General features: G+C 37.9%; 2 protein-coding genes across 2 annotated transcripts; one reads left to right on the top strand and one right to left on the bottom strand.

Moving 5' to 3' along the window:
- Nucleotides 1-8,989: 8,989 nt before the first annotated feature.
- LOC103968560 (uncharacterized) lies at nucleotides 8,990-17,933 on the top strand. Its single transcript, XM_009381822.3, has 6 exons — nucleotides 8,990-9,415; nucleotides 15,492-15,589; nucleotides 16,175-16,246; nucleotides 16,422-16,546; nucleotides 16,727-16,799; nucleotides 17,622-17,933. Exons 1-6 carry the CDS (start codon nucleotides 9,178-9,180, stop codon nucleotides 17,724-17,726), a joined length of 711 nt encoding a protein of 236 aa, XP_009380097.2. The 5' UTR covers nucleotides 8,990-9,177; the 3' UTR covers nucleotides 17,727-17,933.
- Nucleotides 17,934-46,762: 28,829 nt separating this feature from the next.
- Nucleotides 46,763-48,273, bottom strand: LOC103968640 (uncharacterized protein At4g19900-like). Its single transcript, XM_009381923.3, has one exon. The coding sequence runs from the start codon at nucleotides 48,234-48,236 to the stop codon at nucleotides 46,896-46,898; it is 1,341 nt and encodes a 446-aa protein (XP_009380198.3). The 5' UTR covers nucleotides 48,237-48,273; the 3' UTR covers nucleotides 46,763-46,895.
- Nucleotides 48,274-72,089: the final 23,816 nt, after the last annotated feature.

Raw genomic sequence — 72,089 nt, 5'->3', positions numbered from 1 at the left:
TATGTTAAGGGAGGTAGAGAGCACTATCAAGAAGGAGAATCTAATTCTCTATGTTGGTAAGACCAGAAAGAAAAGGAAGGCAAAAAAGTACCTTAAGAAGTGCAAGGGCAAGGGCAGATCGTGTAAAGCAATGGTTGTTAAGAAAGACTCGACAAAGGACAAATGTCAATGCTTTCACTATAGCAAAGATTGACACTAAAAGAGGAACTATAAAAGTATATTGCAGAGCGGGTGAAACAGAAGCTTGGAGAAGCTTCAGATACATTCATAATTAGTGTCCATTTGTCAAAATCTTATGATAATACATGGGTATTGGATACCGAGAATGCTTATCATATCTGTAATTTGTTGCATGTTTTGGCAAGACCTAGGAGATTAACAAGAGGCAAGATGGATCTCAAGATGGGTAATAAAGCAAAAGTTACAATAGTGGCTATTAGCGAGGTCACCCAACATCTACCTGGTAGAGCTATTATTGCATTGTATGCATATTATTTTGTTCCTTCTATTATCAAAAATATGATTTCCATTTCATATTTGACAGTTAGTGGATATAAATTAGTTTTTAAGAATAATGATTATTCAATATTATTAGATGATAAGATCATCATGAAAGGAACATTGTATAATGGTTTGTTTATGCTTAACATTGCTCCACATATCATAAATGTGAGTCTAAGAGGAAACGAGATGAGGTGAACAACGTATACCAATGGGATTATAGGCTAAGTCATATCCATGAGGGAAGGATTCAAAAGTTGTTAAAGGATGGATACTTAGATCCATTCGACTATGAGTCTTATGGAACTTACGAACCTTACCTTTGTGAAAAACTGACCAACTCTTCATTTAATGGAACTAGAGAGAGAGCCACTGAGTTGTTGGAACTCATACATAGTGATGTATTTGGTCCCATATCAACTCATGTCATAGGTGGTTACTCTCACTTTATTACTTTTACTAATAATTTTTTAAGATATGGACATGTATACTTAATGAAATATAAATACAAGGCCTTTGAGAAATTCAGGAAGTATAAAAATGAAGTGGAGAACTTGACTGGAAAGAGTATCAAGACTCTTCGATCAAATCGAGGAGGTAAGTACTTGAGTACAGAGTTCACCTAGTTCCTCAAGGACCATGGGATTCTATCCCAATGGAAACCTCCTTATATATTTCAGCTCAATGGTATATCTAAGAGGAGAAATTGCACAATATTAGATATGGTGCGATATAAGTTTCGCAAACCTACTAATCTCATTCTAGGGATACGCCCTAGAGAGCACAGCTTACCTTCTGAACAAAATTTTAACTAAGTCGATAGTGTCTACTCCATATAAGATATGGAAAGGGAAGAAGCCTGATCTTAAGGTTGTTAAGATTTTGGGCTGCCATGCCCACATTAAGAGATATAACCTTGACAATTTGGAATCTAGAATGGAGCAGTGCAAGTTCGTGGATACCCCAAGGAAATTTATGGGTATTATTTCTATTATATAGAGGATCAAAAAGTCTTTGTTACTAAGAGAGTAGTGTTCCTTAAGAAGGAAACACATTCTTGGTAGAGATAGTGAGAGTGTGATAGAGTTGAGCGAGGTTGGAGAACCTAACTCAAGCATCACTCCACAGCCCGAGTCTATTCAGGTACATAGCACACAAGTTTTGACTTTACATAGGTCCGACAAAGTATCTCATCCTCCTGAGTGATATATTAGAGGAGATGATGTTGAGGATATTGATTCTCAAACCTACGAGGAGGCTATTATGAGTATGGACTCCAGGAAGTGGCAATAGGCCATAAATTCTGAGATGGATTTCATGTACTCCAATAAGATTTGGAACCTAGTTGATACACCCGAGGGTATTATACCCATTAGTTACAAATGAATCTTCAAGAAGAATATCGGAGTAGATAGAAAGGTAGAGACATATAAAGCAGGGCTAGTGGCTAAGGGGTATCGTCAAAAGCAAGGTGTTAACTATGACCAAACCTTCTCACCCATAGCCAAGCTAAAATCCATCCAAATTCTATTGGCTATTGCAGTGCACTATGATTATGAGATCTGATGGATGGATCTGAAAACTGCGTTCCTCAATGGCAACCTCGATGAGGAGGTATATATGATATAGCTTGAGGGATTTGTGTCCAAGGACAGTCCAGATAAGATGTATAGGTTGCTTAGGTCCATCGATGGACTAAAGCAAACTTTCCAAAGTTAGAACATAAGATTTGATGAGGCGATCAGATCTTATGACTTTGTTAAGAATGAAGATGAGCCTTGTGTCTACAAGAAGGTAAGTGGGAGTGCTATCACTTTCTTGGTGTTATATGTCGATGACATCCTAATCATTAGGAATGATATAGGAATGCTCTCTATAGTAAAGGTTTGGCTATCTAGACACTTCTCCATGAAGGACTTAAGGGAAGCATCATATATATTGGGGATTCAGATTTATAGAGATAGATCTAAGAGGATGTTTGACTTATCCTAATCTAGGTACATAGACACCATTATCAAAAGGTTTGGCATGGAAAATTTCAAAAGAAGTCTCATACCGATGAGACATGGGATATTGCTTTCTAGGAGTATATCCTTAAAGACTCTTGAAGAAAAGGCAGACATGGATAGGATACCCTGTGCCTCAGCGATTGGGTCTCTTATGTATGCTATGCTATGTACCAAGCCTGATATAATGTATGCTCTAAGTGTCATGAGTAGGTATTAGGCGGATCCAGACTTGAAGTACTAGAAAGCAGTAAAGTGTAACCTTGAAAAAGACTAAGGATTTTTTACTGGAATATGGAGGAAGTTGCCTCAAGATTGAGGGCTACATGAACTCGAGCTTCCAGTACGATGTCGAGGATAGCAAGTTTAATTCAGGGTATATGTTCACTATGAATGGAGGAGTAGTATGCTAGAAGAGTTCCAAATAAGATATTACTACCGACTCGACCATAGAGGCATAGTACATTACCACATTAGAGGAAATAAAGGAGGGAGTTTGAATGAAGAAGTTCATCACAGATCTAGGAGTCGTGCAGAGTAGCAAGGAGCTAATTTTCTTATATTATGACAACAATTGAGTGATTACTTAAGCAAAGAAACCCGGGTCTAATCAGAAGTTAAACCACGTTCTGAGGAGGTTCCACTTGATCAGAGAGATAGTCATCCGAGGAGATGTGGCAATGGAAAGAGTTCCGTCCTAAGATAACATCATAGATCCACTAACAAAGTCATTATCTCATATTGTCTTTGAGGGTCATAAGGGTCTGATGAGGATCATACATGTAGGTGATTGACTTTAGGTCAAGTGGGAGATTGCTAGTCATAGGCGCCCTACAAGCCAATCACGTGAGTGATGATACGTGTGACATGACATGCACTCTTTTTGTTTATTATTATTATGATATTTTCTACTTTATATTGCTTGATGCATAAATATATTGTGATGTCCATGGATTTGCGTAATGAGAATCAGATCATGATGAGATCACGATAATGAGACCGATTCACCTTTAAACATAAACCCTAAATAATCTTGGTCATAGGTTACTCGAGAGGGACATCGAGATAACCGGACGGACTAGTATGCTCTATACTTGTCTATATGATGGAAGTGGTTGGTCTCATAGCTACTCATATGGGGACACTAGGGCGATAGTGCAGGTGTTTATTGGAAAATGAGTTCATTGATTGATCCGCTTACGGAATGCTGGATAGCTAATGATACCTCATTATCAAATAATGATTTCATCATCCTAGTGGTGTACTTGGTCCTTAGACTTGAGATACCAAGGATGTCCTATATGAGCACTCTACGCTTTGATACTAGACTTATAGGTTTGAAAATTTTAGATCTAGCATAGTCGATAATTGGGAGTGGCAACCAACCTTATGAGGGCTATTGAGTATCGATAGAGTATCATTCAGTCTCGGTATCATGAGAGGAATATTTTATATGTTCTTGCTCAAACAAATCCTTGGCCAAGGTCATTCGGATTGAGAGAGAAAGAGTTCTCCGAGAGAATCCTATTAGAGCGAGACTCGAGAAGAAACTATATAGACCTGACAACATATGCCCCGTATACGATTTCAAAGATATTAGATGGATGAGGAACTATAGGCACATGATAATTGAGGATAGATAGTTCCAAAGGATTGGATTCCCTTATTTCATTTGGGGATTGTGCTATAGTAGCCTAGTACGTTCGTAGTTGATGAGTCGAGTGAATTATTATAGAGATAATAATTCATAGAGCTAGAAGGAGTTCTGACAGGTGTGACTCATGGCCAACTCAATATTGGGCATAGAGAGTCCCACACATATGGCAGGTGTTGCGACAAGTAGAGGTTTATATATGAGATATCCGCCATAGCCCCTATCTTATTGTATATCCATTAAGCCCCTGAATTATTGGATCCTATAGATGTGATTCAATAAGAGCTAATAAGAGATTATTAGGTAGAGACTCACTAATCTAAGAGGCTTAGGTAATTGGATAGAGATCCAATACTCAATAGGGTAGGATCTATTAGGGTTAAGTTGATAGGGGGCCTCTGTAAATACGAGGGAACCAAAGGGTCTTGGTTAGGTTCTTTTTAGCAGCCACCTCCTATTCTCTTTTCTCCCTCTCCTCCTTAACCTATAGCCCCTATTTGGGGTATGTGGACAGTAAGAAGGGGCACCCCCTTCTTGATTGCATGGTGCGCGTTGCGAGGAGGATTGTGTAGTAATTTGAGGAGCATCTTCGTAGCCCCTACCATGTGGATCACCACTAGAGAGGAGGATAGTTGATCTCCTTCATCCATTCTCAAAGATCTGTAAGAATTCAGGGTTATACGATCTTTCTAGGTAACATAATCTCCTATGTACGTGTAGTTTTTCGGTTTCGTAGGTTTTTACACACCAATTTTTGCACGATGATAAGAAATCTTTTTTTGTAGGAAATCTGTGTTTTTTGTTTCTGTTCTTCTGCTACATATGTGATGTCACTCCATATTTTCTAACATGAGGGAATATAGATACACAGTAATTGATGATAGATATGTCCAAAGGATTGGATTCCCCTATATTATCTAGGGACTATGGCATAGTGACCTAGTATCTCTGTAGTCGATGAGTCGAGTGAAATATTATGAAGTTTATAATTCACGGAGCCAGAAGGAGTTCTGACAGGTATGACTTATGGCCAACTCGATATTGGGCCTAGAGAGTCACACACATATAGTAGGTGTTACGATGAGTAGAGGTTCGGATATGAGATATTCGTTGGAGCTCCTATCTTATTGGATATCCAATAAGCTCCTAAATTATTGGATCCTATGGATGAGATCTAATAAGAGCCAATAAGAGATTATTGGGTAGAGTCCTAGTAATCTAAGAGGCATGGGTAGTTGGATGGAGATCCAATACCCAATAGGGCAAGATCCATTGGGATTAAGTTGATATGGGGCCTCTATAAATAGGAAGGAATCACCATATGCTAGGCCTTTTTGGCTGCCATCTCTTATTCTCCTCTCCCCTTCTCCTCCTCAACCAGCAGTCTCTATTTGGGGTGTGTAGAGATTTGGGCAATGATTTGAGGGGCGTCTTCGCAGCCTTGGATCACCACTAGAGAGGAGGACAAGTGACCTCATTCATCCTCTCTTACAGATATGTAGGATTTCAGGGATATATGATCTTCCTAAGTAAAACACATATCTCTTATATGCATGATTTTTTATTTTATAATTTTTACGCACCAATAATTACACGATGATGAAACCTTTTTATGAAAATCTAAGATATTTCTTTTTGTTCTTCCATTACGCATGTGATATCGCCCCTAGATTTTTCTCCACCTAAGTCACCCGACAAGCATAAATAGTGCTTGTCAGCGCTATTGGTGGTGGTACCGCCTATGTAGGCGATGGTGGTACCGCCTAAAATTAAAAATTTTCGATGGTGGTACCACCCGAAAGTATGAAATTATGGCATTAAAAGTTACGATAGTAGTACTACCAGGTGTCAACGATAGTACCACCCGTACCCTGAAATTTTTGGCTCCATTTTGAAGCCTTTTGGGGCCTATAAATACCCCAATGAAGCTTGTCGATAGATCATCAATTTCTGAGTTTGTGAAGAGTTATAGCTAACTCTTTGAGCATTGTTTAAGTCTTTTCCTCCTTGAGTTTAGAGGTGATTTTAAGTTATAGGAGGTGAGAGATCTTGTAAAAGTGTGAGTGTGGAGGTTCTCTCCTAAGCCTATTAAAAGAAGAAAAAGTGTAACAAGGGTAGTTGATCTTCGCCCATTGAAAAGAAGATCGGTAGTGAAAGCCAGTGACCTTAAGAGAAGAGGAATCGAGAGTGGACATAAGTCGGGAAGACCGAACCACTATAAATCGGTTTGCATTCCTTCTCTTGCTTTTGATTTGCTATTGCTTACTCATTTATTTTACTCGCAACACCCCCACCCCCCCCCCCCCGAAGTGCCATTACAATCCTAACAATATTGAGTTTGGTTGTCACTTAAGGTTGGCACATACGAAAACTAGATGTTAATAATACTTTCTTATAAGGGACCTTAACTGAATACAGCAACCTCCACCCTTTATCCGCTCTTAATATCCAAGTCATGTTTGTAAACTATGAAAAGCTATATGTGGACTTCGCCAAGCTCCAAGAGCTTGGTATACCGAACTTGACTCGTTTTTGGCGTTAATTGGCTTTATCAATTCCAAGTCTAACACTTTAATATTTTTACGATAACAAAAGGGAAGTACTATATATCTATTAGTGTATGTGTATGATATTATCATTATAGATAATAATTCTACAGAGATCAAGTAATTCCTCAAGCAGTTGCCAGATTAATTTTTTCTTAAAGATCTAAGAAACTTAAGCTACTTTTTGGGAGTAGAAGCAATGTTAACATCTTTTATACTTTTTCTATCTCAAAAGAAGTACATTCAAGATCTACTATTAAAGACAAATATATTGAATACTAAAGAAGTTGCTACCATCCCACTCTGCACTATTGAATCACTGAAATTATATAATGATAGCTCTAATATGGATCCCACACAATACCAATAAGTACTTGACTTTTTACAGTACTTATTTCTCATACATCTAAATATCTCATTTATAGTCAACAAATTATCATAATTTATGCATCGACTCTTTACTATACTGTGGTCTACGGTAAAACGTGTCTTATAGTATCTAAAGGGGACTCTCAATCATGGACTTCTTCGTAAACACTCATCACTTCATAAGGCAAATAACATTGATGATAGAATATCTACATCAACTGATATTATCTTTCTTGGAGCAAATCCAATCAGTTAGAGTTTCAAGAAATATAAAATAATCATAAGATCTACTATTGAAGTTGAATATCAAGCCATCGCCACCATTGCTGCAAAACTTAATTGGGTTACCAATCTACAACATAAACTTGACATCACCTCCAAATCCACTTTAATAATAAATTATAATAATATTGATGTTACCTATTTATGTACTAATCTAGTGTTCTACTCATATATGAAACACATTACTATCGACTTTCACTTCATCAGAGATCAAGTTATCAGATATCAACTATGTGTTTATCACGTACATACCTCTGATCAACTAGTAGACTCCCTCATAGAACCTCTTACCCGTAAGATATTTCAATTGTATCAGTCCAAGATTGACATCATTGACAGAAACTTAATCTTACGAAGATATGATAACATAATAGAGACAAACATGAAAATCTAATATTTGAGAATCAATTATAGATTTGAGTAGCCAGTTAGTTTGATTACGTGATTTGAATACATGATTAAGGAAAATATCTTTCTTCAAACTTATATGAATACTGATATCGAATAAAATTAATCTCTTTCCTAACCTATTTTTTATTTCTATAATATATAAACTGCTGAGGTGAGAATCTTTTTATGAGTGATCTGGCAGAGGGCATTACCAGATTTTCATCTACGCGAAAGATCCTATATAAGCTCAAGTTAGGGCAGGAGCCGAGGGTGCTTTAGGGGCTTTAGGAGATGAAGGAAGAGGAGGGTTCGGAGAGGAAGAAGGCAGCGCCGAAACTTCCGCTGACATCCAAATGGAGTCACAGTGGCTGCTGAAATCGTCCACAAGTTCAACACATACGAGAGCTGTTTCACCGTTGGAAGCACGCAAAAATGTTTCATAACGCTTTCAGCTGAGTACGATCGGATGGCAGCAACTACATCTTCCAGTGTAAGCTTAGTGCTACTCCTCGAACCTCGAGTGAATAAGACTATATCTTTAAAGGTATGTTTAATGGGTTTACCACATTATTTTTCAAAGGTGCAGCTTGGGTTTGAATCCTTGTAAGAAATCAAAGATGGGTATGTTCAAACTCAAACTTTCACTAAAATCCATCACAATGAGAAGCATTTGCTCCAAGTGCTTTGTGCATGTAAACCTTCACTGTTTGCATAGGCCATGAGCAGTTCTTGATTCTTTTGATCAAGCTTTAATAAGATTTTAGGCTTGCATGATGAAAAGCCCGAAGCTTTTCAAATGATGAAAAATATATGCTGAGTTAGACATTTTGGTATGAGATATAAAGAGAAATAAATTTTTATGTATAAATAAATATTAATAAATCATAACATATAATGGAATTAAGTGAGATTAAATGTACTTTAGTGATGTGTATAATCAGCCCAACATGATGTCTCAAATGTACTTAATTTATAAATGAATATATAGATTTTTATGACGTAATGGAAGGTAGATCATGATCTTACATCGATTTGGATGATATATGTACACTTGACGAGGACTCTGATTCCGTTGCATGGTCCAGCCAATCCACATAGGCCAAATCCGATAAGGAATGGGATCCAAACATGGTCGGATCGGACTACGATTTCGGATTCGGGTTGCCGGTCGGAAAGATTTTTTTGTCGGGCCCGAAAGGGAGGATCGATTCGAAGCGCTACCACGAGAGGATTCGTCCTCGTCACGCTCGCTTGGTTTCGCTTCCTTCCACGCGCGCCCAGTCCTTACTTGGCTTCGCTTCTTACACGCTCCGATCGTCCGGAGGCGGCGTTAGGCTCATCTCCTTGTCCGCACACTAGCAGCTCTGTTATCTTCGAAGCCTTCCCCGGAACTCCCCACCAAAAGCTTGCACGATAGGCTGTGCCGTCGATGGCGATGATTGGCTCCATTCTTCATCTCCACGCCATTTCCAATGGCCTTTATCACGGAAGTCTTTCTTTTCCCACTTCTTCCGCCGCTAAAATACAGAGGAGGAGAGGGAGTTTGAGAGTGATGGGCGACCAATGCAGGAGGGGACCTAATGGAAGAGGAGAATATAGGCATGGAGAGACGCTGTTGTGCTCCGTCGCACCATTTCCCCTTCTGCTTGCGGCCACGCTCCCTGGAGGTATCTCTTAGTGCACCCCAATTGTTCTACGATCTACTCGATCTTTCCCTTCTTATTTTGTTCTGCTTCACTTAACCCTAACAATTCTACAATGTGACTATTTGAGTTTGGAAAAGTATAGTCCTGCAAGTTACCACCGATCTTTACCCTAGTTCTTTTATGTTCTTGCGGCAAAATCTTATTCGACGCACTTCATGATAATTGTGGAAGAAGTCGATGGGGCATTCAATTCTTCACAGCAACTAAGAATGCCGGTTGTGTGTTGTGGATTAACACCTAACAACTGATATATGACCACTTGCTGAGTGCCTCCCAGATTTCGCATGGACCCATTAGGTTTTGATCATAGGTGGTTTGCCTTCTTTAATATATGTTACTTTGACTTTGTGTGATCCGTTTTCGGTGATTTGCATCCTTTCTCCTGATGGATTTAATGATTTATGGGAGACTCGATAGTGGCACTGAAAGCAGAGAGAACACAAAAGAGAAAACAATATAGATTTCTTCTTGAAAAGATGTACCTAAATATTGAACTATGAAAGTACTTTCTGAGCAACAAATGTCAGACTTATTGAGCAATAGCTTGAACGTCTTAAGCGCAAGCTCTGACTTCTTGAAGCTGCAACTTGCTGCTGCTCCCTTTTTCTGCCCTCTTTACTCTAGGGTCGGCTGCCCTCTCGTTAAGTTGTTGGCTCTGTCTTTGCTACTGTATTGAGGGCTGCCACACCCTCCCCTTTTCTGGATGTGAAGGGTGAAGGGGAAAATTCCTAGTTAAGGTTGGACTCTCAATCCAAGTCCAACTCTCCTTCCAATCAAATTGAACTGAGTTGAGACTTTGAGCTAGCCGAAAATGAGTTTTGAGCTTGGGTTTGGGCTTAGGTTTGAGTTGGCCAGATCTAAATTTTATCGGAGTATAACTCGAACTAAGATTAAGCTAAATTGGAGTATGACTCAGGCTGAGTTTGAGCTGAATTGGAGTATGACTCGAACTGGGTTTGATAGTCCCTGATCACAGCTCCCCTAATGGGGAAACACTACTTCGCTGGCTACCTTTGTGTACCACCTTGCAGAACTCTACTTTTGTACTCTACTACCTACTTGGAAAGTTGTTTTGATGCCTCGTATTATGGTAGCAATCTTCTTTTTGATGATGATGTCTTCGTCCAGAGTCTTTACTTGGTCGGTCATCAAGTCAACTAGCGAAGGCAGCATCTCACTCGGATCGTCATCTAGCATAGATAGCTCGAACGCTTTCAAGTCTCCATGTTCACAGCCAAGTGCATCTTCATGTACGAAGGCAACTCGAGCTGGCAAGTGTTGTCTCCACTTCGCTTCAAGACTTTAAATGGTCAATGTTGGATGAGCTTGAGTTTCTTTCCTCCTTATACTTGTTCGTTCCCTAAGTATAGTTGATGAAATCACCTTCTTAAAACCTATCCTCAACCCGATGTCAGTCATGTCGATCCTTATATTTCTATCGAGCCCATTGAAGCTCTTGTTTAACTTCCTCGTGTACCCATCGGATATGCTTGAGAAATTTCTTGGCTTTCCCAGGGAGATACACATGCTAATGCTTGATGGCTTGGTTTAGCACGAGTAATTTGTTGTCATATGTTGGGTAGTTCTTCTGAGAAACTTGAAACATCTCGGAGAGGTATGTCATCAATTGACCATCTTACATCAAAACAGCTCCCATCGTATATTAGAATATGTCCTCCTCGAACTCAAATGATCATTGCAAGTTCGACAAGGGTAGGATTAGAGCATCGTTGATCTTCTCTTGAGCAAGAGGAGCATATCGTTGTGTTTTGTCATCCACTCTAGTTTTAACTTGCCTCGATGAGGGAGTATAGAAGTGCAGCAAGGACGAAGAAGTTTCGGATGAACTTCCGGAGATATTAGCATGCCCCCATGAAGCTCCGAACCTCCATGGCTGTTGTTAAACTCGGCCACTTGTAGATCACCTTGACTTTGTCCTAGTCAATCTGGATCTTTCTTCCACCTCTGACAAAGCCAAGATAAAGGAGGTTTTCTTTCTCAAACTTGCACTTCTTTAGGTTGAGCCATAGTTGATATTTCTCTGAAAGGTCGACCACCTCCTATATATGCTCAATATGTTCTTCCCTCGATCGACTATAAATAAGGATGTTGTTGAGGTAGATGATGACAAAGTCACTAATGTGTGGACAGAACATGTCGTCCATCAACTGCATGAATGTGGCAGGGGTGTTGCAAAGTCTGAATTGCATGACCAGTCACTCGAACATCCATTGATGCATTTTGAAGCCTATTTTCCATGTTTCTTCTTTTCGAATTCAGACTTGATGATAACCCAACTTGATATCTAGTTTGGTTAAGAACTTAAGATAATGTTGGAGATAGTCCAGTAAGTCCTCTATCTAAGGTAGGGGATACCAATTCTTCACTGGTAGGCAATGCACATGCATCATTATCTATCTTTTTTCATCACCGTCACCATTAATGATCTGCAAGGGGAACAACTCGGTTTGCTGACTCACTCTTGATTAGCTCAACCACTTGTCATCGGATTTCGACAATCTCCAAATTGAAATCTAGTACATGCTAAGATTGGTAGTGGTGCATCGGAAATGAGCTATATTTTATGCTCTACCGCTTGCCATGGAGGTAGTCTACTATTTTTGATGAAGAGATTCAGATACCCATTGATGAGTCCAACGTTCCATCATCCTTTTCCTTGCATGCTGCTGATAAGACTAAGGCTTGCATTCCCATCTCAACTGATCAGATGAGCATTTGCATAAATTTTTGGCATGCATTCAATATCCTTTTTGCTTGACCAACTATCATGTGATCAATGACATGTCCGCTCTTTTCTTGTTTGACGATGAACCTTTTACAATCCTTTCGGAAGTTATATTGCTAGGGCCAATGGTAGTCGATGACATCTCAGTCTCAAAGGTATAAACTTCCAATGATTACATGGTATATGTCAGGCAACACCACTTTACAGTTTACACAATATCTTATTGATGTATTTGCTGGTGATGGCAAAGCGAAACTTGCACTGTTGATCTATTCTCATATCCACATCGTTGTGGATCCAACCCAACAGAGAGGGTTTGAATGAGGTGTGGTTTGTAGGCCACGTTTCTAGACTAAGTTTGCCAACATGAAGTTCTTTTGACTGTCGACATCAATGATAGAGTCGATGATTGGGGTCAAATTCATAAAGAGCTCTTCTCGAACCTCTAGACTAAGGTTAGACTCGAGTCTATAACTTTTGGCCTCGCCATCATTGAGTATAGTCAACTGATGCAAGTTTAGTATCGACGATCATAGTCGTTAGCTAACTTTGATCCTTCTTCTTCCACTTTTTTGGGAAAAAACTAGGCGAACCTTTTGACACTTCTCTTTTATGTATTTAACAATTTTATAATGATAAAAAAAGTGGTTACTTCTCTTTGTGGAAAATGGATTTTTATTGTTCCTGGAACTTTTCTTGGCCTTCGAGTGTTCCTCTTTGGCCTTTATGCAATCCTCTTGCTGTGTGTTCTACACTTTCAATCACCATGGTTGTCCCGCTAGTGCTCCAGATGTCGTGAAACTTGAAGAGGCTCAATTTGGTGTTGATTTGGGTGTGCAAACCAACAGTACACTTCATCACCATCAAGTGGTCGTCGAGGGAGATTATGAGTGTCACAGCTTGTCATTGAAACTCGGTGTAGTCGTACACTGATTGCTCTCGGCCTTGGCATAAGGTGTGTCATCATTTTTACCGATTTTTGAAATAGCCCATTGGCTAGAATTCTTATCGAATGAGTCTTTTAAATTGTCTCCATGTCATCTCTTCGTCGACATAGGCTAGTAGGTAGGTATTCCACCTTGATAGAGCATGGTCGGTCAATTTGAGTACACAAGCATGACTTTGTCTTCGCTAATGTACCCACATAGGGTAAAATAAGTGTCGAGTTGATCAAGCCACACGTGCAACATCTTTGCGTTGATGGAGCCATCATAGGAAGGGATGTCAATTCGAGCCTCGACTTGGAAAGGTTGGTACCTTGTGTTCACCATTGGTTCTATAGCATCGGCATCGCAGTGCATCTTTGTTGAATATTTGACGACAATGACTCCTCCTTCGCTGCGATGTGCTTGCCTCTTTCATCTTTTGCTATCGTGTTAGCTTGGGATCGGTTCCAATACAACACATCCTCCATCTTTTGCGAGAGCACTGTGATTTAGTCAATAAGGTCCAACGATGCTATTGGAGTACTTTCCCCCATCTTGCCCTTGTCTCTTTTCATCAGCGGTCGATGTTAAAACTCCAATACTTGTAGTTCTTCTATGAATCTTTATATCCTTGTTTGATGGTAACCTCCATTACACTTGAGGTGGAGACCTCTGACACCATTAACAATGTTAAAGACTAAGATCCAGGACAAGGAGGACATCCTTTTGACCAGCAAAGGCTTATCTTCATAGGCAAGCAACTCAAGGATGACTGCACATTCACCGACTACAACTTAAGAAGCACGAACATAGACACGAGACAGACATGACATGGACATGACGATACACCATTTTTTAGAAAAACTAGGACAGGGAAATGGCGAGGACACGTGTATTTTTTAATATATATATAATATTTGATTAATATGATTTTTATAGTATTTATACTTAAATTTTATAAACTTAGCAATTTGAACAAATAAATATCATTATACAAGTTAAAACAATTTAAATATCCAAAATAAAGGTTGAGTACATCAAATAATATTTAACAATCTCTAGATAGAATTCAATAATGTTTCCTTGCGATGATCTCCAAATTTCTTTTCTTGCAAAGTATATGACCCTCACGTGAGGGCCATGCGAATGCAGTGTTGCATGCGAGTGTCCGACACGTGTCCGTGTGTCCAACACGTGTCGGACATGAACATGTCTACCAAAAGTAGTGTCCATGCTTCTTAGACTACAACATACAAAAGGAGTCCACCCTCCACCTCGTCCTCCATATCTATAGTGGCATACAGATATTTGTGAAGACTCTCACTGGTAACCTTGAAGGTTGAAAGCTCTGATACGGTCTGATCCGTTTGGGAAAGATTTGGTGATTTTGATCCTTCCTCAGGATGGATTTAACGCTTTGTGGGAGGCTTGATAGAGGCACTGAAAGAAGAGAGAACACACAGAGAAAATGATATAGATTTCTTCTCGAAAAGATCTACCTAAGCACAAAAATATGAAAGGACTTCGTGAGCAAGCTCGAACTTCTTGAGCGCAAACTCTGACTTCTTGAGGCTGCAACTTGCTGCCACCACCCTCTTTCTTCCTTCCTCTCTCTAGGGCCAGCCTCCCTCTCTTTAAGCTGCTGTTGGCTCTCTCTATGCTACTGTGTTTAGGGTTGCCACACCTCCCTTTAATTGATATGGAGAGGAAGACTCTTAATGAAGGTTGCACTATCAATCAGAGTCCAACGTGGGTTGAGCTGAGTTGAGACTTTGAGCTGACCGAACTTAGGCTTTGAGCTTGGGTTTGAGTTGGCTAGATCTAAAATTGTCTTGGAGTACGACTCATACTAAGGTTGAGCTGAATTGAAGGATGGCTCCAATTGAGTTTCAGCTGAATTTGAGTCTGAATCGAATTGGGTTTGATCATCCCTGATCATTGTCTTTGTGCATTACTTATTTGTCGCATCAGTTCTTTTATTTATTGCTTTTTCTCTTGGATTGGTGATTGATGATTATGTAACGCCTTTGCCTAATTCCTTAACAACTGGAGAACTTGTTTGAAATTTTGGTGCATCATTATGAGAGTTAGTGCAGAGCATTTGACTTATGCTGCAAATAATCTTGGCTACTTCTTTGCATCAATAGTTTTGCCTTGTTGGTGAAACCAATAATGTCCTAGTTACATTGATGGTTTTTGTAAGAAAAGATGAAGTGTTTTTCCTTTGCTGGTAAATGTCTGTTTGACTTATAAATCATAGTTTGTCACGGTAAATGGTAAATGCTTTCTTTTGTGTTTTCATTTTCAATTGCTTATCTGCACCTATAATAGTATCAACACACTGCTATATCTTTACATCTAATAGCTGAGGCAGTAAGATCTGCTTTTGAGCCATTTGTTGAGCTTGTGAAGACTTGGAATCTTCCTGATTGGCTTGTGCACTGGGGTCATCCAGGAAATATGGTGAGTCCTTCAATACAATATATATGTATGTATTAACATATCTGTGTTTATATATCTACTGAATACTTTACGTAGCATTTGGCATTTTCATGTCTAGTATTTTCCTATGCTTAAAAGCAAATGTTAAATAGCTTCCCAATATATAGTTATAGAGCTTCCAATCCTGCTGAGTTACTGATCTTGGGTTTTCTGGCATCTGTTAGTCATTTTATAGATGTTAAATAAAAGAATGCATCTCTTGTTGTCAAAGTGCAATTCAATATGGAGATGTCCAAACTCCAAGCTCACATCTACAAGGTGTAGAAACAGATAACAAAGCTACTTAGTTGTATATTCCAGTGACTGACTTGAGAGTTCTTCCAACTACAACAATGAACTCTATGGTATAACAAAGCTACTTAGTTTTATATTCCAGTGACTGACTTGAGAGTTCTTCCGACTACAACAATGAACTCTATGGTACAGGAAAGAACCTGAAGTGTTGTAGAAAGAATCCCAGAAAATGTCGAAGAGTTTAAATGTTGACTGCTTTGAAAATGACTACATATTGAATTGAGGTTAATAGTTTGTCTTATGATCCTGCAGGCTGTTGTTCTCTTTGCAATGGGCGGTTATGGATCATATCTGGGATTGAGAATAAGATTGTCAAATGATGCAGTGAGTTGTCTCATTATTAACTGAGCTACTGTTTTTTTTTTTTCTGGAGGAAAATAATATTTTTTTCAAGGATATGAAGCATCTTCTTATACTCATTACTTTCTTGATTTCGTAGTAGCTTTTTTCAGATGCTAGGTATCTTTTACTCATTACTTTCTTGACTCAACTGTTAAAGGAGGAAAAAGCCAAGGCGAAGGACCTGCATCCGAAGCTCCTTGGAGGCATGTTTTTATTCTTTGCTCTTGGGGCTACCGGGGGGATAACAGCTTTACTGACTTCTGACAAACCAATTTTTGAGAGGTAATTGAAAAAAAAAAGAAAAATTCTGACATTACGGACACCTGACGTCAACATATCATTGTTATGATGTTAGAGAAATTTCCTTTTTTTTTCCCCTTAATCATTTTTACTGATAAGAATAAATTAGAATATGTCAGACTGGTTTATAGTGGATTAGTCAGTTAATATGATTTGCTGCAGTCCTCATGCTGTCACTGGATTTATCGGCCTGTCCCTGTTGACGATTCAGTCTCTTTTACCAACCTTGTTTGAGGTAAAGTCTGATACCACATTTAAATGTAGCCATCTGGATTTTGTTTAGAAACACATCCAAATTCTGGATATTTGATATAACTTTTCTGGTTGGGATATAAAATATATATGTTCAATTTCTTTAAACTGAGATGGTTTAAGAATTTGCTTACTGCCTTTGTTTGGAGTAACTTCAATGTCATTTATGGTAATATGTCTATAATCCAATAGAAAAGTCAACAAGGGGAAGCAGATGGTTACAACAATTAATGCAATAAAAGCATCATAAAATTAAAGGCTCCTAGTATATTAGTGAATAAATATGCAACTATTTAAGATGGTAGTTATCGACTTAATTGATTCCGTTTTGATAGAAAACGTCTTAAAAATTGATGTTAAGAAATGATGAGTCCTCATCGATCTGTGTTGAAAAAATTGATGTGTAGTATAAAGATTGAGAGATGAGTCAAGATTAGTCTTCATTTTCTAAGATTAAAGAGAGTTGGACTTGCAAATAAGTATCAACACACACATAATGAGCTTAAGCTTTTGGATTGTGATGCCAGTTTGACTTGAACTCTGATACCAAGTGAAAATTTTCAGAAACCTCTAACATTCTGGGCATGTTTATTTTGTTCAAGATTAAGTACTTGCAAATTGGTCTGTGACATTTAAGTCGGCTACTGCACAAAGTGGACGTATAATTACATGGAGGGGAAAAAAGAAATTGCAGCACAAGATGTGAATCCCAATTAATGCCTCGAAGCATCTTGTACCACCAAAATCTCATCATTTTGATTGGAATAAATGTAGTGGACTCCTAATAGTCGTCGTTTTTGTTCAGGAGAATCCAGGTATGAGGACCGTCCACGGGCTCCTTGGGAGCAGTATCATGACACTCTTTGTACTCCACGCAGCCCTTGGCCTTCAGCTTGGCCTCAGCTTTTAGGATTATCGCTGTTGTGTAACATTTTTTTGCGGAGCTGATGGATCGCATCTGCAGTTTTAACAGATTCCTTCTTCAACTATTCCCATCATCAATTGTCCATTGAGAATTTTAGAATTCTTGAAAACGAAGCATGTATTGTAAATGCTTAGCTGCTATAGCTGAATAATATTATCATCTAGCAGTGCTTGCTCCCTTTCATTATTTTCATGTGGAGGATGACCAGGGTGGGTTGATCTGAGTTACTTTGTCCAGGAACAATTTTGTTGGTATTCTTTATTGGGTTTTTGTGGTATTTGAGCTATCAGATTTTCATACCCTGGTGAGCTATCGACCAATGGGAGACCAGGAATTGTTTTTAAATATTTTTCTATATCTATTCTTATAAAGTTTTGAAATAACATATTTGCTCTTGGAAATTTTGAAATGGTTTGTCTCTCCAAATATTAAGATCCCTAAAGTTGATATTCATTCATTGACCAGTTTTAACTGCAGCTAGTTTGTGTTGGAAAATGACATATGGTTATGAAATATCTAAATATATTTTTGACTTTTTCACATAAAAATGAATTTTAAAAGTTGTTAATATGGTGTAGACTTTTAATTAATTTTCGAATGATAATCAACTAACAAAGATGGACTACAGTGAAACATTTTTTTTTTTTTTAATCTCAACTGATACTGATGCGTAGCTGTGAACTAAATTATGTATGATACAATTGTCGATACAAAGTGGTGCTACAGACCACAGAGTGTGTAGGCAACTTTTGGCAACTTGTCCTGTGTAGTCGAGATGCTTCAACCGCTGTCCAGTGTTTGTGGCACGTGCAACACGATTTAAAGGAGATTATTTATGATGGATAGAATGAATAATGAATTAGCTTATAGACATTGAAAAGTAGATAGTTAAAACCAACTTAAATAAGAATACTTATGAAATGGAATAATAACAGATAATAATAAAAAAGAAAAAGAGTTTGACGAGGACAAAACTTATTACCTCAGTCCAAAACTTATTAGGGAGATTCTTTGCTTTTATCATACTTTTAGCCATCTCTAATAAACTCATATTTTTTCCCTCTGCAATACTATTTTGCTAAGATATGTAGCATGTTGTCATCTACCTATGAATTCCATTACTTTCACCAAAGTTTTAAAAATTTCTAAAAAAATCTCTCCTCCATAAGTAGGCAAAATTTTAATTTTGTAACCAGCTTTTGTCTCAAAATTTTTTTAATTTTTTTTAAATAAAAAACTTCATATTTATTTTTAGTAAAATAAACCCAAATTATCCTACTAAAGTCATCAACAAAAACTACAAAGAAATAATTATTCTGCATCGGCCCACAAATGTGTATAAATCAATTTTAGTAGCTCTTTGCTCTCCGATTGCTATGTTTTGAAAAAGAATCAGTGTTATCTTCTTTACACAACTTCCACATACAAAGCAATTGTTTTTGAATCAAGGGTAACCTATATATCATATTCTAGTAGATTATGACTTTGAGAGCTTAGATGAACATATCTGTAATGCTATGGCCATTTTTCATCTAAAGTGACTTTAAAGCAACATTGACCGGAAACATTTTGTTCTATGACATGGGAATTTCAAAAAAAGTAATTGTTCTTACTTTTATCCTCAAAAACTGAACATTTTTAATTTTCAAAAACAATAGAATCCATCGTTAAGAAACTAACCAACAGTAACTAAATTGGAGTCCGAGCTAGGAATAAAAAAGCATTATTGTAATACCCGGTATGTTTTGATAGAATGAGGTTGTAAAGGTAAAAAAGTACATATCAATTAATTTGATACGGTATCCATTTATATATTTATACATGTTAAAAGAGAGGATTTTCTTCAACTGAGCAACGAGATTTCCTCGTGCAGTCAGGGAAATCTCTCTGTTATCATGCCCCCTAAAGATTAAGCTCTTGTCAAGGATATCGATCTTGGATCGATGCAACAAAAATAGTTTACAGGTGAGAGGCTTCATAAGTGAATCTGCTAGTTGATCAACCGTATGTACATGAGAGACATAATTGATGTTTGATAACTTGATCTCGCACGAAGTGATAGTCGATGGTAATGTGTTTCATGTATGAGTAGAATACTAGATTGACACATAAGTAGATAGCTCCAACATTGTCACAATATATTGTAGGAGTAAGGGTAGAGCTGAAGTTGAATTCCTTGAGGAGATTTGTAACCCAATTGAGTTCACAGCTTCAGTTATAGACTGTGCGATTGTCTTTTGCTTCTTAGAACTCCAACTGATTAGATTAGATCCAAAAAAGACAATATACCCTAACATGGATGTTCTATCATCAAAGTTTTCTGCTCAATCAACATTAGCAAAGGCATGGAGATGAAGTGAGGTATGTTTGTGGAGAAAGAGGTCACGATTGAGGGTCCCTTTAAGATATCACAAAATTCATTTAACCGTAGACCAATGCATAGTAGAAGGCTAGTGTATATATTAAGATAATTTATTAACTACAAATGAGATATCTGCAGGGGTGAAAGCTAAGTACTGTAAAGAGCCAAGTAGTTGTCGGTATTGAGTTAAGTCCGTATTAGGGCTGTCATCACATAATTTAAGTGATTCACTAGTAGAGAGGGGAATTGCAACCTCTTTTACATTTTGCATATTTGTCTTTGATAATAAGTCTTGAATATACTTTTTTTATGATAGGAGGAGACCTAAGGGTGTAAATGTTTCTTCCACTCTCAAAAAGTAACTCAAGAGTCCTAAATCTTTGAGGGAGAACCGATTAGCCAATTACTTTAGAAATGTCTGAATCTTCAATGGATCATTGCTTATGATAATAATATCATCCATATATGCTAGAAGATAAATTATATTTCCATTTTGTTGTTATAAAAATAATGAGGTATCAGAGTTGAAGTTGATTAAGCAAATTGATATCAGAAACGATCTAAGCTTAGTATACTAAGCTCTTGGAGCTTGATGGAGTCCATAAATGACTTTTTATAGTTTGCAAATATGTCTTGAATACTGATGATGAACGAAGCTAAGGAGTTGCTATATAAATACATCTTCAGTTAGAGTCCCCCATATAAAGGCATTATTAACGTCCAGTTGTCATAAGTGCTAGCCTTTGGAGATAACCAAACTTAGGATTAGCCAAATTGTTATGGGTTTAACAACAGGACTGAAAGTCTCTATGAAGTCAATTCTAGGTCATTGATGAAATCCTTTGGCTACTAAACATGTTTTATATCTAGCAACGGACCCGTTTGAGTTTCGTTTAATTTAAAAGACTCATTTACACCCGATGATGTTTTATGTAGGATGAAGGGTACAAGGGTCCATGTAGAGTTATGGAGTAGAGCATTATATTCTTCATACATGACTTTGTGCCAATGTAGAGATTTTTGGGCTTGAGTAATTATGGTAGGTTCACTAGTCTTAAGAGAGGATTTTATGATAGCATGTAGGTTGAGAACCTAATGTGGTTTAAAGATACTACTTTTTGAGTGTGTTGTCATTGGATATCCAGGAGCTGTAGGTTGTGTTATTGGTATGGGTGGTGGAGAGGCATTAACACGGGTTGGGGTAGGCTGAGGTACATCAGCGTCACTAGATCCAAAAGAGAGTAAAGAAGGTGGTTGACTTTCTAAGGATATTACTTCAGTAACAGGTGAAGCTTGTGAAGAAGGAAGAGAAGAAGTAATGGAGGGAGTGAGGAGCTATTGAACCAGGAGAACAAAAGAGTGTGGATCCTTAGGAAAAGGATTGGATGGTGTGGTAAGAGACTCGTTTGAGGGGATCGACGGTATACTCCAGTTATGTATATTTGTTGGAGTAACTTGTATGGTAGGAGACTCATGGTTTTGAAATAGAAAGGTAAACTCCACAAAAATAATATGATGTGATATAAAGACTTTATGAGTTTTGGGTTCATAGCATTGAAAGGCATTATGTTCAAGAGAGTATCCTATAAAAATGTAAGGCTTAGATCTTGGTGTTATCTTATATGAGGCATAGGAAGGTAGTCATGGATAACATAAACAACCAAATACTTTGAGTTTTTGAAGGTTTGAGGATTTGGAAAATAGTTTTTCAAATGGTGACTAGTATTGCCATAGGTTGAGAGGTAGGATGTGAGGGCTTGATATTCACCTTCGCCATTAGAGTAAACTATTTTAATTGTGGCCTAAAAGAAGTTTTCAACCAATTTTTTAAAGTTGGTGAAGATTGTTGAAACTTCAGATTTATGATAGAGAGGGTATATCTATGTGTACTTAGTGAAATAGTCTATGAAGATGACATAAAATCTAAACTTGTCAAAAGAAGTGATTGGGGTAGGGCCCTAAATATCAGTATAAATAATTTCAAACGGTTTAAAACATAGAGGATATGTCAAATAGGAGTCTATGACTTTTATTACTAAGACAAGCATCACAATGAGTTATAATACTATTATTTTTAAGAGTAAGAAGAGAATAACGAGAAAATAATTTATGTTGGATAGAGGGTGAGGGATGACCAAGACAATGATGCCATATATCAATTGGAGCTACAACTAAAGAGTAAATAGTAGGCTGTTTTATTTGTGGAACTGACGGTCATTCATAAACATTGTCCTTACTCTGGCCTCGGACCAAGGATGCCCCCGTGCTCAAATCCTTGACAAGAAAATACTTAAGAAAGAATTTAATTAAGGTATTATTTTATTTATAAAATTGAGAAATGAAAATGAGATTTTATTTAATGTGAGATGCACATAGAATATCATCGAGTATAAAAGTTGTCGTAGGTGAATTAAGCATTACGGAACCAGTATGAGTAATAGGGATTCTTTTATCGTCACCGATGATGATGTCGTTATTTCTACTATAGTTGTTTTAGATGGACAAGTTCTGTAGATCATAGGTGATGTGGTGGGATGCACTAGAGTCCATAATCCAATTATGATCACTAGTGTTTGGAGTAGTCATGAGATTTGTTTGAGGCAAATGTGATTAAGCAAGAAATCTGGGACGAGATCAATAGACCTTTACTGGCCGATTTTATCACATAGTTGGTAGATAACTCTTTGTTGGTTTGTGTGGTTAGGGCACCAGGACTACTGATGATTAAAGTAGCCACCTTTGTAGTTGTAATTGAAATGTTGATGATGTAGAGGAGGGATGGTTTATTTGGAGCTCATAGGTTCAGGATCAGGAGGCATCTAAGTCAAACCTTTGTTGACAGTCTTATTATACTAATTGCCTCTCCTTGTAGATTTTTGACTGACTTGAGTTACGATGGATGGTCTTAACAATTTATCCTTGCACTTTAGATATATCTTAAAGCCAGTAGAGTTCTTCGAATGATATTGGTGAGTCACGTGCCCGTATTATTGCTGTCAATTCCTTGTACTTGTCCTCTAGGCTATTGAGGGTATGGACAGTAACTTCTTCATCACTGAGGAAATGACCTATCAAGGCCAAGTTATCGATAATAATTTTTATATTTTATAGATAATCGGTAATAATACTTCCCTCTTGTTTTATTTTCATGAGACTAAATAGGAGACTAAGTATGCGAGTGCGTGAACAATTTGCTAAGGTGGTTTGTAATTTGCACGAGGCTTCGACGGTAGTGTTACATGAAGAGATGAATGGGGTGAGAGATTCAATGACTGAGGCTTGAATTGCTTGGAGGATGAGCCAATCTTGGCATAACCATAATTTGTGATATTGATTTGGTACTAGGCTAGGTGCTCCTGGGATGTTGAGCGTCGTTGGTGGACAACGAAGAGAGCCATCAACATAGCTTAGTAGATCATAGCCAAATAGGAGATTAGAGAATTGAATACGCCAGGATGCGTAGTTGCCACCTTTGGATAACTTGAAAGGGATGAGGGTTGCTGCATTAATGAAGATAAGGCCTGTATATGAAAAAGTACTATAGTTCCCTGCAATAATGAAGATAAGGCCTGTATACGAAAAAGTACTATAGTTCCCTGTGAGAATAGTAACTGCATCAAAGATAGATGATGAGGACATATGGAAGATATGTACCAAATAAGATAGCAAAGTGGAAGTCTGTAGCGATGATAGTGATCAGGGAGGAAGAAGTGTAGGTGCAGATCAGCGTCGCCAGAGGTTGCCTAAGGTGGGTTGCTGGCAAATAAGTTTTCTGTTGGAGGAGGCATATATTAAGTAAAGTTGTAGATCTTTGTGTAGCAGTTCTACAATTGAGGATCTGGGCGGTGAAGAACGTGAAGAGTATTGATGCATGCTTCGTCGCCAAAGATCACTATTATACTTTGCTTAGCAGCGATGTAGTGATGGGCAGCAAGTGGAGTAGAAATGGTTCCGGATGCTGCTCGTCGAGGCGAAGAAGTCGGGTACACCATAGAAGGTAGAGCAGGACACAACAGAGCTGCACTCACCTCAGTGCAACTTCGCCAAAGGCCATGCCTCACGTGCTGTTGTGGTGCAGAGGTTGCCCCCGATAGCGTGGCAGTGATAGGAATCTGCAGCAATGAGCAAGAAGAAGAGAGCATGGGGAAGAGGTTCTGTTCACTATCGGAGTGTGGGTAGCGGCTCCTTAGACGACCATGTACACCGGATCAAGGGTGAAGTTGGGGATGAGGTGCCCCTTTTTCGCTCGAGCGAGATGGGCGTGATCAGAATTGGGAAGTTGGTGGCCCCGGGGATGTTCTTGCCGAACCTGGAACCTTGTCAAAGTTCGAGACATCGTGAATCTTCAGTGGAGGAAGAAGCAGATGTAACCTTCAGCAGAATGTTAGAATATGTGGCCCTTTTATAATTGAATAAGATATATAATAGAATAACTAATTGGGTTCCGTTCAGATATTTTAGCCAAGACTAAGTCCACTACGGAACGATTCCTCGGAGATAGGGAGGAAATCTTCTGAGATCTCATCGTAGACCCTCTGCTCTCGCCTATAAAAGGACAGGATCTCTAGGGGTTGAGGGTGTGTTAGTGTGTTAGAGCGTCATAACGTTGACACGTATAGACGCACCTCTCCGTTGAGGGATTCAGTTATTCTCCTCGACTCTCTCCCTAAAACCCTCTCCCCAAATCCATCAATCTGTGCGGATCCTGTGAAAGGATAGGAGGAGAGGAGAAAGGGTCTACTCTCCGCACTCCCTATAGATTCCGCAGCGCGATCGGATTAAAGACGGAGCCTGCAGCAATCTTGGATCACGGTGCTTAGCAGATCAAACAAGATCTCTGAACGGATGGCATCAAAAGGTACGTATCGTATAATTAGATCTATGCATTGATTTCAATCCTGGCATTTAGGTTATTTCCGCATTATTGACATAGCATAATTACAGATCTTTATGCTTACACTGAAGACTTCGGTTGGCGAGGGAGCAATAGTCGACGGTAGAAACAGAGGCTGTGACTGTGCTCTGCGAGTATGGGCTCTGTTTGAATGGTTCTATAGTTGAACCATTCCGTTGCAATGTATCGAGAAGGGGCGGCCAACAGTGAATCACTGGTGGAGCACTCCTATGGCAAGTTCTAGGGCCAGTTTCGGTTGCTGGACAATGCCGATCTCGACTCCGTGAGCTGATGGGGATATAAACAGGAATAACCTTTGTATAGGAACAAATACTAGAAGACCAAAATACGCAGCGGAATAAAATGGAAACACAATCAAACAGAACATCAAGATATACGTGGAAAACCCCTTCAATGTGAAGGGTAAAAACCATGGGGCAAATTAGAGATAATCCACTATGAGAATAATGAATGTACAAATCTCAATAATAATAATTGGGATACAAGGATCATGTCACTGCCCACAATATCTAAAACTCCCAAGTAATCACAGAAAGAGCCTACTGTAGATTTGATCTAACTTGAGATAAGAACACTGCTAGATGATTGAGAACAGTCTCTCTGTGTTGTCCTTGTCTTCTTCCCTTTCTTTCTCTTCCTTTTCTGTCTTGTTCTCCTTCTTCTCTTTGGAATCTCGTGGCTTCCAAGATCTGCCTCGTTGCTGCCTTTTTATAGCTTTAATCTGCTTCTAAAACACAGCCACCACACCTCCCTAATCTTAATTAGGGTTAGGTTAAGAGGGGGTGTGGGTTGTCGGCTGATAAAGCCCACATAGGCTGAATATGGGCCATCAGCCCAACAACCTCCCCCTTCAGCCCATAAGGGAGGCTGTCCCATGACTTCTCAATGTAAAGTTATGCCAACCAGCTGTCGGCATATCTCCTGTCTTTCGTTTGGTAAGGTCTTCGTCAGCATGTCTGCTCCGTTGTCATCTGTATGAATTTTCTAAAGCTGCAACTGCTTCTCTTCAAATACATTTCGAATCTAGTGGTATTTGACATCTATATGCTTTGACTTGGAATGAAACATTGGGTTCTTACACAAATGGATGGCACTTTGGTTGTCACAATGCATCACATAATTTTCCTGTTTCAACCCCAATTCTTGTAAGAATTCTTTCATCCATAACATTTCTTTGCATACCTCTGTAGCAGCAATATATTCTGCTTCTGTGGTAGAGAGAGCAATACACCTTTGCAACCTGGATTGCCATGACACAGCTCCCCCTGCAAAAGTAAGTACATAACCTGAAGTAGACTTCCTCGTATCTATATCTCTTGCCATATCTGCATCTGTGTAACCTGTTAACACAGGTGGTCCACCTCCAAAGCTTAAACAAACCTTAGAGCTCCCTCTGAGATATCTAAAAATCCACTTCACTGCTGCCCAGTGCTCTTTGCTTGGATTTGCAAGAAATCTGCTAGTAATACCCACTGCATATGCGATGTCTGGCCTCGTACATACCATTGCATACATTAAACTTCCAACTGCTGAGGCATAAGGAACCTTTTGCATTTTCTCCTTCTCCTCATCACTTGACGGACTCTGTTCTGAGGACAACTTGAAGTGACCTGTAAGAGGAGAACCAACTGGCTTAGCATTGCTCATACTAAATCTTTCCAATACCTTCTCGATGTATTTCTCTTGTGACAACCAAATCTTCTTATTTTTCCTGTCACGAGAAATCTGCATGCCTAGTATTTGCTTTGCTGGCCCTATGTCCTTCATTGCAAAAGACTCACTCAGTTCCTTCTTCAACCTGTCAATTTTAGACATATCTTTCCCAAGAATAAGCATGTCATCAACATAAAGTAAGAGAATAATAAAATCCTCACCAAACCATTTGATGTACACACAATGATCTGAAGCCGTTCTTTTGTATCCATTTTCTGTCATAAATAAATCAAACTTTCTGTACCACTATCTTGGAGCTTGCTTTAGCCCATACAAGCTCTTCTTCAACTTGCAGACAAAATTATCTTTACCTTTGACTTTGAAGCCTTCTAGTTGCTCCATATAAATTTCCTCCTCCAAATCACCATGAAAGAAAGCTGTCTTCACATTTAACTGCTCAACCTCCAAGTCCTGGCTAGCAGCAATACCAAGAGCAACACGAATAGAAGACATTTTAACAACAGGAGAAAATATCTCTTCAAAGTCAATACCTTTCTTTTGACCAAAGCCTTTCACAATCAATCTAGCTTTGTACTTTGGTTGAGAACAATATTCTTGAGTCTTCAACCTAAAAACCCACTTGTTCTTCGAGGCCTTCATTCCATTTGGTAGCAGCACCAAATCATAAGTATGGTTCTTCTGAAGAGCATCCATCTCTTCCTACATAGCAATTAACCACTTCTCTTTCTGCTCACTCTCAACTGCTTCCTGGTAACTCTCTGGTTCACCTGCATCAGTAAGCATTACATACTCATCTGTAGAATATCTTCTGGAAGGTTGACGTTGTCTAGAAGATCTTCTCAACTGAGGTTCTCCGGGAACTTGCTCTCCTACTTCTTCTTGCTCAACATGTCCTGCAGGTAAATCAACATCAGGCTCTACACTATTTTCCTGCACATCTCCCCCATCACCCTGATATACTGGAGGAATAACTGGGTCACAATCTGCTAATCCTTCTGCAGAAGTCTTGGCTGGTGCCTTCTTCTTCAAATCTTCAAAGGTTTGATCCTCAAAGAAGACCACATCTCTACTCCTGAACACCTTCTGCTTTTCTGGATCCCAAAGCCTGTAACCAAACTGATCATGTGAGTAACCAAGAAAAATACATTCTTTAGACTTACTATCCAGCTTGGACCTCTCATTGTCTGGAATATGTGCAAATGTGCGACAACCAAACACTCTCAAATGCCTGTAGGAAACATCTTTCCCTGACCACACATGCTCTGCAACATCACCATCTAGGGCTGTACATGGTGATAAGTTGATCACATCAACTGCAGTCCTCAAAGCCTCATCCCAAAACCTTTTGGGTAGCTTGGCCTGTGAAAGCATACATATGATCTTTTCCATGATGGTGCGGTTCATCCTCTCTGCAATTGCATTATGCTGAGGTGTACCAGGAATTGTCATCTCATGTTGGATCCCATGTGACCTGCAATAGTCATTAAACAATCCTGTATACTCACCACCATTATCTGATCTTATGCATTTCAATTTCCTTTCTGTCTCCCTTTCAACCCTGGCATGAAACTCTTTGAAGACATTAATAACCTGATCTTTGGTCTTCAAAGCATAAGCCCAAACTTTCCTAGAAAAATCATCTATAAAAGTGACAAAATAAAGTGCACAACTTATACCAAGAACATCAACAGATCCACCAGGAGTTTTTGTCCTCAAAGGACCACATACATCTGTATAAACATGGTCTAAGGCATGCATTTTTCTAGACAAAGCAGTACTAGCAAATGAAACTCTATGTTGTTTACCAGCCAAACAATCAATACAAGAGTTCAAATGTATACCTTTGAGATCTGGTAATACCTCTCTCTTGGAAAGAGCTTGTAGCCCCTTCTCGCTCATGTGTCCCAATCGCCTATGCCACAACTCCATACTGAAGTCTTTCTCTGTAGCATTTAACTGCTCACCATAAGCTTTAGCCTGCAACCTGTACAAAGTATGACATTTCTTTCCACTAGCTATAACAAGAGAACCCTTACTGAGCTTCCATTGCCCTCTGTGAAATCTGCTTTCATACTCTTCATCATCTAGTCTTCCAACTGAAATTAAATTCAGCCTCAAGTCAATCACATGCCTCACATCCTTAAGTACCAACTTGCAGCCAAGGTTGGTCTTTAAATGGATATCACCCATGCCAATGATATCTGCTGTGCCATAGTTGCCCATCTTGACAACACCAAAGTTTCCAGACCTGTATGTAGCAAAAAACTCTCTCCGAGGTGTAGCATGATAAGAAGCACCTGTGTCAATCACCCACTCAAGATCCTGACACACACAAGAAAAAATATTATCAGAAGGAGACAAAATCAAATAATCACCACCCTGCACTGTAGTTGTAGTATTATCCTTTGACTCTGTAGACTCTACTTCTTTTCCCTTTTTCTTGTTCTTCTTAGGTTGCTTACATTGGTTCTTGTAATGTCCTTTCTCACCACAGTTATAGCAAACAATATCTTTTCTTGATCTTGACTTGCTCCTACCCATACGTGAACTGCTTCTAGACTTTGACCTTCCTCTATTCTCTGAGATAAGTGCCTGTGAATCATTCTAAGATGTTGCTGAACTCTTTCTTCTCAACTCCTCATTCAACAAACTGTGTGTTACTTGACTCATAGTGATAATACCATCTGGTGCAGAATTACTGAGGGAAACCACCAGTGTCTCCCAACTTTCTGGTAATGAACTGAGAAGTAACAATGCCTGCAACTCATCATCAAGAGACATTTTTATAGAGGATAACTGGTTAGTAATACTCTGCATTTCATTCAAATGCTCAGCAATAGAAGCACCCTCTCTATATTTTAGGTTCACAAGTTTTCTGATCAAAAAAGCTTTGTTGCTAGCTGTTTTTCTTTCATAGAGACTTTCCAATTTTTTCCAAAGAGAATATGCAGAAATTTCAGTAGAAACATGGTGAAAAACACTATCATCAAGCCACTGTCTAATAAACCCAATTGTTTTTCGATCTAATCTCTTCCACTCATCATCTGTCATAGTTGTAGGTTTTGCACTATCCCCCTACAAAAGTCCATACAAATCTTTGCAATACAAGAGATCTTCCATTCTTGGTTTCCATATCATCCAATTATTTCCATTCAAACTAATCATGCGAGAAATATTACTGGCCTCTATGTTCAAATACAAAAATTAAATCACCAAAACCCCGCTCTGATACCAGTTGATGGGGATATAAACAGGAATAACCTTTGTATAGGAACAAATACTAGAAGACCAAAATACGCAGCGGAATAAAATGGAAACATAATCAAACAGAACATCAAGATATACATGGAAAACCCCTTCAATGTGAAGGGTAAAAACCACGGGGCAAACTAGAGATAATCCACTATGAGAATAATGAATGTACAAATCTCAATCTCTTGCCCAAAACCCTAGTAACAACCACAAGAGAATAACTGGGATACAAGGATCACGTCACTGCCCACAATATCTAAAACTCCCAAGTAATCACAGCAAGAGCCTACTGTAGATTTGATCTAACCTAAGATGAGAACACTGCTAGATGATTGAGAACAGTCTCTCTGCGTTGTCCTTGTCTTCTTCCCTTTCTTTCTCTTCCTTTTCTGTCTTGTTCTCCTTCTTCTCTTTGGAATCTCGTGGCTTCCAAGATCTGCCTCGTTGCTGCCTTTTTATAGCTTTAATCTGCCTCTAAAATGCAGCCACCATAAATCCCTAATCTTAATTAAGGTTAGGTTAAGAGGGGGTGTGGGCTGTGGGCTGATAAAGCCCACATGGGTTGAATATAGGCCATCAGCCCAACATGAGCACCAAGCTGGAGGATGGTGTGCTGACGGTGGCACTTCCGAAGCTGGCACCGAAAAAGATCAAGGGCCCTCGGGTGGTGAGTATCACCGGCGGAGACAAGGAGAAGCTTCAAGGGAGCAGCAGCGAGAGGCTAAGAAGGTGGATCTCTGAAGGACCATTGTGTTGTGTGCTGCGGGGTTGAAGAAGGAGGAGCTGAAGATAGAGGTGGAGGAGAATAGGATCCTATGGGTGAGCGGCGAGTGATTGGAGCGGATGGCAGAGTTTCCGATGATGTCTCAGGTGGTGGTGTTATAGGGGGTTTGGGTGGTGTACTTGGAGGTTATCTGGCTGGCAAAGTTGCTGGTGTAGGACTGACTAGAACAGAGGATGTTGATGGTTCCGGAGATAGCTTTGATGTTAATGAACGAAGGTTTTCTGCGGCGCGATGGGATGCTGGCAACGGTGGAAGGTGGGAGGTGGGCGGAAGCAGGGGTGGCTACGACGACAATGGTCGCTGGCCGGAAGCAGGGGCGAAGCCTTGCTCGACAATGTGGCTGCCGTAGCCCTTTCTCGCTCTTCTCACATACCAAGATAGATTGAAATAGTAAAGATAAAAAACTCACATCAATTAATTTAATATAGTATCTATTTATACATATTGAAAGAGAGGATTTTTTAATGTGATTTCCTCGTATAATTAAAAAAATCTCGTCTGCTATGTGATCGGAGAAATCTATCTGTTATCATGTTTATTTTCATAACTTCGTATGTAAAGCTATCTACCATCTTTACATGGCTTTTCATATAATAAGATTTTCTTGTCATATGGCAACTACAATTATCAATTTATATATCAAACACTATTAGAAGTATTATTAATAGACTGATATGTAAAAATTAAGTTTTTTTTTTATCTTTCTTCTCCTGCAAAATTTGATTGTTATGCTACCTTTTTATAAAACAGAACTATACTTCTTATAATAATAATATTGAATATTCTTTTGTGTAAAAAGTTTTTTTTTTCCAAAAAATTATTATTAACTGAAGACAATATTATAATAATTCTGTGCATCGAAACTTAAAATAGTAGAAAAGAATTATGACTAGTACAATCTCCGAGGAAAGATTTGCTTCCTCAACCTTTGCATAGGCAGCGAGGGAGTGGGCTGTTTTATTTGCATTTCTTGTATGATAAAATTTGGATAGGAGTTCTTCAACATTATTAATATAATTTTTAAGTAGCCAATGTAGAGAGAATCTTCTTTCTTTAATGTCTTGAAGAGATTTAGATCATCAATTTCAACTTTCAAATTAGTTATTGATTCTTTAATAGCTGAAATTGTTAAGAAGTTAATGTATATTTTAGAATATTATAAATTAATATTTTATATTTTAAATAAGATTGGATAGAATTTTATCGATAAAGAATTCTTAGTTTAAAATATATTTTGAAATATTTCAAATTGATGTCTTATGTTTTAAATAGGATTAGAGTTGTTGAGATTAGAAGCTCTTATATTTCACATCTATAAATAAATAACATCTACATGTAGATAAATTCGAGCCTCAAGTATTCAAATCAAGTTTAAAAGTCATTTATACAAGTATTTTTCTTTTTTAGAAGTTCAATAAATATTTTTTTTTACCTTAGTTTGTTCTTCGTCTATTTGGTTTGATCTTGAGCTACTAGTACTTTGTTATTACTATTTGAGAAAGGGTTGTATTTACATGTGATCCTCCTTTTCTTCACGTGATATCAAGGCCATAAGGGTGGTAATATGTGTTTCAAGATATCTTTGGAGAAGAAAATAATCTTTTTTAATTATGAAAAATTATAGTCGAGTTTATGGATTTGATATTAAACTTCTTAATCAAACTATAAAATCTGAATGACTTGTTTAGAGTCTTATCTCATAGGAGAAAATCTATGGGATGTAGTTAGTAGCAATGTAATAACAACACTAAATTCTACAAATTAAGACGTCATGAAGAGATTAAGGCTTTAAATGTAAATGTTGAATTCATATTTAAAAGATGTTTATTTCTCATGATCTCTTTGAATACATTATTCATTGTAAATCAACTTCAAAAATTTAAATCACCCTTTATGCATTACTCAACAAAAAGAATATGGCTCGGCTTCAATATTTGGGAAATGATTTAGCAAGTACTATCTAAGGTGATCCTTTAATTTCTAGTATTTTTATGATTAAAAATTTATATTTAGATATATCACTCTTAAATTCAAATAAGCCTATGCACGAATGAAATATTAAATTATTCGTGATCTTCGAAAAGAATATATTTCTTATGTTACGTCTATTCAAGGATGGGTTCAACAACCATTCTTAGTAGGGTTGAACAATCTTCTTACTTCTTAAGAATCTCTAGCTCATCAAATGGCGAGAGTTTCTATTTTAGGAGGAGATGAAAATACCTTTTTTATAAATAAGATAAAAAATAATGATAATGATAAAAAGAAGAAAGATGATGCTAACAGCAAGCAAGAGTCTTCTTCGAATAATGGTACAATTCGAAAGAAGATCAAGTGTTATAAGTATGGCAAGTTAGGCCATATCAAGAAAAATTATCATGTGAAGATTAAAGGTGAAAATATTATAAATAAAGAAGATTGTTACCGGAAGATTGGTGCAAATGATGTATGGCTTAAACTACTAAAGCTATGACATCTATCAATTTTGAAAATGATTAAATTATTGATTCAGAATGTTATCATCATCTCATTGGTGATGGTAACAAATTCATCAATCTTCGTCAATATGAAAGTAATGATGTAATTATCATGAAAGATAATATTGTTTACTGTTGGGTCCAGCCCATATGTGGGCTTGGACAAATTGGGCCGTTTGAGCTCAAATCAAAAAAAAAAAAAAAAAAAGAGAGAGAGAGATAGGGTTTGGTGCATCGTGCGTGTGTGTGCAGGTGAGTGTGCAGCATGCGGCGGCGTACAAAGAAATAGAGAGAGAAAGTAATATTTCTAAGTTTTTTTTGCTTGACGATCGACGGTCAATCGTCGTTAGTTTTGGCCCAAATTTTATGTGGAGAATCCTTTTAGCAAACTCTACAATCCTAACGGTGTTGATCTATATTTTACCCTCTCTAAGGTATTTTCCTGCTATATCCACTATGTGAGACCTAGAATTCTCTTTTTAGGAGATCCATCCTATAGCCAAGATATATGTTTTTGATGTTATTCTGATCCTCTAGTTATTCTAGAGAAGACATATTGTAAACCTGTTATCATTACTATTGATAGTGGAAGTTTGAGGTAGACTACGGTCCCATTGTTTTTCCCATATTGGGTTTTCCACGTTAAAAGATTTGGTCTCACTGTGTGATTGATTATTTACTCTATTGTTTATGTTGTGCTGGTTGATATTTTCATTTGGATATCAAGTTGATATTTTGATGAGGAACCCATTTTGATACATAAATAGGGAAAAGAATATTCCGCTTTAACAGGTTTTTTCCCAACAAGTGGTATCAGAGCAATAGGTTGTTTGGTGCTAGTTTTTCTTGTGTGATTGAAATTGAGCAGTTAGATGGTATAATTAAATTGAACTCATCAAATTATTCCACTTAGAGGCGTCTGATAGAAGATTTGCTATATTACAAAGATTTGTATAAGCCTATTAAGGTTAAAGATAAACTTTCTACTATGGACGATGAAGAATGAGAAGTTCAATATAGAAAAGTCATTGCCCATACATATTAGAAGATGGATGAATATAAACTTGCATGAGCATATTTTAGATGAAACCAGAGCTGATGTTGTTTGGCAAAGGTTAGAAAACCTCTTTGTGAAAAAGACACTAAGAAATAGAATTTCTCTCCTTAGAAAACTTATAAATTTGAAGTATAAAGATGGTGGTAATATTGTTGAGCACATAAGCCTATTTCAGAGTCTTGCAAACAAGTTGGTTGCTATGAAAATGAAGATAGATGATAAGATGCAAGGATTATTACTTCTCAGCTCTTTACCAAAAAGTTGGGAAACGTATGTGGTGACTATTTGCAACTCCACGCCAGAGGGAATTCTAACTATAGATATGGTTGAAGACAGTTTGCTAAATGAAGATGCTAGAAGGAAAGAACTGGGTGAATCTTCTTCTGGTGCATTTGTTACTGAAAAACAAGAAAGACGTGGAAGAAGTCATAGTAGAAATCCACATGGTTATAGAGGAAGATCCAAGTCTAGAAGAGATATCAAATGTTTTCACTGTAATAGGCTAGGTCACATGAAGAAAGAGTGTAGGTTTTGGAAGCAAGAACAGAATGAAATGAAGAAAAATGAGAAAGAGACCAATACAGTTGCTGTTGAAAGTAATATCACTATTGTCTGTGATAAAGGTTGTGTTAGTCTTGTAGCTCAGGGCAGTAATTGGGTAATTGACTCTGGTGCTTCATTTCATGTTATTTCTCATGGTGATTTCTTTAGATCTTACACTGCTGGTGATTTTGGTAATGTCAGAATGGAAAACAGTGGTACATATAAGATTGTGGGTATTGGAGATATTTACTTGGAGACTAGTATTGGGAGCAAATTGATACTCAAAGATGTAAGGCATGTTCCAAATATTCGTCTTAACTTGATATCTACCGGTAGACTTGATGATAAGGGCTTTGCATACTATTTTGGTGAAAGCAAATGGAAACTCACTAAAGGTTAGTTGATTGTGGCAAGAGGAAAGAAACTTAACTCTTTTTATGTCATAGAAGCTAAGCTACACAAAAGAGATATTAATGCAATTCAAAAAGGTGAAAGTATAGATCTTTGGCATAAGAGGCTTAGATATATCAGCGAGAAGGGACTTCAAACTCTTGCTAGAAAGCAGTTCTTACCAAAGTTGCAAGGTACATCTCTTAAATCTTGTGATAATTGCTTAGTTGAAAAAACACATAGAGTTACATTTCATATATATCCATCATCTAGAAGATCAGATATTATTGATTTAATTCATATTGATGTTTGTACTATGCAAACTAGAACTCTTGGAGGTGCTCTTTATTTTTTTACTTTTATTGATGACCATTCTAGAAAAGTATGGGCTTTTGCTTTGAAATCTAAAGACCAGATACTCGATGTTTTCAAAGAGTTTAATGTCAGTGTTGAAAGAGAAACTGGCAGAAAGCTAAAGTATATTCGATCAGATAATGGTGGCGAGTACAGAGGTCCTTTTGAGAATTATTACAGGTTCCATGGTATCAAGCTTGAGAAAACAGTTCTTAAAACTCCTCAACAGAACGGTGTGGCAGAAAGGATGAACAAAACCATTGAAGAAAGGATTAGGTGTATGCTTTCCCACGCTAAGTTACCAAAGTCATTTTGGGGGGAGACTATGAGAACTATAGTTGATCTGATAAATCTTTCTCCATCAGTTCCTTTGAAAGGTGATGTTCCAAAGAGAGTATGGAGAGGAAAAGATATATCTTATAATCACTTAAGAGTCTTTAGGTGTAAATTATTTGTTCATATTCCTAAAGATGAGAGGTCCAAGCTTGATAGTAAGCAAAATCATGTATCTTCTTAGGATATAGTCATGAAGAGTTTGGGTACAGATTATGGGATCCAGTGAACAAGAAGATTATTAGAAGCAAAGATGTTGTGTTTCTTGAAGACCAATTGTTTGATGATGGTGATAATATTGAGAAGTCAGAAACATCTGTTTATATTCCTTGGAGTTTGGGTCCAGTTCCTTCACCTGTGGTTCATGATGATCATGGGAGAGATGAACAAGAAGATTATGGTGAGAATACCAGTGATTATACACCTAGAGTTGATGATGCTGAACCAACTGAACAGGCACATCCACCTCCAATTGAGATTCCATTAAAAAGATCCACTAGAGAGCGACAACCATTTACTAAATATCATCCACATGAGTATGTTATGCTTACTGACGGGGGAGAGCCAGAAACTTACCAAGAAGCTATTCTACATGAGAATAAGAGTGAGTGGGTTAAAGCCATGCAAGAAGAGATGAGATCCTTGCTTGAGAACCACACCTATGACTTGGTAAAGTTGCCTAAAGAGAAGAAAGCTCTCAAGAATAAGTGGGTTTACAAATTTAAGACTGAAAATAATAGCTCGCAACAAAGATACAAGGCACGACTAGTTGTGAAAGGATTCAGTCAAAAGAAAGGTATTGACTTTGAAGAAATATTTTCTCCAGTTGTAAAAATGTCCTCTATCCGAGTTGTTCTTGGTTTGGCTGCCCATTTGAATTTAGAAGTTGAGCAACTTGATGTAAAAATAACATTTCTTCATGGTGATTTGAAAGAAAAAATTTACATGGAGCAACCAGAAGGTTTCAAAGTCAAGGGAAAAGAAAATCTGGTGTGTAAGCTTAAGAAAGCTTATATGGACTCAAACAGGCACCTAGACAGTGGTACAAGAAGTTTGATTCCTTTATGATGAGCCAAGGGTATGATAGAACCACATCTGATCATTGTGTGTTTATGAAAAAATTTTCAGATGATGATTTTATTATTTTACTGCTATATGTGGATGATATGCTGATTGTTGGCCATGAAAAGCTTAAAATTGATATGCTGGTAAAATTGAAAAGCTTAAAAGAGAGCTAAGTAAGTCTTTTGCCATGAAAGACTTGGGATCAGTGAAACAAATACTTGGCATGAAGATTCTTCATGATAGGAAAAAAAGAAAGATTTGGCTATCTCAGGAGACTTACATTGAAAAGGTTCTTGAAAGATTCAACATGTATAAAGCCAAAGCAATTTGTTCTCCTCTTACAGGTCATTTTAAGCTTAATTCGAAATAATGTTCTACAAGTGAGAAAGAAAAAGAAGAAATGTCTAGAGTGCCTTACTCATCTGCAGTAGGCAGTTTGATGTATGCTATGGTTTGTACTAGGCCAGATATAGCTCATGCAGTTAGAGTTGTCAACTGATTTCTCTCTAATCCTGGAAAGGAACATTGGGCAGCAGTGAAATGGATATTAAGATATCTAAGAGGTACTTCCAGGTTATATTTATGTTTTGGTAATGATGAACCTGTGTTAGAAGGGTATATAGATACAGACATGGCAGGTGATATTGATTCCAAGAAGTCCACTTCGGGATTCTTGATGACATTTGCAGGAGGAGCAATCTCTTAGCAGTCTAAGTTACAAAAGTGTGTTGCTCTATCAACCACAGAAGTAGAATACATAGCAATTATTGAAGCATGCAAGGAAGCTTTATGGATGAAAAAGTTTCTACAGGAATTGGGCTTGAAACAGGAAGCATATACTATTTACTGTGACAGTCAGAGTGTCATTCACCTCTCCAAGAATTCAACATACCATTCTAGATCCAAGCATATTGATGTGAGATATCACTGGATTCGTGATGTGCTTGAGTAGAAAGAATTACAGTTTGAAAAAGTGCATACTAATGAGAATGGATCAGATATGTTGACAAAGTCTTTGCCTAAGGAGAAGCTTAAAGCATGTAGGTGAAGAGCGGGCTTGGTACAGCCCACCATATGAGCTGGAGGGGGAGATTTGTTGGGTCCAGCCCATATGTGGGCTTGGACAAATTGGGTTGTTTGAGCCCAAATAGAAAAAAAAGAGAGAGAGATAGTGTTTGGTGTAGCGTGCGTGTGTGCAGGTGAGCGTGTAACATGCGGCGGCGTGTAGAGAAAAGAGGAGAGAGAATAGAGAGAGAAAGTAACGTTTTTAGGTTTTCTGCTTGATGATCGGTAGCCAAACGTCGTCAGTTTTGGCCCAAATTTTATGTGGAGAATCCTTGCAGTAAACTCTACAATCCTAACGGTATTGATCTACATTTTACTCTCTCTAAAGTACTTTCCTATTATATCCACTCTATGAGACCTAGAATTCTCTTTTGAGGAGATCTATCCTATATGATGATATGCTAGAGCCAAGATCTATGTCCTTGATATTATTCTGATCCTCTAGTTATTCTAGAGAAGACATATTGTAAACCTGTTATCATTACTATTGATAATGGAAGTTTGAGATGGACTACGGTCCTATGGTTTTTCCCATATTGGTTTTCCACGTTAAAAGATTTGGTCTCACCGTGTGATTGATTATTTGCTCTATTGTTTATGCTGTGCTGGTTGATATTTTCATTTGGATATCAAGTTGGTATTTTGATGAGGAACCTATTTTGATACATAAAGAGGGAAAAAAATATTCTTCTTTAACAGATTTTTTCTCAACATTTACTAAGTGGAAAAGGAAGGCACTATCATAATCTCAGAAAAAAATAATGATCCCATTATATTGAAGAGTATGTACTATATTTCAGGTACGAAGAAAAATCTTTTCTTTATTGCAAATGCTAGAAATTATATTTTTGATATCCTAATGAAATCAAGTTTCTTCATAATATAAAATAAGTTTCTTCATAATATAAAAGAATTAAATGTAAATATAGTATATACCGGTAAAAGGGTCAAATATTTATATATTTTACCAATATTAATCTCTAATTGATAAGACGAGTACAAATGATGGTACATCAATTTGGCATACTAGACCTAGGCATATAAATGTTCTAAAATTAAATATTATGATACATAAAAGTTTAGGGAATGGTCTTCTTAATCTTACTACTTTTAGTAGTAATGAAATTTGCGAACGTTATTAATATGGCAAAGCACACAAGCAATGTTTTGATATATCACTCTCAAGATATAAATTCCTCTCGAAGTTTATTCATAGCAATCTAATGAGCTCTACTCAAGTATCATCTTATTCAGGTTCTCGTTATATGCTTCTCTTTATTGATGATTTTACAAGGTTTACTTGGGTCTATTTTGTGAAGAAAAAAATCAAATGTTTTTTTTAAAATTTTAAGAATTCAAGTTAACAATTACACTTGAAAAAAAATAAAAGATTATGCACCGATAATGGTGGAGAGTTCGATAGATTCTTCTCTTTTTATAAAGAATATGATATCAAAAGGAAACTTATATATGCAAATACATCATAACAAAATGGTATGACCGAATGAAAGATGTAACATCTTGTGGAGACTTGTAAGTTCTGGCTTTATGTAAAGAATTTATCAAAGGCCTTATGGGGCAGAAAGTATGATATGCGTAACTTATGTTATTAATCAAACTCCTCTTAGTCCAATCAATCTGAAATCTCTATGTGTGCTCATCTTTGGTGAGAAATGAAATGTTAAACATTTTAGAGTATTTGGTTCTCCATACTATGTTCACGTACCAAACTCAAAGATAAACAAGCTTGATGCTAAGGCCAAGAAATTCATCTTTATTGGTTATGATAAAGGGAAGAAAGGTTGAAAATATATGGATCCACAAACATATAGTGTTAGAGCTAGCCCCAGGATATTTACCAAAGGGTAATTTTGGCAACACAACAAAGACAATAAAGCGGAAATAATAAAAGCGACAAGAACAAATAAAACACCAGAACACCAGATATACGTGGTTCAGTCAAATGACTTTGACCTACATCCACGGAAGAAAGAGGAGCAAACTACTATTATAAAAGAGGGACACTTACAAATGCCTTAGGAAATGTTCCTAGGCCATAAAACACCTTCAGCTTCCTAAACAAGAAGACTTCAAACCATAAGCAGGTTTTCTTGTGATGCCTGCTATACTTCTTGTGGTGTCTGTGGTACTTCTCGTGGTGTGTCTAACATCAAAGCTCATACCCTTATTTATAGTTCCAAGACGAGACAACAAGTCTGATTTTACCGATGTGGGACTATGGGACTTGCCAAACTAACAAATCTCCACCTTGGCATGTCCCAACAAAACTTGCTCCACCTTCTTCACAAAAGCCCCAACGGGCAATCACCAACAATGAACACCAACCAAGTCCAAGCACTGCTTGAACTTGTAAATCGGAAGAGGCTTCGTAAACATATCAGCTGGATTGTCCTTCGTATGAATTTTCTGAACAAGGACTTTTCCTTCAGCAATCAACCACTTAGCGGAATTATCACAAGAAACTGCATCTGAATAGGAAGTAGGCTCACCAACTTCACTTGTTTCTTCTGCAACAGACAAAGCATATGCAACCAAATTTGCATACCTTTGTGGTGGTCGAATATTTCTCATATGACGCATATGCCATAATTTGGTGATGTCAGAATCAGACAATGATGATGACGAAACTGCAACTGAACCTGTGACAGTAGTTCCCTGCAGAATATATAAGCTACCAGACCTACAAGCTTTCATAACAATAAGAGCACTTCTAGAAACTTTCATAACTCCACCTTCAGCTGTGTATTTACACCCAAGGGCCTCTAGGGTGCCTAAAGAGATGAGATTCTTTTTCAAATCAGGAACATGTCTAACATTAGTGAGCGTCCTCACAATACCATCATGCATTTTAATTCGGATTGTTCCTCTACCAACAACATCACATGCGACATTATTGCCCATCAAAACAATTCCACCATTACAAGATTCATATGTGGAAAACAAATCCCTATTGGGACACATGTGATAAGAACAACCTGAATCTAAAATCCATTCATTTTTAGACTTTGTCCTGTCATCAGTAGCAAAGAAAATATTTCCAAAATTCTCATCAGATGCTACACTAGCTTCAGCGGATTCAATAGTTTTCTCAACAAATTTTTCCTTTTGCTTTAATTTATTTTTCAATTTAAAGCAATCAGATTTAATGTGCCCCATTTTATGACAATATCTGCATTCCAAATTTCTATGTCTGGATTTAGATCTAGATTTAGATCTACTACTGTCAAATTCTCTTTTATCCATTTTATCCCTGACAACCAGACCCTCAGCCTGATTTCCTCTACTTTCCCCAGTGATATCTCTGTCTATTTGCTCCTTAGATTTTAGTGCAGATTTAATTTCCTGATACGAAACTGTTTCTTTTCCATAAATCAAAGTATCACGGAAATGCTTAAAAGATTGGGGAAGAGAACACAAGAGCAACAAAGCCTTATCCTCATCATCAATTTTTGCATCTATATTCTCCAAATCCATAACCAAAGAATCAAACTTATCAAGATGCGAGAGTATAGATGTACCTTCAACCATCCGAAGCATATACAGACTCTGCTTCAAGTAAAGACGATTCTCCACTGTCCTCTTCATGTACAAGGCTTTAAGTTTGTCCCACATGCTCTTAGCTGTAGTCTCCGTAGCTACCTCCCGTAAAACCTCGTCAGAGAGGTTTAAAATGATGCTGGATCGGGCCTTCTTATCCATACCCGCAAGATCTTCCTTTGACATACCATCTGGAATGTTCTCAGCACCCTGAAGTGCCAAATCAACTCCGTCTTGAACCAGAATGGCCTCCATCTTGAGTTGCCACATGCCGAAGTTGACATTTCTGTCGAATTTCTCGACAACGATCTTTGATATTGTCATTGTTGCCAAAAGATCCCAGAACCAGGCTCTGATACCAGTTTGTTAGAGCTAGCCCCAGGATATTTACCAAAGGGTAATTTTGGCAACACAACAAAGACAATAAAGCGGAAATAATAAAAGCGACAAGAACAAATAAAACACCAGAACACCAGATATACGTGGTTCGGTCAAATGACTTTGACCTACATCCACGGAAGAAAGAGGAGCAAACTACTATTATAAAAGAGGGACACTTACAAATGCCTTAGGAAATGTTCCTAGGCCATAAAACACCTTCAGCTTCCTAAACAAGAAGACTTCAAACCATAAGCAGGTTTTCTTGTGATGCCTGCTATACTTCTTGTGGTGTCTGTGGTACTTCTCATGGTGTGTCTAACATCAAAACTCATACCCTTATTTATAGTTCCAAGACGAGACAACAAGTCTGATTTTACCGATGTGGGACTATGGGACTTGCCAAACTAACATATAGGTATGTGGTATTTTGAGACATTGTGTTTGATGAAATTTCTTATTATTATTCTTCACAAGTAATTTTTTTTAAATATCAATCACAATAATGAAAGTAATACATGTTCAAAACATGTGATTAAGATTCCATTGTCATTTGGTGCTCATATGGATTTTGACTCATCTCCTTCCTTATATATATCTACTCTTGTTATTTTTTCATCACCAATGATAGAGTAAAGCGATAGAGGGACTAATGATGTTCATGAAATGAAAATTCAAGATTAAAAAGAACAATTGTCAAACCAGCATATTACAGAAATGGAGACAACGTATCACTGTTTCTTTTCTAAATAAATTGATCTTGAACCTACTTATTTTGATGAAGCCAGAAGTGTTAAAGTATAGGAGAATGCCATGTATGAAGAAATGAATGCTCTTCATTAAATTAAAACTTGGGATCTTATGGCAAAGTCTACAAATATAGATTTAATCACTTGTAAATAGGTGAAATATAAGTCAAATATGATTAAGAATAATGGGATTCCAAGAAAAGTTTGAGTTGATGGTATGTATGATTCTACTTTTGCTCATGGATTGTCTAAAGACAGGTTTAGGCCCTTATAAGATAAAAGATTCACATCATTGCCCATTGGTTTTTGTAGGAATTTGGTGCTATTTTTGATTTGCATAAGTCTATTCAATCGTCATATAGATATTGTGCCTACTACACAAAATCCAGTTAGACATTTTAATGATCTTCTATCTAGTAAGTTTGGATCAGGCTATGGGTCAAGAGGCATTCTAGATGGTTCTAGAAGTTTTTAGAAGGAGTAACTTGATTCAGATAGATTTTCAAGTAGTATAAGAAAGGATTTAGATAATAATATTCACATGCACCCTGAAAAACACTTTGGTTAGGGGTTGTACTTCTACAAGTGATCCTACACTTGATGGCAGTTATAGGCATGACTTTGCAAATCAAGTCGGGACTTATATCCAAAAAGTATAGGGAGTGTTAAGAAGTTAAAGTATATTTTAAAATATTATAAATTAATATTTTATCTTTTAAATAAGATTAGATAGAATTTTAGAAATAAATTCTTAGTTTAAATATATTTTTGAAAGATTTCAAATTGATGATTTACCTTTAAATAAGATTAGATAGAGTTATAGAGATTAGAAACTCTTATTTCACATATATAAATAGGTGGTATCTATATACATAAATAAATTTAAGTAGAACCGTTCAAGTATTTTTCTTTTTGAGAAGTTTATTTTTTTTTCATCTTGATTTCTTCTTCTATTTAATTTGATCTTGCGTTAATAAAATCTTATTACTATTATTTGAGAAAAGATTATAGATCCTCCTTTTGTTCATAGAAACTACTAGACTTCTTTTATTGCCGATGCTCATTTGGCATCCAAATCGCTTGTATTTCGTTACTATTTCTGATTCATAGTCAAATTTCAACGTTACCTGTGGATGCACCATCTGCATTTAATTTGAACCAGTGTTGACTTGAACAATAGAATTATTTATCTCACCCATTATTATTATACCTTCAGAGCTTTGCAAAATTTTACAAGACATCATATTTGAAATTGTTTTATACAAAACAGACAGTCTTAACTTCTTTAAATAGGAAATCGTTTCTGGCCGTCCAAATCAACCAGTGATTAAGCCAAAATCTATTATTCCAATCATTAAAATACATGAATCTCATATTAAGATTAATGTTAAGAAAATATCAAATACTTTTAGCAAATCTGTAATTAAATATCGTTTGTACAAAAGAAGCAGTCGCTAATCGAGATTGTAATAATCTCCAACAAGTAACGAGAGACTCGTGGCCATTCACTTTGCCATAATTCCTTTTTATCACTAGAAATTTCTTCTGCATTATTGAGGAATTTGTATACTGATCTAGTTGATGGTTGCCCTCTAGAAATAAATTTTCAGCAAATTGCATAAGCATTAGGCTAATGAGATACTTCGACATTAGTAATTTTAATGGTAGTATGCAACCCAAACAATTGAATTAGTAACTCATGATTCCAACTATGTTTATTCAAGGTTATGTCTACCCAAACCATCTTCCTTATTATGTTTTCTGACTGTTTCCTAAGCAATTAAAGCCATACCTTGAAGAGCAGGAAAGTGTTTCTTTGAGTTTGATCTTTTGAGCTATATTGCCTTTGATTTTTTTTTTTTTTATTTGTTTGCCTCTTGTACCATGACATCATCATCGATTGCTAAAATTTCTCCTTTTGATTTTTTTTGCATGACTGCTTTATTTTCTTTTCTCTTTGGAAACATTTATTTTACGTTGCAAGTATTTCAAGTTCTGTTTAATTTATCTCCATATAATTATAAAAAAACCAAGTTAAGACCTCTTAAAATTTTTAAATATTTTTTTATCAAAAAATGTATTTCCATTTAGTTATCTATCTTCGTAACTCTTGAAAATAAATATATTTTTATTCATAAATAAAGTTTTAAAATTTTTTGAAAGAGCTTAGAATCTAATGATAACATATTAGAGTTGTTGTACTACTTTTGCTACTCTCCTGATAACATATAGCAGGAATTTTAAAAAATATATAAAAAAGATATGCCCGGAAAATGGAGACTACGTTTGCCCACTAGCAGATATGCATCGTCGTGAGCGATGGAGAATGGCAACTTTAAGATGGCGTACTGCTACTAGCCCTTCGTCGTGAGGTTGAAGCTATGAGGGTGCTCATACCTCGTCACCAAGCTGCCGTCTGGCATATTGGTTCTTTTAACATATCAAATATGGATTAAAAAATCAAAATCAAATTTTAGTTAAAATATGCTTTATTGATCCAAAACAAGATTTTAGAATGTTTTTATAAAACTTATTAAATCCATAATAATATGCATAAAATCTTATAATAATTAAGAAACATATTAACAAAGTATTTTATGAATTAATTGATGATTTGACCTTCCCATTATAGAGTAAAAAGAAACTTTATTCCAATCGGAGATCATAACCCTATTTATATTTATAACTGATGAATCTACAATTATGATTATATTTATAATTGATGAATCTATAATTATACCTCAAAAGTTTCATATTCCTAACTTATCTTGTCATTAAGTTAGAAACTTTATATTTCTCTCTTTGAAGTGTAAAAAGAAACTTTATTCCAATCAGGGACCATAACCCTATTTATACTATGAATCTATAATTATGATTACATTTATAATTGATGAATCTATAATTATGCTTAAAGAGTTTCATATTCCTAACTTATCTCTGTGTTAGAAATATGATTGATGGTAATTATTTCATATTCATAACCCTATTTCATATTCATAACTTATCTCGTCATAATTGATGAATATGTAGTTATGCTTGAGTTTTATATTTCTAATTTATCTCGTCATTAAATTTTATAATTAATTTTTATAATAATTATGTTTCTTAGTTAAATAATTTTATTTTAATTAGATTATTTTAATTTTGACTAATAAAAAATAATAACTTAAACACATTTAATTATGACCCTTAAAAGTCTAATAGTGCAGCGCAGCTACCTGCTTTACGATTACTGTGAGGACTCCACCGGGAACCCTTTTATCACGCCGGAATGGACTCCACGAAGCACGCTACTCTCACGCCGGAATAACGAAGCTGTGAATGCCCAGTTGTGCTATGGTTTGTTTGCTGCTACAAGGATGAGCCACCGCAACTGCTGTGCGTTGTAGAAGTTGAAGCGTTTGTCTTTGATTCTATAATTAAATACAAGGGTGTGTGCTTTGGTTTTCTGTTCGCATCATCTTCTTCTTCTTCTTCTTCTTCTTCTTCTTTCTCTTTTGAATCGTTTGGCTTTCCTTTATCCTCGAGTATCGTCTATCACGGGCCTGGAAATCTCGACAAGCTTCCAGTTGGTCCAACTCGACTCGAACCAGCTTAGTGTCAGGTATGACATCCGTTGTTGGCTCAGGTCGGGTTTCGGACCATCCGTTTGCTGGAATGTCGTCGAACCATCCGTTTAACTTTAACCCGACTTGGCGTATCTTCTTCGGGTTCAGGTATGCACCACTGTTTGATTAGGTCGAATTCGGATCACAGTCCACGTTAACATGGTGAAAGCCCACGCCGCGGTTCACCACGTAGCTAGCTAGCTAGCTATGATGATCGTCGTCGCACGAACCTTGAAGCGTGACGACGCACGTCCCTCCCCTCGTCTTTCTACCGGAGTCTGTAACTGCTGTGAACGAGTTCCTCCCTCAGTAGTGACTGATATAAAGACATGCCGATTTACTAGTAGAACTACTACTTACCTTTTGGATTGCAACCTCCTTTTACCCCCAATTGCTAAACCGATCAAAAGAAATCACAACCTGTATCATCCAAACAAATAAAATAACGAGCATTCCGTTCTGCAACAAAAGCATGGGCTTAGTTGGTCCAGTAACTCAGAAGCAAAGAACAAAGTCCACCATTACTTCGTTTTTCTACTACTCTCTCAAAGCTTTTCAAACAAGTAAGACGACAATGCAGGAATCTCTTCCTACTCTTTATGGACGAGAGACGATGAGAGATTGCAGATAACGCAAGAATCCAACATTATTCTGCTGATGACACTGCCTTCCTCAACCTTGATCCTGCTGCTCTGCTTGTTCCAAAGATGGAGAGAGTAGCTCGCTCCTCGAATCCAACCCAAGTTTTCAGAAATCCATCTCGAATGACTCTGGTTTCGTGGCCCCGAGAACAGCGTCGATATCTTATTCCAGCCTACCGGGTAGAACGCCGGCGGTGGCAGCACACTGAAACTGTAACCAGGCTTTCCCCTAATCCTCGCCGCCACCCTCGAGACAAGGTAAGGCCCATTGTGACCCCATTTGTTTCCGTCGAAGGTCATCGCGAACTCCTGCAAGAACTTATAAAGCAGGGGATGCCTCCTGTCGAATACCATCACGGCATTGTTCAGCCGAGTCCAGTTGCCTGTCCCTGCGTCCACGGCCTGTGCTCCGATGGTGTTCCTGAGACCGCCGAAGCCTTTGAGGATTATGACATCGGTGTCGACGTAAACACCGCCGTACTTGTACAAGACGGCGAGGCGGAGCAAGTTTGAGAGGTTTTGGCCGAGGGGGACCTCTCCGGGGCTGACTTCCCTTCGTCGGAGCCGATGGAACCAGGGCGCAGCCGGCGTTCTCTTCAGGAGGTGGGTGAAGTCCGGGGAGACCGCCGCCACGCGAAATCCCCGCTCGACGAACGGTTTGAGAAGCAGAGATCCAAGGGTCGAGTCCATGGTGTTGGAGACGATAAGCAAGCAGGCATGTGGGTGGGACTTGAATAGGCTCTCGACGGAGAACAACTCCCGCGGGCCGAACGCCTCCAAGGAGGAGATCCAGGCCATGAAGAAGCGATCTTTACAAGGAGGCCCCGATCTGTGTCCACGGAAGAAATCATCGGTTCGCTTGGCGAACGTTCTCGACCGAGCATTGGTTTGCAGGATCTTGAGGAGAAGGTTGCCCCTCTGCTTCGAGGTGGGAGCTCTGCGAGTGGTAGCGGGGGACGCGGGCGGAGTACGGCCGTCGACGGAGTCGGAGTAAAAGCGGGAGCTCACGTAAGTTTTCCCGTTACGGTGGCCGGATTCTCCGCCGAGAAAGCGCAAAGGAGGCGCTTTTGCTATCGGGGCGCCGAGGTTAGGAAAGGAGCGGTTCCAGGCGAGGCGGCAAATGAGGCTGAGGCAGTTGCATTCCAGGAGAAAGAGGAGAGCGAGGGCGAACAAGAGTAAGAGGAGGAGGGGAAGAGGCCTCGTCCGCCATGCCATTGTGGCGGAACAACACGTCCATCCGCTCCGGTTTCTTGAACTACCTCTGCGTCGCTGCTGTCCCACCGAACGCATGGTTTGCCTTCTTCACCTTCCGGTGAAAAGAAACATGTTGTTCGTTTCTCTCTCAATACAGAGGTATTTGCCGTATATATATATATATATATATATATCATCTGTTGGTCGGCTCTGCTTTCGCAAGGTAGCTAACCCCACCGATTGCCTCATCGTGTGTCTTAGTCCACGCAAGTGATACTTTTGGGGTTTGATAAGAACAATTAGGGTTAGTGTGGGAAGCCATGCTCGTGCCCGCGACACTTTTGCGGTCCGACGAAGACAGTGAGGACTGGCGTAGATGCCCATACATACCCATGTGGTGGTATAAAACAGGAGAAGATGATGGGTTTGATGAAGGTTTTTTCACATGGTTAGGAGCATCTATAGAAATTTTTCAAAGGACAAGAACTCTCCTAAAATATCCCAAACTTGGGATTTTTAAAAAAATTCATCCATACATATAATTTATAATTTATAAAAAATTTGGACTAGTCACTACTAAATTATGATTGAAAATAATTATTCTAAATTACAAAAATATTTATAATGTATAGTACATCAAGTTCTCAAGAGTATAATTAACGACTAGAGGTTGGTTATATTAGTCAAATGATGGTCAACTTCAACTTAATTATCTAGAAATGAATGCCAAACCTTTTGCGTAGAAATATATAAATAATATATATATTGAAGTCGATAATATTAGTCAAATGATCATTCGATATAGTTTCTAAGAAAAATAAAAGGTAAGAATGGATCGGATTACCGCTCTCAATTGCGAACCCAGGCCAAAAATGGATATAGGTACAAGGATTGGACATCGCTGGTATTTTGTGTTATCTGTACTTAATTTGTTAAGAACAGGAAGGGAAAGATATAAATCAAACTCATGGTAGACACGGATCCGATTGTATTTAATATTAATATGGTTGTTGATATTAGATGAATTAGAAATGATATAAATCTTCTGACAATTGTTAGTTCTTTAATTCCCTTTCTCCTATATGAATGTATACTATTTAAAGTTTTTAAATAGTAAGTATCCAAATAAAAATAAGATAACCTATAATATTTCAGTTTCAGATTACAAAGATCGGATCAAATAATGATAGTCTAACAGATTTTTATCTACAGATCCACAAATCAAGTGAATAATTTATTCCGATTGATTGAGATAATATGTTCCTCTTCATATTATAATTCGATAAATGGAAAGAACATGACGCTAATTTTTACACACACACACACACACGTATTCAGATGTCCAAATACAGACAAGACTCAACCTATAACATTCCGATTTTGAATTGCAAAGTTTGGATCTGAATATACATATTTCTCTCTATAATTATATCCGTAAATCAAGTGAAGGATTTTTCCTAGTTAATTATGATGATATCCCTCTCCATATTATATGAAGATAAGTTATCAATTGTTACCAGAGATTTTTGTTTTGTTAACATAAACACATGTATTTTGTAGGCAACATATTACTGTATCAGTAGTTGAACACTAAGCAGTCACAAATTTATATGTATATAAGATTTTATATCAGTAGCAATAAAACAAAAAGATCTCACATCACAAAAATATTTAGTATCCAAAGTAATATTCTTCCTGTTCCTCCTCCTCTCCTTCTCTTGAGACTTATTCATATCGACAGAATTTATTCTCCTTGTATATTTAACCAAAGTATATTTCACCATTTGAAATAGTTTCTTATTTTTTATTTCTTTTGAAGAAGATTTTTATGAGGTCTGTACAAGGGTTTTATGTATGTACCCTTCAGGTATATATACGAAAGAAACTCATACAAATAATTCTTTTCATACTCTCTTTTTTGTAATATCAGACTTAAAAAAAACCTTTAAATTAGTCATAAAACATTGTAACGAAGCCATTTTGTATCCAATAGTTTGTATGTTACAGTTTTATATGGCTGAATCAAACGTTGTAACCATGTTAAATTATTTATTTATTGTTGGATACATTTTGTATCCAATAATAAATAAATAATGTAATTTATTTATTATTGATAATTAGCATGTTGTTTGTCACATTCCCTTATATCACTAATCCGAATTTATGGACATTTCTCGTTGCAATTTATGTCCATATAAGTTTGAAATTCTAAGTTTCTTATGTCTTGGCTTTGTATGCAATAAAAACAAATCAAAACAAGTGTATGAATGTAACTGTAAGTGAGCAAAAATACTACAACTATGCTAAAAACATGTAACTAATTTATTTTCAATTGAAACTAAAGTATAGTGTACTGTTACTTCTTCCGACACAATTAGTTTGATATTGATATGATTATTTATATATAATTTTATGTTTGTAGGGATAATACTCTTCTGAATAATGTATTATCAGTTTTCGATCAGATTGATGATGCAAATAGAAATGATCAAGTAGTATTGATAAAGAAGTCACCCATCTCGGAGGTGATAACAACCATCTACCATTTTGTTAGAGAAGTCACCCAATTTCGATAAGATTGATGATACGAATTTAACTTAAATTACCCTATTTTTCATATGACAATAATGAAAGTGATGATGTATTTTAAACAAAATTGGCAAAGCAAAGGATAGCAAAAGAAGTGAAATTAATATTGATCACAATATATATATGACATGCAATGTTGTTGGTTAGCGTATCAATTTAGATGGGGATCTATACGACAACTCTATTAGAGAGTTTAAGTACAACGGCTGAGTTTAGTGTTAGCTCTAATGGAGATGATAATTTGATATTAAATATCTTAGTTTCCTATGTCGAAGATATGGAGTTTGTTGAATCATATATTTTGATAATAAAATCAATTGATAAGTTTATGAACTAATAAGCGCTTGAGATAAGTGACGCAGGACAAACTTCAATCATAAAAAGTCAAATCATTAAAGTAGGAGAATCAAACGTTGGGCCGAAATGCATGATGTTAGAGATTGAGCTTCGGGCCAAAACGATCGAGTATTGCGCCAAGAAGATCGGATGTTGCGGGAGGTCAATATGTTGATAGATCGGGCAATACGTCGAAAGAAAGGACGATGTGTTGAAAGTTTGACAAAGTGTTGGATAAACTAATAAATGTCAAACAACATAGGCTTCATGATTATAGTTATTGAGTCTTGATCGAAGTAGTTTAAGTGTCTAATTAAATTAATTTTGGTGTAACCATACCAACTTGATTAGGAGCCCATTGCGCCTGAATTAGGGTTGAATTGGGCATGTTGGAAGGTCAATTCAGTATCTTGAGGTTGGCCCAAGCGATGGCACTACTAGGCCAAGTGGTGGTACCACTTGTGAGCTAGAAAGTATGAATTATACTTTTTCAAAAATCTCGACGATGGTATTGATGATGAAATCAATTAAAGAGATTATGATCTAATATGCGATTTGAGAAAAGTGATAAGAACTAACTTCGATCATGAAAAGATGAAATAATTAAAGTAAAAGAATCAAACGTTGGGCTGGAGTTAGAGATCGGGTATCGAGCTAGAAGAATTGGACGTTGCACCGAGATCGTACGTTGCAGGAGTCAACATGTTGACGGATCGGGCGATACACCAAAGGTTTAGATGATATGTAGGAAGTTTATCGGGAGTTCGGATGAACCAATGACATGTCGGATAACTTATATTCTTATTTCGTAATTGTTTAAGTCTTAATTATCGTAGTTAGGCTTTAAATTGAGTTAGGTTTGGGTGTAACCCTACTAACTCAATTAGGGGCTCTTTTAGGTTTTATCTGGGGATGAGTTGGGCCTATTGGAAGGCCCATTTAGTGATCCGGGATTAAGTCAGGCAGCGGCATCGCCAAAATAGACGGTAGAACAGCTTGTGAGCTAGAAAAGTATGAAATACACTTCTTCTGGAAGACCTAACGATGGTACTACTAGTGTTAGTTTAACATGTAGTGGTACCATCCATATTGGGCAATGGTATCACCATTTATTAGCCTAACAGGCAGTACTACTACCTAGTAATGGCAATGGTATCGTCAATACCTTCGAAACTCGAGATGAGATCTTTTTTGGCTCTATTTTTAAAGTCATTGGGGCTTATAAATACCCCGCTCTTTCCTGGTTGAAAAAGAATAAAAATAGAATAAAAAGCCTTATGATTCTGAGTTGTAAAATTATGACAAGTGCTATGTGTCCCCCTCCTCCTCTTTTAAGTTTTGGGCTTATTCTAGGAGAGATATGAGACTTGTAAAGTGCTAGTCATAGGAGTCCAATAAGCCAATCATGTGAGTGATGGCACGTGTAACTTGATATAGAATCTTTTTGCTTATTATATTTTGGCATATATCACTTTATATATATATATATATATATATATATATATATATATATATATATATATATATATATATATATATATATATATTGTGATGTCCTTGGATTTGTGCAATGGGAATCGGATCGTGATGAGATCACGAAAATGAGATCGATTCACCTTTAAACACATATCCTAAATAATCCCGATCATAGGTTACTCGAGAGGGACATCATGATAACCGGACAGGCTGGTATGCTGTATATCCGTCCATATGATGGATACAGCTAGTCTCATAACTACTCGTGTAGGGACACTAGGGATATAGTACAGGTGCTCATTGGAGAATGAGTTCACTGATTGATCCGCTTACGAAATTCTGGATGGTTGATGATGCCTTATTGTCAAACAGCGATTCCGTAGTCATAGTGGTATATCTGATCCTTAGACTTGAGACACCAAGGATGTCCTGTATGAGTGCTCCACTCTTTGATACCATACTTATAGGTTTGTCTATCCTAAATCTAGTACAACTAGTCATCGGGAGTGGCAGTCGACCTTACGAGGGCTATTGAGTGTCGATAGAGGATCATCCACTCTCGGCGTCATGAGAGGAATATCCCATGTGTTCTTACTCAGACAAATCCCTAGCCAGGGTCATTCAGGTTGAGAGAGAAAGAGTTCTCCGGTAGAATCCGATTAGAGCGAGACTCGAGTAGAAACCGTATGGGTCTGATAGCACCATGCTCGACATACGGTCTCTAGGATATTAGATGGATGAGGGACTATAGGTACACGGTAACTGAGGACAGATAGGTCTAATGGATTGGATTCCCTTGTATCGTCTAGGGACTACGGTGTAGTGGCCTAGTACGTCCGTAGTCGATGAGTTAAGTGAATTATTACAGAGATAATAATTCACTGAGTTAGAAGAAGTTCTGAAAGGTATGACTCACGGCCAGCTCGATATTGGGCCTAGAGGGTCACACACATATAGTAGGCATTGCGATGAGTAGAGGTTCGGATATGAGATATCCGACGGAGCCCTTGTCTTATTAGATATCCAATAAGCCCCTGAATTATTGGATCCCATGGACGAGATCCAATAAGAGCCCATGAGAGATTATTGGATAGAGATCCACTAATCTAAAAGGCTTGGGTTATTAGATGCAGATCTAATACCCACTAGATGAGGATCCATTAAGGTTTGACAGGGGACCTCTATAAATAGGAGGGATTCAGAGCCTCATAGGCTAGAACCTTTGCTTGCCTCTCCTATTCTCCTTCCCCTCTTCACCTCAGTGCAGGCCTGGAGTTTTGAGGAGCGTCGTCGCAGCCCTGCTGTGTGAATCACCGCTAGAGAGGAGGACGCTTGACCTCCTTCACACTCTCCTAAGGATCTGCAAGGAAACAGGGATATACAATCTCCATAGGTAACACAATATATTCTATACACAGTTTTTTAGTTTCACGGATTTTGCGCACCAATCTTTGCACAACGACGAACATCTCTTTGGGAATCGGGGATTTTGTTTTCTTGTTCTTCCGCTGTGCATGTGATGTCGCCCCAAAGATTTTCCTAACAGTGGTATCAGAGCTAGGTTGTTCGTGCGATGGATTGGTTTTAAACTGCGTGTGTTGTGTTTTGGAGAAGCTTTTGACGTCAAAATCATTGACGCAAAAGCGGAAAAAGGCAGCAACTGTTGTTGCCCTCGCTGTCGTCACAGATGGTAGCACCCCTATGGGCATCGTCCCTTCCACGGGCGGTTCTGCCCGCGAGGCAGCGCCCGCAGGTGGTGTTGCCTCGTCGGGCGACCGCCCCTGCTGGGTTTTTGCCCGCGGGAGCAGCGGCCAGCTGCAGGGGCAGCGCCGCCAGCGGGCGTGCCACCTACAAGCGAGGGCAACGACCCCGCCCTCCGCTGCATAGCCCGCCACCGGTAGGGTGGCGGAGGCGTCGACAGTAGGGGAGGATGAGGGCATTAGGGTTTTCTGGGCAAAAGATAATTTTGCCCCTCGGAATTTGAGAAATTTCAGTTTTTGTCTTTTGTCTAAATTATAAAAATACCCATAGGAATTAAGAAATTTCCTATATGTCCCTGATTTCATAAAATACTAATTAATTAAAAAGTTTAGTTGATTATTATTTTTATTATTATCTAGTAGTCATACATGATGATGATTATTTATAAATGTGATGTATGATGTGTGGACGGATTTTCATGGACCGTATGATGTGTGTACTTATGATTATTACTATTGGGGTCTGCGAGCCTCCATTATATTTTTTGTTTATTGTTGGGCCTGCGTGCCTATGATTAAGTTGTAATCACATGAGGAGGCGCAGCGGGAGCGTGGATGCGATAGCGGGACCCACGAGACGGACGATCGCAATGCATGAAGATGCATCGAGATGTCGACGGAACCGACGAGGATGAGATAGATGATCACAGGGCATGGAGATGCACCGTTGCACACATAGATCTTGATGTGATTGATTAGGCCTATTGGCTCGGGCCTAATCACATTAGGTTGTGGTCCATGATCATCTGGTGTGATTGCTTATACACATACTAGATATGTATATATATTTGCATGCGATGTAGATATATATTAAATATGTATATGTGTGACATGTCATATTAGGAGACCAAGTCATAGAAACATCTCTCTCGATAATATTAAGTCGGTAAACGTGAGGCAATTAGATTGACCCACGTGGCCTTCCATCGTTATAAGTAGGAACCGATTCCCGGTGTAGGTTGAGTTGGTCGAATCCCTTGAGACTCACCTATATTGCGATTCGCTATCTTGCGTACGACATAGAGATGTCAACGGTGACCTGAGGACATGGTATTGTTGAATCTCGTATTTTGATGATGAAATCACTTGATATATGTTTATGTTTTAATCTGTGTTTTGAGTGATGCAGGATGCTCCGATTAGGATGAGACAATTAAAGCAGGAAAATCATGTTATGCCGAAGGAACATGTCAAAAGATTGGACGTCGAGCCGGTGGATCGGTCGACGTATCGACAGAAGGCTTCGGGCCGTGGACTCGGGCATCGGGCCAAGAAGAGCGGGTATTGTGCCAAGGATATCGGAGTTGCGGAGTCAACTGGCCGATTGGGCAATAGGCTACAGGAGAGGACGATGCGCCAAAGAATCGGACGAAGCGTCGAGGGACCAATGACATGCCGGACAACTTGGTTAATTGCTTAGGATTAATTGTCTCGATCGAAGCTTGGTTTTAAGTATGCAGGATTAACTACGATGGAAGAAAGACATGCAACAGGAGTTACGCCGGAGTCAAGACTATGATCACGTTGGGAGTTCGAGAGCTCGACGGAAGTCCGGACGGTTGTTAGAGGTTTTGCGGGAACAAATCCGAGAAGTCCAAGAGCTTGCCAAAAGAAGCTCGTTGGAACTCGCCAAGTGGATCGTCGCAAGTCCAGGAGTTTGCCGGAAGTCCGTCGGAGCATCGCCAAAAGTTCGTCGGATGTTCGTCGAAAGTTTGCCGGAAGCTCACCGGAAGAAGTGATTGACGCACCGGAGCAAGTTGTAGTAAATGTCTTAAGAATTATCGTAGTTAGCATGTAGATTAAGTTAAAAATGGAAGGTGATCCCATTAACTTAATCTTGGGACAATTGGGCCCTTGACAGACCCAAATTAGGCCGAATAGATTAGCCCATTCGGACCCAGATTACTTGGCCAGAGGTGGCACCGCCTGGGTCGGCGGTGGCACCACCCAGGGCTCAGTCTTCGAGCTCTGGTTGGGTGGTGCAACTGCCTTTGACAAAGGTGCAACCGCCCTAGTCAGGCGGTGGCACCGCCTGAGCTCGGTCTCTGAGCTCTAGCAGGAGGTGCAACCACCCCTGATAGGAGGTGGCACCGCCCAGAGGCTCAGTCTTCGAGCTCTGCCAAGCGGTGCAACCGCCCCAGTCAAGCGATGCAACCGCCAAACCCCAGAATTTCGGGAGATGACAATTTTGAGCTCCAAATTCAAACTGGGTTGGGGCCTATAAATACTTCACCCTTTCAGCAATGAAAGGAAAACCCAAAGCACCGAAAGCTTGATCTTACTCTATGATTTTAGAGCTCAAAAGTGTTGTAAAGTCTAGAAGTTCTCCTCCCTCTTTTATTCCAAGTTTTGATCTTTCAAGAGAGAAGAGAAAAGTTAGTAAGGGTTGTCTCCTAAGCCCGTCAAAAGGAGTGAAACTGTAAAAGGGTGGTTGGCTTTCGCCTATTGAAGGAAGGCCTCTTGTGGACGTCGGTGACCTCGTCGGTGGAGGAAGCCAGAAGTGGATGTAGGTCAAGATTGACCGAACCACTCTAAAATTACGGTGCTCTCTGGTTTGCATTTACTTTGAGCATATTATCTTTACTGCAAACCTCCTCAATAGCACTGCCTTCTGCGCATTTATGATTGTGTTTCAAAGTTCAGCAGTATTTTTCGAATCGGTGTTTAGACGTAAATCAGTTTTATCGTACGAACATCATATTTCAGTTTGCGCTTACATTCTGATTTCCATCATAACTGCAAATTGCCTTTATAGATTTGCTTTAACTGTATCTCACTTGATCACAAGTTAAAGTGATTTATGAATCGGATTTTCTATCGAAATCGCTTTTATCGTACAAACGCAGTTTTAATCATCGAAAGTTTTCCGCTGCACTAATTCACCCCCCCCCCCCTTAGTGCTCCTGATCCTAACAATTGGTATCAGAGCCCGATATTTCTCATTTCGGATTTACACCCTATAGAAATGGCTCTTCATGGCTTTCAAGAGGGCTTATCGGTTGTTTGTCCACCGTTGTTTAAAGGATTGGACTACACTTACTGGAAAATTCGAATGAGAGTTTTCTTGATTTCTATGAATTTGGATTTATGGAATATTGTTTAAAATGGTTTTCAACTTCCCTCTAAACCGATGAACGAATGGTCGGATTTGGAGAAGAAGTATTTTTCTTTAAACGCAAAGGTTATTAATGCCTTATTTTACGCTTTGGACAAAAATGAGTTCAATCAGATTTCTATGTGCGAAATGGCTTTTGATATTTGGCGAACACTTGAAATCACGAACGAGGGAACTAGTAGAGTCAAAGACTCGAAAGTTAACATTTTATTGCATGATTTTGAGCTTTTTTGAATGCAACCAAGTGAGACTATAGGCGACATGTACACCCGTTTCACGGATGTCGTCAATAGTTTAAGAGCTCTTGGAAAATGTTTTTCAGATTTTGAACTCGTAAACAAGATTTTGCGTTCTCTTTCTAAGAAGTGGGATTCAAAAGTAACTGCAATACAAGAAGCTAAAAACCTAAACAACTTACCACTTGAAGAACTAATTGGTTCGTTGATGACATATGAAATGGTGCACAATGCACATGATGAACATGATGAACAAAATCACCTTCCAAAGAACAGGAAGGATTTGGAACTCCGGACAAATGAATACCACTTGAGCGATGACTCAAGTGATGAGGACAAATGAATACCACTTGAGCGATGACTCAAGTGATGAGGACAATGATGAACTTAAACTTCGAATACTAAATCTTAATAAGTTTATTAAACAAAAACTAAAATAAATAATAAACTTGAATGAAGGAAGAGGCCAAAGAAGAAGAACACAAAGTGGGATGAATCGAGCTCCTCCGAAGACGAGGAGAAAATCAAAAAAGGCGATGTGGCAAACTACGCCTTAACCGTTTTCAATGATGAGGTAATCGAAATCCCCCTAATTTATTCTGAAATTACTTGATGTTTTCATGATGTATTTTCTTTTTTAGTTTAGAATTAATTTTCTTAAAAATTACATGTTTAAAAATAAAAAAAATTATGATCATGCTAGTAATTTCGAAAAAGATAATATTGCATATTTTATGATAAAAAAAACAAAATGATTTTGATTGAAAATATGAAATCATGGTTAAGAAGTAATAATGTGTATTACATTGATTTCCATTGTTATTTCTTGATTTTGATTAAATAAAATCATGTTTGATTTGAAGAAATACATAATGATGTAATATTAAATATTTTGATTAACAATTTTATGCATGAGATTTTAAGCTATACATGATAATAAGCATGTGTTATTTTCATGAGTGTATTTGAAAAACTATGGAAAAAATGTGCCCAAATGCATGAACTTGTTAAGATTATTTTTCGGACTTTCTTGATTCAATGATCAAATCATTTAATTGCCATGATGATTTTACACTATTACATGCCTTAATAATATGTTGGAAATTATGTGTTTTGGATACAAAAATTTTCATGATCATGAGCATGTTTTATCTTCATGATTGAACTTGAAAATCTATAGCGAAACCTTGTCCAAATGCATGAAAGTATTAAATTTTATTTTTGGATTTTCTTGATCATAACAATTCATTTTTTAGAATCTATTGATCTTGATGGTTTTATGATGAAATTCATTTTTCGATCCTAAACGTTGATGCATGTTTTTATTTAATATAAATGAAAAGGCATGCTAACATGAAATCAATCACTTAAAATGAAATACTTAAAAAAGGGAAAATATATTATCAATGAAATCATGAATCTATTTATGTTACGAATTTTGTGAACCATAAAAATGATTTTTGGTGATTTGAATTTGAATGAGTTTTATCCAAAATCATGATCTTGATTCTGTGATATTTACAAATTAAGATTTATTATGAATCAAGATTTTCTTTTGATTAATTATGAGTAGGTTTTTCAAAAAGAAATCATGTCTTTTGGTATTCACATATTCTAATCTTTCATGATATGATTTTTATGCAATTCCTTGTATTCATGAAATGTTTATCTCATCACCTAATAATTCTTCTTTATATTCCTTATGTGATGATATGAATACATGAAATATTCATTAATTTGTTTTGATGTATACAAATAAGAAGTTTCGATCATGCATGGTAGGATGTAATTTGACAAATTTGGTACCATCATGATGTAAAATAAATGATGATTAGGAATCATGCGTTAATGATGATTGTATATTTTTCGGTATCGTGCATGAAAAATAAGGTTTTTGAAATTATATATGTTTTAATTTGAATATATAATGATGCACAAATAAGATTGATACTTACCTTTGTCATAATCTGAAAATTGATAAAAGGGTCTTCCCTTCTTTTTGACAATGACAAAGGGGGAGCAAGAATTTCTAGCGTGGACATCATGAAAAGAGGCAAACTAGCCAGCTTACACAATTCAAGATGAAAGCAAAAATTACACTTCTCAAAAGAGAAGATGCAAATATAACACTTGCCAAATTGTTTGCTTGCCTCATGTAAAACATTATCTCTTGCTAGTTTGGCATTTTGCTAGCTTGCACTTTGCAAAAAAAACAAAAATGACACTTCTCAAAAGAGAAGAAAGAGCTTGTTATCTTGAACATCACAAGCTTGCCAAAACAAAAATTGCAAAAGTGCTATCTTGCCTATCTCAAGAAGCAACACTTGCACATTGCAATAGGAAGCAAAGAATCATAAGCTTACACAAGAAAGTTATTTTGTATTTGCTTTCGAAATTTTTGCTAGCTTGTATGTAGTAAAACTTACATATCGTAAAATTTGCTAGCTTGTAGTCTAAAGAGAAGCAAATAGTTACTATCTCAAGAAAAGTAAACATGCTAAACTTACACTTTGCAATGGAAGCAAAATTGCGAGCTCAAACATTGCAAAGGAAGCAAAAGTTTGCTAGCTTGCAAGTTCTAAAATGTTGTAACATTGCTAGCTTGCATGATGTAGAACTTGCTATCTTGAACATTACCAAAAGTGCTATCTTGTATGTTGTAAAACTTGCATATCTAAAACTTGATAGCTTGAATGTTCTAAGCATGATGTAACACTTGCTAAATTTTCTAGCTTCAAAACTGCATGATGATAAAACTTGATATTATGTTTTTCATGCAATAAGTTAAACTAATATTCCAAACACAAGAATAGTTGGACTTCTCCTTTTTGTTGATGACAAAGGGGGAGAAGTATGATGTTATGCATAAGTTTATGCATAAGTTCATGATGACATGTTGCAAGTATTCATGATGAATATTGCAATGACTTGAATTCAGTTTGAATTCAAGATTCTATCAATATGACATATTGATAGGGAGAGTTTGTTTAAACTCTAGGAGTTAAGTTTAACTCCATCATCAAGTGGTTGTCATCATCAAAAAAGGGGAGATTATTGAATCTCGTATTTTGATGATGAAATCGCTTGATATGTGTTTATGTTTTAATCTGTGTTTTGAGTGATGTAGGATGCTCCGATCAGGATTAGACAATTAAAGCAGGAAAATCATGTTATGCCGGAGGAACATGTCAGAAGATTAGACGTTGGGCTGGTGGATCGGTCGACGTATCGATAGAAGGCTTCAGGTCGTGGACTCGGGCATCGGGCCAAGAAGAGCGGATATTGTGCCAAGGATATCAGAGTTGCAGAGTCAACTGGCCGATTGGGCAATAGGCTGTAGGAGAGGACGATGCGTCGAAGAATCAGACGAAGCGTCGAGGGACCAATGACATGCCGGATAACTTAGTTAATTGCTTAGGATTAATTATCTCGATCGAAGCTTTGTTTTAAGTGTGCAGGATTAACTACGATGGAAGAAAGACATGCAACAGGAGTTGCACCGGAGTCAAGACTATAATCACGTTGGGAGTTCGAGAGCTCGACAGAAGTCCAGATGGTCGTCGGAGGTTCTGCGGGAACAAATCCGAGAAGTCCAAGAGCTTGACAAAAGAAGCTCGTCGGAACTCGCCAAGTGGATCGTCGTAAGTCCAGGAGTTTGCTAGAAGTCCGTTGGAGCATCGCCGAAGGTTCGTCGGATGTTCACCAGAAGCTCGCCGGAAGAAGCGATTGACACACCGGAGCAAGCTATAGTAAATGTCTTAAGAATTGTCGTAGTTAGCATGTAGATTAAGTTAGAAATGGGAGGTGATCCCATTAACTTAATCTTGGGGCAATTAGACCATTGACAGACCCAAATTGGGCCGAATAGATCAGCCCATTCGGACCCAGATTACTTGGCCAGAGGTGTCACTGCTTGGGTCGGCGGTGGCACCGCCTGGGTCGACTGTGGCATCGCCCAGGGCTCAGTCTCCGAGCTCTGGCTGGGCGGTGCAACCGCCTCTGATAGAGGTGCAACTGCCTGAGCTCGATCTCCGAGCTCTAGCAAGAGGTGCAACCGCCCCTGACAAGAGGTGGCACCGCCCAAAGGCTCAGTCTTCGAGCTCTGCCAGGCGGTGCAACCGTCCCAGTCAGGCGGTACAACCGCCAGACCCCGGAATTCCGGGAGATGACAGTTTTGAGCTCCAAATTCAAATTGGGTTGGGGCCTATAAATACTCCACCCTTTCAACAATGAAAGGAAAACCCAAAGCACCAAAAGCTTGATCTTACTCTGTGATTTTAGAGCTCAAAAGTGTTGTAAAGTCTAGAAGTTCTCCTCCCTCTTTTCTTCCAAGTTTTGATCTTTCAAGAGAGGAGAGAAAAGTTTGTAAGGGTTGTCTCCTAAGCCCGTCAAAAGGAGTGAAACTGTAAAAGGGTGGTTGGCCTTCGCCTATTGAAGGCCTCTAGTGGACGTCGGTGACCTCGTCGGTGGAGGAAGCCAGAAGTGGATGTAGGTCAAGATTGACCGAATCACTCTAAAATTACGGTGCTCTCTGGTTTGCATTTACTTTGAGCATATTATCGTTACTGCAAACCTCCTCAATAGCTTACTGCCTTCTGCGCATTTATGATCGTGTTTTAAAGTTCAGTATTTTTCGAATCGGTGTTTAGACGTAAATCAGTTTTATCATACGAACATCATATTTCAGTTTACGCTTACATTCTGATTTCCATCATAACTGCAAACTACTTTTATAGATTCGCTTTAACTGCATCTCGCATGATCACAAGTTAAAGTGATTTACGAATCGGGTTTTCTATCGAAATCGCTTTTATCGTACGAACGCAATTTTAATCGTCGAAAATTTTCCGCTGTAGTAAGTCACCCCCCACCCTCCTCTTAGTGCTCCTGATCCTAATAGGTATGCTTGGTCGAGTCCCTCAAGGGTATATCATCAAATCAGACTCATCTTGTAACGAAGGTGTTGACTTAACTGAGCATCATGGTTGGTCGAGTCCCTCGAGACCATGATGATTCGGAGGCTGAACAGGACGAGAATCACAAGGAGTTGTTGTTGAATCTCAGATTTTGATGATGAAACTAATTGATTGTGTTTAGATGTTTAAAAGCATTTTGAGTGATGCAGGTCTACTCGATTAGGATTAGACAGTTAACGCAGGAGGAATTTACGTTGCGCCGGAGGAGATCACGTTAGGATATTGGATGGCAGAAGGCTTCGGACATCGGGCATCGGGCCAAGAGCGGAATTGCGCCAAGGATATCGGGGTTGCGGAGGTCAATCGTCGATTGGGCAACAAGCCACAAGAGAGGATGATGCGCCGAAGAATCGGACGAAGCGCCAACCAATGACGTGCCGGGCAACAGAATGTCAATTCGCTTTGTAATAATTGTCTAGATCGGAGTAGAGTTTTGGCTTGTGTGTGCAGGATTAACTACGATAACGATGAAGACATAAAGCGAAATAAAGTATCAGAGTCAAGCGCGAAGGATTTGTTGCGAGTTCGAGAGTTCGACGGAAGTCCGAAGGTTCGTCGGGAATGCAGCCGGAACTAGCCGAGAATGAGTAGGGAGCTTTCCGAAGGGTTTTTCGGAAGCACGCTAGAAGGTTCATTGGAAGTTTGCGGAGCTCACCGAGAAAGATCGGAGCTTGACGAAAAAGCTTGTTGGAACTCGCCAAGATCAAATCGTGAAGTCTAGGACATTGCCGGGAGTCCGCAGAATGGTTTCCGAGAGTTTATCGGAAGACCGTCAGAAGTTCGTCGAAAGCTCGTCGGAAGAAGTCTTGACTTACGAACTTTGTAATAGCTTAGAAAATGTCTTTAAATTTATAGTTAGCATGTTAATTAGGGTTATGATTAGGTGTTAATCCTATAACCCAAGTAGGGGCCAATTGGGCCCGAGTTCGGACTGGTTTGGGCCAAGTTTGGAGCCCAACTAGTGAGCTGAATTGGCCTAGGCGGTGGCACCGCCTAAACTGGGCGGTGGCACCGCTTGGCTGGGCGGTGGCACTGCCAGTCCATTGTCAGTGTCAGAAACTGATAGGCGGTGGCACTGCCACTGACAAGCGGTGACACCGCTAGCATCGGGAACCAAAGAGAATTCAAATTTTGGAGCCCAAATTTGAATCCTCTTGAGGCCTATAAATACCCCTCAAATCTCAGCTGAGATAACAACCTTTTGAGAAGCTAGAAGTTGAGAAAAGCTTTAGGAAAAGTCTTGTTTTCAATAGCTTGAGTGTTCACCTCCTTTCTTTTCATTGAAATCTTTGTAAAAGGGTGAACCACTTGTAAGAGGTTGTAAGAGGGGTGTAAGAAGGAGGTTGATCTTCGCCTAGTAAAGGAAGATCATTAGTGGATGCCGGTGGCCTCGACGGAAGAGGAATCGGAGGAGTGGATGTAGGTCACGATTGACCGAACCACTATAAACTACCGTCTTCTCTGGTTTGCATTTATCTTATTGTCATTTATATTACTGCAAACCATCTTCACTTTGATGCTCTACTTCTTTGTCTCCTTCTTACATATGCCTTCAAGTTAAAACGCAATCGAAACAGTTTCAAACAAAACGTTGCTTTTATCGTACGAAGTTTTCGTAATTGTTTAAATCATCGAAAGTTTATCATACTTTACCGTTGCACTAATTCACCCCCCCCCTCTTAGTGCCGCTCCGGTCCTAACAATTAGTATCAGAGCCACGTTTTTCTATTTTGGTTTAACACCCAAATAGAAATGGCTCTTTACAGCTTTCAAGAGGGTCACTCTCTCATTTGTCCTCCCTTTTTCAATGGGACGAACTACACTTATTGGAAAACTCGAATGAGAGTTTTCTTACTTTCTTTGGATTTGAATTTATGGCACATAGTCGAAAATGGATTTGAAATGTCTTCTCTTCCAATGAACCATTGGAATGATTTGGAAAAGAAGATGTTTTCTTTAAACGCAAAGGCTATGAATGCCTTATTTTGCTCTTTGGACAAAACTGAGTTCAATCGGGTTTCTTTATGCGAAACGGCTTTCGACATATGGCACATTCTTGAAATCACACACGAAGGCACTTCTAGAGTTAAAGATTCGAAAATCAACATTTTAATGCATGATTTCGAGTTTTTTCGAATGAAGCCGTGCGAAACCATTGTTGACATGTACACCCATTTTACGGATGTCGTCAATGGTTTACAAGCTCTTGGCAAATGTTTCTCGAATTTTGAACTTGTTAGTAAAGTTTTACGATCACTTTCTAAAGCTTGGGAATCAAAAGTAATGGCAATACAAGAAACAAAATATTTAAATATTTTTCCACTTAAAGAACTTATCGGCTCATTGATGACATATGAAATGGTGCGCAATGCATATGATGAACACAATGAACATTTGAACCACCTTCCAAAGAATAGGAAGGATTTGGAACTCTGGACAAATGAATACCACTTGAGTGATGACTCAAGTGATGAGGACAATGATGAACTTGAACTTTGAACACCAACTCTTAATAAGTTCATTAAATAAAAATCTAAAATAAACAATGAAATTGAACGGAGGAAGAGGCCAAAGAAAAGGAAGGCACCCAAGGATGAATCAAGAACTTCCAAAGGTAAAACAACGAATTGGGTTTTGACGGGCTTCGACTATAAGGTAAGTAACTCAACTCTCTTGAATTATTTTGAAATTACTTGAAGTTTTTCATAAGTGCTTAATTTAGATAATAGGAATAGAAAATAAAAAATTGTTTTTCAAAAATTATATCATGTTTTTCTTTTAGCATCTTTAAAAAATTAAAAAATTTAAGCATGAAAAGATAGATTCACCTAAAAAGAAAAATGTATGACTACAACAAATAATAAAATGATTTTGTTTGAAAATGCCTTATGCCCAATGAAACCATCATTGATGAATATGCTTTATATTTAATAGTTTCTTTGGCTTATATGCTCTATCATCATAAGTATTTTGAAAATAAATGAAATCATGTTTGATTTGAAGTAATGCATAATGATCATGCTTAATGATGCATTTTTTGATTTGACATAAAAGTGGTTTTAAAAATGATGTATGTTTTGATTTGACATAAATGAAATAGGCATGCTTATATGAAATAGTGAAGTGTCATGCTTGACAATTGTATACTTAATGATGCATAAAGTTGTAATGAAAATATTAATATTTTAATATTATGATTTGATGATTTTATGCATGACATTGTAAAGTTATATATAATGATGCATAATGATGAAATTGTGTAATAAAAATATTAAACATTTTGAAACCATGTTTTAGTGTCATGCATATTGATCATGCTTAATAAATCTCGAAATTATGCATGATGAATCTTACGATTTATGGATTATTGATTTTTACCATAATAAAAGTACCTTATTGATCTTTGTTGTAATAAATCTTACTCTTTCAGTTTTAAACATAATACATGTTTTTATTTGGCATAAATGAAACAAAATCATATGTTTTGAAACAATCGAAAAGAGGGAAACATTCTTGAAAATTATTTTGCTCGATCTTATTGATTTTGATGAATCCATTTGTATCATCTTGTGAATCTCTTGGATTTTGATAATGATTTTGATGATTTAAATTTGAATAAATTTTTATCGAAATCACGATCTTGATCTCTTGAAATTTATAACATGAAATCCTTTATGAATCAAGATTGTTTTCTATTTAAAAGGAGATTCGTCGAAATGTTTCATAGTCTTTTAGTATTCATGATCTTAATAATTATGTTTTGAAACTTTATGTAAACCAAGAATGTTCATCATGATTCTCTCTTTGAATATTTAAAGAGGAGAATTTTCTAGATGAATCATGATTTTGATGATTGAATATTTGATGTGCATGAATTGAGATCTTGCTCTCCTACTATTCTTTTTTCTATTCACCAAAAGGAAGACTAATTCTAATAAACAATGATATGCTATATGAATTTTATTTTATTCATGAAGTAATATCTCATCACTAATTTTTGTTTATATTCCTTCATGTGATGATATGAATGTATGAAATACATATGATATGATTTTTTTTATACAATTCCATGTATTCGTGAAATATTTATCTCATCACCCAATTAATTCCTCTTGATACTTGGAATATTTTAAAATGTGATCTTGATAAGAATGTTTCAAGTTATTCTTTGTGCTATATCTTTTCAAATGAATCTTGATCGTGAACTTGTTAAGAAGAATTTTAATGAACCATTGAATCATATCTTTGGTATTCATGAATTGATCCTTATTGATATATTTAATGAATTCTTTGCATATTTAGCTTGTTGAATGGTTGAAATTTTTAGCCATTAAGTCCTCCCTTTCTTTTTGACTTTGATAAAGGGGAGAAGGTTTTTGCTAGCTTGTGCATTGAAAATGAAAGTAAACTTCCTAGCATGCTAAGGAAGTAAAACTTGTAAGCTTGCACTTCTCAAAAAGAGAAAAAAGATCTTGCCTATTGAAAGAAGCAAAAAGTGCAAAACTTCGAAAACTTACAACAAAATTGCTCTTGCCATGCTTTGTATCAAAAATAGGTTGATATCCTTAAAAGCATCGCATTAAATTTTTTAGTATCGCAATGTATCACATGTATTGTAAATTGAAATTTTTGAGACTATTATCATATCATGTTTAACAATTGATGTCTTTCATGACATGATTTCTTTGCATTTTTGTCTTGTATATATCATGTGATGATTGAAATATTGATTAATGCAAATTCATAATTTATGTAAAAGTCTAAATCATTGGTTCCTCTCCTTCTTTTCGGCAATGACATAGGGGGAGAAAGATTGCTAGCTCAAGGCAAATGCTGGCTAGCTTGTACTCTTCCCTTCATTTCGACAAAAACAAAAGGGAGAAAGCTTTTGCTAGTTAGAACATGCAAAGAAAAGCAAAGTGCAATCTTGCACAAGAAGCAAGTGTTGAATTGCCATGATTGAACTTAAGAATCTTACTATGCTTTTGTGCTTATATGTTGTGATGAAAATCTTGCTTCATATTACAAAAACTTGAATATATTTTAAAATAGCTAGAGCTACTTCTCCTTTTTGTTGATGACATAGGGGGAGAAGTATATTGATGACTTCATGCATTGAATTGAATATTTTATATATATTTGCATGATGGTTTAAATGTTTTTCATAACATGTGATGAATGTTACTTGGATTTGGGATAATCCAAGTGTTCTATCAATGACATATTGATAGGGGGAGTTTAGTTAAACTCCGGGGAGTTAAGGTTAACTCCATTAGTCATCAATTAGTTGTCATCATCAAAAAGGGGGAGATTGTTGAATCTCGGATTTTGATGATAAAACTAATTGATTGTGTTTAGATGTTTAAAAGCATTTTGAGTGATGCAGGTTTACTCGATCAGGATTAGACAGTTAACGCAGGAGGAATTGACGTTGCGCCGGAGGAGATCACATTAGGATATTGGATGGCAAAAGGCTTCGGACGTCGGGCATCGGGCCAAGAGCGGAATTGTGCCAAGGATATCGGGGTTGCGGAGGTCAACCGTCGATTGGGCAACAAGCCACAAGAGAGGACGATGCGCCGAAGAATCGAACGAAGCGCCAACCAATGACGTGCCGGGTAACAGAATGTCAATTCACTTTGTAATAATTGTCTAGATCGGAGTAGAGTTTTGGCTTGTGTGTGCAGGATTAACTACGATAACGATGAAGACATAAAGCGAAATAAAGTATCAGAGTCAAGCGTGAAGGATTTGTTGCGAGTTCGACGGAAGTCCGAAGGTTCGTCGGGAATGCTGCCGGAACTAGCCGAGAACGAGTAGGGAGCTTGCCGAAGGGTTTTTCGGAAGCTCGCCAGAAGGTTCATTGGAAGTTCACGGAGCTCGCCGAGAAAGATCGGAGCTTGACGAAGAAGCTCGTTGGAACTCGCCAAGATCAAATCGTGAAGTCTATGAGCTTGCCGGGAGTCCGCAGAATGGTTTCCGAGAGTTTATCGGAAGACCATCGGAAGTTCGTTAGAAGCTTGCCGGAAGAAGTCTTGACTTACGGACTTTGTAATAGCTTAGAAAATGTCTTTAAATTTGTAGTTAGCATGTTAATTAGGGTTAGGATTAGGTGTTAATCCTATAACCCAAGTAGGGGCCAATTGGGCCCGAGTTCGGACTGGTTTGGACCAAGTTTGGAGCCCAACCAGTGAGCTGAATTGGCCTAGGCGGTGGCACCGCCTAGACTGGGCGGTGGCATCGCCAATCCACTGTCAGTGTCAGAAACTGATAGGCGGTGGCACTGCCACTGACAGGCGGTGACACCGCCAGCATCGGGAACCAAAGAGAATTCAAATTTTGGAGTCCAAATTTGAATCCTCTTGAGGCCTATAAATACCCCTCAAATCTCAGCTGAGATAACAACTTTTTGAGAAGCTAGAAGTTGAGAAAAGCTTTAGGAAAAGTCTTGTTTTCAATAGCTTGAGTGTTCACCTCCTTTCTTTTCATTGAAATCTTTGTAAAAGGGTGAACCACTTGTAAGAGGTTGTAAGAGGGGTGTAAGAAGGAGGTTAATCTTCGCCTAGTAAAGGAAGATCATTAGTGGATGCCGGTGGCCTCGACGGAAGAGGAATCGGATGAGTGGATGTAGGTCACGATTGACCGAACCACTATAAACTACCGTCTTCTCTGGTTTGCATTTATCTTATTGTCATTTATATTACTGCAAACCATCTTCTCTGGAATGCTATTTACAGTAAAGGCTTGGTTATCTAGACACTTCTCCATTAAGGACTTGGGGGAAGCATCCTATATCTTAGGAATTCGAATCTATAGAGATAAATCTAAGAGGATGCTTGGCTTATCCCAGTCTAGGTACATAGTGTTGAATCTCGGATTTTGATGATGAAACTAATTGATTGTGTTTAGATGTTTTACTGCATTTTGAGTGATGCAGGTCTACTCGATCAGGATTAGACAGTTGACGCAGGAGGAATTGACATTGCGCCGGAGGAGATCACGTCAGGATATTGGATGGTAGAAGGCTTCGGACATTGGGCATCGGGCCAAGGAGAGCGGGATTGCACCAAGGATATCGGGGTTGCGGAGGTCAACCGCCGATTGGGCAACAAGCCGCAAGAGAGGATGATGCGCTGAAGAATCGGATGAAGCGCTAACCAATGACGTGCCGGGCAACATAATGTCAATTCGCGTTACAATAATTGTCTAGATCGGAGTAGAGTTTTGGCTTATGTGTGCAGGATTAACTACGATAACGACGAAGACATAAAGCGAAACAAGTGTCGAAGTCAAGCACGAAGGATTTGTTGCAAGTTCGAGAGTTCGATGGAAGTCCGAAGGTTCGTCAGGAATGCTGCCGGAACTAGCCGAGAATGAGTAAGGGAGCTTGCCGAAGGGTTTTTCGGAAGCTCGTCGGAAAGTTCGTTGGAAGTTCGCGGAGCTCACCGAGAAAGATCGGAGCTTGCCGAAGAAGCTCGTTGAAACTCGCCAAGATCAAATCGTGAAGTCTAGGAGCTTGCCGGGAGTCCGCAGAACGGTTTCTGAGAGTTTATCGGAAGACCGTCGAAAGTTCGCCGGAAGCTCGCTAGAAGAAGTCTTGACTTGCGGACTTTGTAATAGCTTAGGAAATGTCTTTAAATTCATAGTTAGCACATTAATTAGGATTAGGATTAAAAGATAATCCTATATCCTGGTTAGGGGTCAATTGGGCCCAAAATTAGACTTGGTTTGGGCTAAATTTAAAGCCCAACCAGTGAACCGAAGGGTCTGGCGGTGGCACCGCCCAGCACCCGAAAGCCAGGCGGTGGCACCGCTTGGCTAGGCGATGGCACCGCCAGTACACTGTCAGTGTCAGACACTGACAGGCGGTAGCACCGCCAGCATCGGGAACCAAAGAGAATTCAAATTTTGGAGCCCAAATTTGAATCCTCTTGAGGCCTATAAATACCCCTCAATTCTCAGTTGAGATTACAACTTTTTGAGAAGCAATAGATTGAGAAAAAGGTCTTAGAAAAGTCTTAGCAAGTCTTGTTTTCAATTTGTTAGAGTGTTCACCTCCTTCTTTCTTGCTAAAAATTTGTAAGAGTGTGAACCGCTTGTAAAAGGTTGTAAGAGGGGTATTTGTCCTTCCCCTTCAAGAGATTTGCTAGTAGAAGGTGGGAGCCTCATCGAAGAGGGCCTCGCAAGTGGATGTAGGTCATTTGACCGAACCACTTTAAAATTGGCGTGATCTCTGGTTTACATTTTCTTATTGCTATTTACATTACTACAAACCTTCTTACGTGCTTTATTTTCTCATTACCTTTGCTGCACACCTTTACGAACACGCATTCAAGTTAAGCTTTTCAAGTTCGATTTTTATCGTACGAAAGATTTTCCAAAACCGACGTTTTAATCTGCTGTACTAATTCCCCCCCCCCCCTCTTAGTGCCGCTCCGATCCTAACAATTGGTATCAGAGCCCGGTATTTCTCATTTTGGATTTACACCCGAGAGAAATGGCTCTTCATGGCTTTCAAGAGGGCTTATCGGTTTTTCGTCCACCGTTGTTTAACGGATTGGACTACACTTATTGGAAAACTCGAATGAGAGTTTTCTTGATTTCTATGAATTTAGATTTATGGAATATTATTGAAAACGGTTTTCAACTTCCCTCTAAACCGATGAACGAATGGTCGGATTTGGAGAAGAAGTATTTTTCTTTAAACGCAAAGGCTATGAATGCCTTATTTTGCGCTTTGGACAAAAATGAGTTCAATCGGGTTTCTTTGTGCGAAACGGCTTTCGACATATGGCACACTCTTGAAATCACACACGAAGGCACTTCTAGAGTTAAAGATTCGAAAATCAACATTTTAATGCATGATTTCGAGCTTTTTCGAATGAAGCCGAGCGAAACCATTGTTGACATGTACACCCGTTTTACGGATGTCGTCAATGGTTTACAAGCTCTTGGCAAATGTTTCTCGAATTTTGAACTTGTTAGTAAAGTTTTATGATCACTTTCTAAAGCTTGGGAATCAAAAGTAACGACAATACAAGAAATAAAAGATTTAAATATTTTTTTACTTGAAGAACTTATCGGCTCATTGATGACATATGAAATGGTGTGCAATGCATATGATGAACATAATCAACACTTGAACCACCTTCCAAAGAATAGGAAGGATTTGGAACTCCGGACAAATGAATACCACTTGAGCGATGACTCAAGTGATGAGGACAATGATGAACTTGAACTTCGAACACTAACTCTTAATAAGTTCATTAAACAAAAATCTAAAATAAATAATGAACTTGAACGGAGGAAGAGGCCAAAGGAAAGGAAGGCACCCAAGGGTGAATCAAGAACTTCCAAAGGTGAAACGACGAATTGGGCTTTGACGGGCTTCGACTATAAGGTAAGTAACTCAACTCTCTTGAATTATTTTGAAATTACTTGAAGTTTTTCATGAGTGCTTA

Source organism: Musa acuminata, chromosome BXJ3-2 (assembly GCF_036884655.1).
Source record: "Musa acuminata AAA Group cultivar baxijiao chromosome BXJ3-2, Cavendish_Baxijiao_AAA, whole genome shotgun sequence".
Lineage (NCBI taxonomy): Eukaryota > Viridiplantae > Streptophyta > Magnoliopsida > Zingiberales > Musaceae > Musa > Musa acuminata.
Note: the sequence above shows the minus strand (reverse complement) of the source record. Positions and strands in the feature narration are given on the sequence as shown.

Bases quoted from the DNA above. Each gene is read 5' to 3' on its own strand.
- LOC103968640 (XM_009381923.3), bottom strand. From the start codon at position 48,236: ATGCGTTCGGTGGGACAGCAGCGACGCAGAGGTAGTTCAAGAAACCGG.
- LOC103968560 (XM_009381822.3), top strand. From the start codon at position 9,178: ATGGCGATGATTGGCTCCATTCTTCATCTCCACGCCATTTCCAATGGC. The intron at 9,416-15,491 runs GTATCTCTTAGT...TACATCTAATAG, and splicing joins TGCGGCCACGCTCCCTGGAG to CTGAGGCAGTAAGATCTGCT. The intron at 16,547-16,726 runs GTAATTGAAAAA...GATTTGCTGCAG, and splicing joins GACAAACCAATTTTTGAGAG to TCCTCATGCTGTCACTGGAT.